The 72089-nt window shown below is 40.5% G+C and overlaps 2 protein-coding genes across 4 annotated transcripts in view; both read left to right on the forward strand.

The window, feature by feature from the left end:
• The first annotated feature begins 6064 nt into the window (after nucleotides 1-6064).
• Nucleotides 6065-53982, forward strand: Hif1a (hypoxia inducible factor 1 subunit alpha). 3 transcript variants are annotated; one of them, XM_051147570.1, is made up of 15 exons: nucleotides 6065-6415; nucleotides 32082-32275; nucleotides 33452-33597; nucleotides 33680-33764; nucleotides 36305-36417; nucleotides 37719-37921; nucleotides 43031-43137; nucleotides 44342-44489; nucleotides 46127-46347; nucleotides 46911-47197; nucleotides 48060-48182; nucleotides 48306-48754; nucleotides 50504-50618; nucleotides 51797-51923; nucleotides 52630-53982. In XM_051147570.1, exons 1-15 carry the CDS (start codon nucleotides 6381-6383, stop codon nucleotides 52779-52781), a joined length of 2505 nt encoding a protein of 834 aa, XP_051003527.1. In that variant the 5' UTR covers nucleotides 6065-6380; the 3' UTR covers nucleotides 52782-53982. The 3 variants fall into 3 exon arrangements, with proteins under 3 accessions (XP_051003527.1, XP_051003543.1, XP_051003536.1); XM_051147586.1 differs by having other exon boundaries at nucleotides 50504-50612; XM_051147579.1 differs by having other exon boundaries at nucleotides 32085-32275.
• A 17305-nt stretch (nucleotides 53983-71287) lies between these two features.
• Snapc1 (small nuclear RNA activating complex polypeptide 1) overlaps nucleotides 71288-72089 on the forward strand; it is a 16711-nt gene continuing 15909 nt past the window's right edge. The window contains exon 1 of the mRNA XM_051147010.1: nucleotides 71288-71562. Coding sequence (XP_051002967.1) covers nucleotides 71378-71562 — 185 coding nt within the window. The 5' untranslated portion in view covers nucleotides 71288-71377. The remainder of the gene's footprint in view (nucleotides 71563-72089) is intronic.

Raw genomic sequence — 72089 nt, forward strand, 5'->3', positions numbered from 1 at the left:
CCCATCTGATGTTGCCTGTGTGTGGTTTTAGACAATGGCTGCTGTGTGTGTGTGTGTGTGTGTGTGTGTGTGTGTGTGTGTGTGTACATATGGAGGATGCACATGCATGAGTGTGCATGTGCTTGTGGAAACCAGAGGTTGTTGGCATTAGGTGTCTTCCTCAGGCACTTTCCACCTTATTTTTGAGACTGGGGATCGGGGGGTAGGGGGAGTGTCTCACCAAGTTGGCTAGACTTGGTAGCCAGTGAACCCCAAGACTCCTCCTGTCTCCACCTTCCCAACTTTAGGGTTACAGAAACATGCTACTCTCTGCATGGGTTATGGGACTGAACACAAGTCCCATGCTTGGGCCACAAATACCTTACCAGCTAAGCTATCACCTACCCCACCCCACCCCTCTGTTCTTTCCCTTTTCTTGTTGCGTTGGCACTTATTAATTTAAAACAGATGAGCTATATTAGGAATGTGGCAGACAGGTCTATAATATATAGTGTAGTAGATGCAAATATGTTTTTGATCCCAAGTGTGGGATGTGAAACAGACTTGTGTGAGGGTGTGCGGTGTTTTTCCACTGGAAACAGACTTGTGAGAGAACAGTGATGTTTGGCCACTGGAAGAGGAACTGCCTCCTGCAGGGGCGTGGTCTCTGCCAACTGATAAACATCCTAGTATGGACCCTGAGAGGAATATGTTGTGGTGTGTGTGTGTGTGTGTGTGTGTGTGTGTAGTGTGTGTGTGTGTTCATGTTATCTTTGGGTTCCCCAAACACCCCTACAATAGGACAAGAGGCTTGAGATCTTTTAGGTATAATGGTCTACTATTATACAGGCACTCTGATGTGGCAGTAAGGTGAGGGGTTAGGGTGGCGTTCTGTGGTCCTGTGATTGGGTCTCAGTCGTGCTGTTGCTCTGAGCTGAGCATTTCTACTCTCCTATGTGCAAAGTTAGAACTGACTAGACTTGCTGTTTCCTCTTGCTTTGACTTATATGACTTTGGTAGACCCCAACTGGTAAGGCACGGATAAAATCATTTTCCTGGAGGGCTGCTGAGCCTAGCTGAGTTGGAAAGATCTAGAAGAATTCAATTCTTACTTTTATTTTAGTTTCTGTTCTCTGTTGTGTTTTAAGGGTTAGCGTACAAAGTAATGGGTTTTATTGTGACACTTTATACATGTTGAACACCATGCTTCGTTCGCTCCCTCACTGCCCTCTTCTGCTCCCCAGCTCGCTGTTTTCTCTCCCAACAGTTCCTCCTTGTGCTTTCATGTTGCATATATTCCAATACCGTCTCTGGTCCCCTTTCCACGCTTCTTATAGACGCCCTTTAAATCTCATTCCTCTTTCTCTTAGTCTAAGCATTTTTAAAAGATCGTCCTGCCCCGCCCATATGCACGTGCGCCCGCCGTTCCACCCCCCCCCACCCCCCCCCCCCGCCCACATGCACATGCGCGACCCTTTGACAAAAGCAAAAGATCATTGCTCTCTCGGGGATTCTGATAGCAGGATCTGGCTGTGTTCCTAGAGGGAAACTCAGACAATTTAAAATAGCAAAACTCAAGGTAAGCCCATAGGCAAGAGCATCCGGAGTTGTAAGCTGGCAAGTTGCTCTGCACTGTGCCCCAGCGATTCCGGGGCAGTACTTTCATGTGCTCCGCTGATACATCGCTGCCAGTGGTACTTACTGGCTCCGCTCCAGGTAAACTGTGATCTATTGGTGTGCTGGGTAGTTTTATGTCAACTTGACCCAAGCTAAAGTCATCTGAGAGGGCAGAACTGTCAAGTAAGAAAATGCCTCTGTAAGATTGGACAGTAGTGAGCCTGAAGGGCTTTTTCTTAATTAGTGATTGATGGAGGAAGACCCAGCCCAGTGTTGCTGGTCCCACCCCTGGGCTAATGGTCCTAGGTTCTAAAAAAAGGCAGGCTAAGCAAGCCAGTAAGCAGCTCCTGCCTCCAGGTTCCTGCCCTCTTTGAGTTCCTGTCCTGGTCCTGACTTCCTCCAGTGACGAGCACCGTCTGTCTCTCTAACTTTTGGGACAGTGGTGCCTCTGTGACTTTAGTTCTGATTAAATAATTATTGATTTCAGTTTAATTAGCCTGTGCCTAGTCATGGAGGTGGAAATGACTGTCTGTGGGCTTCCTTTCATGGGCGTTGTGCTTTGGTTTTGGTGGTACTGCATATTAAACCCAGGGCGTGCTAGGCAAGAGCTCCACTGCTGAGTTATACCTCCAGCAACAGGTCCTTAGCTCTCTGCACATGAGACAGGAAATAAGAAACCCCTTCGCATTTCTTTGTGATTTTTTTTTCCAACAGGAGATGCAGTTTATTTACACTAGCAGCCATAGGGTCAGATAGAGCAGGAAGTGCCCTGCCAACCCAATGCCCTGAGCTCCGTCTCTGGGTGGAGGGCAAGAACTGATTCCTAAGGGTTGACCTCTGACCTCCATGAGTGTATCACTATATGAACTAGAAAATGCTACTTCAATTTTCCTGTCTATTTGTATGGTGCATAAACTCAAAAATACACATCTTTACATTGTTTTGATTCTTGTAAAGAAAAAAAAATGTTTAATGCCTCCGTTTTCTAAGCACATTTCTTCCCAAATCATATACTTTTATCGTTGTTATTCTTGTTACAAATACATAGAAGAAAAATGAAAAGATGAGGAGGAAAAGGAACAACAACAGCAAAGGGTAATACCAAGCCAAGAACCCTTTGTTAGCTCTCCTCCTCCCCACACGGGTTGATGCCATTTAAACTGTGGGCACCTGGAATATTTCACTTTCAAAAGCCTCGTTGCTCCATATTTTCTGTAGCAATTTAAATTCGAGTTTTACCCTGACTCCTTGGTGAATCACTGCAAATTAGGTTAAAGGTCAGTGAAGTCACTTTGTAATGTTCTCTTAAACTCCTTAGTATGTTCTGAAAAGTGAGTTGGAGTGGACCTTGGACACTTGTTAAGATTATGAAATGACGAAATAAGACTGTTCTCCCAGATGTACTTATTTGGTAGCAACCTAAATGCATGTGTTAATAAGCAGTTTCTTTTTTAAAAAAAAAAAAGTGATTTTAATTTTATTCAATAAGAAAATTTGGGGGACCAGGTGGCACTCAGAGGAAGGACAGCAGGTTACCAAGAAGAGACTTGATACCCTATGAGCATATACAGGGGGAGGTAATCCCCCTCAGGAACAGTCATAGGGGAGGGGAATAAGGGGAAAATGGGAGGGAGGGAAGAATGGGAGGATACAAGGGATGGGGTAAACATTGAGATGTAACAAGAATAAATTAATAAAATAAAAATTTAAAAAAACATACAAACCCACACACACACACACACAAAAAAAATGCCTTTTAACATTCTGTTCTTGGCAGGATTATCTGAATTAGGAGATGGGAGATGGTATTTGGCATCTCTGTAATTGGGTTAAAAGTATTTGGTTAAATAATGCTGCTTCCTATGTTTGCATCTATTTATAGCCATGCATAAAATATCATGTTCTGTAAAGTTTTACCAGGGCAAATGGAAGCTTGAGGAAAGTGTAATACATCTTCACAGTATCTTGTTCACTGAACTATCATTGTTTATACTTTTTGAAATTGTTAAGAAAGAAAGAAAGAAAGAAAGAAAGAAAGAAAGAAAGAAAGAAAGCATTTTGTTGGGTGTGGTGGCAGCCACCTTTAATCCCAGCACTCCAAAGGCAGAGGCAAGCAGATCTCTGTGAGTTCCAGGTTAGCCTAGTCTACAAAGAGAGTTCCAGGACAGCCATGGCTACACAGAGAAACACTGTCTTGAAAAAACAAAAAACAAAACAACAACAAAACAACAACAAAAAACTTTTAATCGAGTTAGACCAGCTGTTATACAATGCTCATATTTTTATTCCAAAAACATTATGTTCTACAGCTGTGATCCTTGGCCAGAGAGGATTAGTTAAGTTATAAGGAAAGAAATGACCGGGGATTTCAGCAACCAGCCTCATTTATGAAGACAGAAGCACTCTGGGGAGTTATGATGTAAGAAAAAAAAGGGAGTCAGTAAGCATTTCCGCTAAATTATTTGAATAGTTGAAACTGGTTAAGCTACAGAAGCCCAACTAATTGCTGCTAGCAGACACATGAATTGGGGCATAATAAAAAACAAGACCACCAGCATTCGCTGACGGCTTCCTGTTGCCATGTATTGTTTCATGTGCTATAATCGTCCGCAATGCTGTAGCATAAATAACATCTCCATTTTACAAGTGAATAAACTGAGGCACAAAGAAGTTAAATGATTGTGAGCAGTGGCACTTATACCCAATTCACTCTGCATTCTTAGCTGTATTTTCAGAGTGTTCCATGAGTTAAAAAAAAAAAAAGCAAAAGATACGTGATTATTTTTGGTCTTTTCCTCTTTTCAGACATGCCCTGTAGCTCTTTCAGAGGTAGGTAGTGTTCTATATTTCAAACAAAAATAGTGTTATAATCAATCTATATAGTTTAGCTTCTTTTTTGAAGCCAGGGCCTGCTGCATCCTAGACCACTGCTCTAGGACTGAGCTACATCTCCAGCTGTAACCATGTCTCTATGGGTCTACTGAGATGCTTTATGCATTTTTATTGTCTTATTAGACTTAGACATTATATGTCTTTTTCAAGGGCATTGTTTATTATAGATTTGCATGTAATTTAAATCTACCTTAGATATCTACATTAATACACAAGCCAAAGTCAGAGTGTAACAACGTGCTAATAAGGCAAAGAAGAGATATTTAAACAGTCTAGCGGAAGGTAGAGTCTCAAGCAGACACCCAGATCCAGATTCAGCTGTACCTCCAACACCTGCGTGTAGGGTGTGTGTGTGTGTGTGTGTGTGTGTGTGTGTGTGTGTGTGTGTGTGTGTGTGTGTGTGTGTGTGTTGATCCTTTGTTAGGCTCAGAATACATTTTAAACAAACAAACAAAAAACCGCCATACCCACCTAACATTTATGCTTCCAAAGACGGACTAAAAGTGATTGTTTTATTCCCTAGCTCCCAGCATAGGCGGTGCGCAGTCCTCTATCAAGGTCTGCGCGTTAGGGGCTCGCTATCCCTTCCTTTAGTCTAAACAGTGAACCAAACTCGGTCTCAAACTATTCTTGCGCCTTTTCTGCGTCCATTTAAGATTATCTTTGTCTCTTTCTAAAACGGCATGAGAGCAAAACACGTTTATTCAAAGCCTTTTCCCCTTTCACTCAAATTCAGGCTTATGCCTTCACTTATTACAGCTTTACTTATTTGTAAACGCTTACGATAGTTTATTTTAAAATGGCCCTGCAACTTCGCTTCCCTTGAGAGGTTTTGCAAGAGGGATTTGTTTTGTATTTTTACTTGCATTTGCTCAGTAATCAAACTTTGGCCCAGAAAATATTAATGACGTGGAGACTTCCTTTATCCTGTGGCTGAGAGCAGAGACTGAGTCTCCTCCGGGCCACCTGGGAAGGAGAGACCCCAGCCTAACACCAGGGGGCTGGCTGCTACGACGCAAAGTCGTTTTTTTTTGTTTGTTTGTTTGTTTGTTTTGTTTTCTTCCCTTTTTTCTTTTCTTTTTCCCAACGGAAACTCAGAAGGACTGGGCGGCAACCCGGTCTAGCCAGGCAGCTACGGGGTGAGCGAGCCTCGGATTGCTCCACTGATAGCGGCGCGGTTGTAAGCCAGGCTCGGACCTCGGCAGCCCGCTCTCCCCCGCCGCAGCGCCTCCCGAAGCCAGACGCCGCCGAGTCCCCAGACCCGGGCTCGGCCGCACCCCTCTCCCCTTTCTCTACCCTCCCCAGCCGCACACAGACAAGCACGTGAGCGGGGCAGAGCGTCCCAGCTGTGTCTCAGCTGACCTCTTCCTGATTGGCTGAGAGCAACGTGGGCTGGGGTGGGGCCCTGGCCGCCTGCGTCGTTCGCCATTGGCTCCCGGGGAACCCGCCTCCGCTCAGGTGAGGCGGGCTCGCGGGGGCGCGCGCGCGGGGCTTGGCGGGCGCGCCCCCACCCTCCCCCTGCTCGGTCCCCCTCCCCTCGCCGCGCGCCCGAGCGCGCCTCCGCCCTTGCCCGCCCCCTGCCGCTGCCTCAGCGCCTCGGTGCACAGAGCCTCCTCGTCTGAGGGGACGCGAGGACTGTCCTCGCGGCCGTCGCGGGCAGTGTCTGGTCAGGCCCTGACAAAGCCAGCCGGAGGAGCGCCTAGGAAGCCGAGCCGGAGCCCGGGCGAGCGCAGCCTGCAGCTCCCGCCTCGCCGTCCCGGGGGGTGGCGTCCCGTCTCGCACCCCGCCTCTGGACTTGCCCCTTTCTCTGCGTGTGCGGACGGAGCCGGCGCTTAGGCCGGAGCGAGCCCCGGGGCCGCCGGCCGGGAAGCCACCGCGGGCACCGATTCGCCATGGAGGGCGCCGGCGGCGAGAACGAGAAGAAAAAGTAAGCCGGGCCGCCGCGTTCCGGGAAACTGGCCTTTTTTTTTTTTGTCTCCGTTCCCCTTCCGTCCCCCCTTCCACCCCACCCCCTAGCCTCGCGCGCCTGGGCTCCCCAGCGGTCCACGTCGCCATCTTGGCGCGGGGGGTGGGAGTCGCGGGCCCAGCGCTCGGCGGGGCTGGGGTCTCCGCCCCGGACACCCGCCCCGCGCCGTCGCAGCCCAGCCTGCCCCGCGCGCCCATCCGGCCGGCTGGGCCCCGGCCGAGTACGCCCCTCGCTCCCGCGCCTTCCCGCCCGGGTTCCCCCCCGCGTTAACCGCGAGAACCCGGCCCCGGGCAGACCCCGCGCGCGCGCTGCCAGCTTCCTGGGGTCGAGGCCCTCCGGGGTACACCCGGGGCTCCCCCGAGCCAATGAGCCGCGCCGCTGCTGCCTTTGTACGCTCCGTTGTTGCTTCGGGGGGTCCTGGAGACGCTAACTTTCCAGTTTGCACGTGCAGGTTTTGTTGTAATTGGGGAAAACTTGCCTCCGTCAGAGAGTAACGGGAATTTAGGGAAACGGCGTCGTTTTAGACGACTTCCAGTTTTTACAAACTTGGGCTTGCATCACCTGTCAGGAGAGCCCGGACGTTATGTATGAATATGTATATGTGTCTCGTTCACTCCTGAAAACAGCTTACTGATAGTTTTGCTTAAACTTAGGCTGATAATTTAATGAGATGGGCGGGGGGGGGAGGGGAGAGGATATAGTGAGAGCGAATGAAACTCTCGTTGGACCACCTGAAAAGAGTTGTATCAAAAAAACATCGAAGTGAGGAAATCTTCAGAACTTCATGTAAGTTTCTGAAACATCTTGTGGCTTGAGTGTAAGGAACACGTTATAGAATTATGAGCGCAGCTAGTGGTGGTAAGATCGACCCCTGCCGCCAGACAATTATGTCTACTTCGATATTTTAACCTTGAGGAAATCAGTTTAAGGCGTTGAAGGTTTATAGTAAGAGCTGTGGTTGCAAGGTTGGCTTAATTTACTGTTAAGTCCCTCCAGTCTTCTGGAAGAGATTAGTTCCCTTTATCCATATCAGCAGAAGATAAACGTGTTCGTTTTCTGGCAGCTCTGTGGATCCCGTCCTTGCCTTGGTCCTTACTCCTTAGAAGGTCCAGGGCTCAGTTGGTACGCACCAAAGGAAGCACTTTGAAAGTGTTTTAAAGTGAGCATACAAGTCTAGACTTAACTCCACGAGTTACCAGAATTAGTTGCAATTAATTTTGCAGAAGTGACTACAATGCTTTTGATGAAATGATGGGGCTGCTATTCTCTTAAACCTTAGGCAGATTGCCATTGTGTAGTGCCAACTTACTGTCCGTATGAAATGCTGAATTACATTGAATACAGTGCACCAAGTTATACATCAGTCACTTCTCTTGTATATGCTCTGGGTTTTTTTTTTTTTTTTTAAATAGTAGTTTTATAATGGATGAAAGAATTAGCTGTTGTGCATTGAACCCAAGTCTAAATGGTTTTTAGTATTTTCCTCAGAGCCATCTGTTATATTTAATTTTTCTCATTTGAGATGTTAGCAGCTTTAGATCAGATGGGATTATATTTCTTAATATAGAGGTTCTTAATATCGCTAAAAGATAATAAAGATGAGTGATGGGTCACTGAACCTTTAGGTGCTATTTATTAAAGATGTCCTTTTGGAATCATAATTTATTTGAAAGATAGTTGAAAGATTGCGAGGTAAAAATTTTCTCCATCTTTTTTTTTCCCCATCTTAAATGAGTCTCCAAAGTGAACATGAGGGAAAGAATTTTGTTTTTTTAAGAGGGTGTAGAAGATTGGGGCAAAAGCCGAATAGAAGATACATAATAAATGTAGCAGGGTATGTGGTTGATGCCTTAGCTTTTGGGTCCGGACATGACTTACTTAACATGCGTATGAGTCCTCATGTTTCAAAAGAATACCAAGCTCATTCTGTTTCTAGCTTCTAGCTGAACTTCTCAGAGCTTTCAAACAGAATTATTGGGTCACTGAAGTAAATCTCTTAAGAAAGACATCTCTTATTTTCCTTTTAGCTTTGCTCACTAAAAATAAAGAAACTCGTTTATTAATCTTTTTCTTATTACAGTTTAGCTTACTCCCTTGTTTAAGGAATTAGCTTTCTAACAATTTAGAGGGTAGGGATGTGGACGCAGATAGGTACCCACAAGTTGGAGTCAAGCCTTTCCAGTTGTGATCATTGGCAAGTTATTTATTTCTGGATTTTAGCTCCCCCACCCCACCCCCAATGATAATACGAACCTTCTGAAAATGAGATAATGCATCTGAAGCACATGGAGTCTTTGTACATTTTGTATACTTGAAAATAGTGTTAACTATTAAAGTTATAGTTCAGACTTCCATAACCTTCAAACCTTTCTGGATATATTTTCTTAGCTCTTTTGTGCCTTCATGCCTTTTCTTTTCTCTATAGTTCGAAAAATTTAAAAGACTGGGATTGAATTCAAAGGTTGAAAGAGTTCTTTCTGTTGAGGCAGTGTCCCTGGGCCATGTATCTAGTATCAGTTGTTTCACTGAGACTGAAACTCTAGGCCCCTCATCACAGTTCCTACTTCCAGTGCTTCCTCCTTAAATGGTCACTTTGAATCTGCTCTGGGCTCTAGTCATAAACGCACACTCCAGTCATGCCGGTCATTTCAGCAAGAGAGACCTAAGGTAATGTGCTTTTAGGACTTGTAGTAACTTACTTTTTTTTTTTTTTTTCCTTGTTCTAATGCTCAAGTTTTGAGTAGACAATTATAAATACTAATTTCTGCAGGAATTTAGGGACAATATGGTGTTTTGCTTATGCCTACCTCTATTGTTAAGACCATTGGCTTTCAAGGCAAGGCTTTAAAATTTTGTACTGGTCAGATATTGGTGGTTCAGTTGTATGAAACATGGGTTATTTTTCTGTTTAGTGTTTATTGAGCTGTCTGGCTATTTTAACATGTTTCGGTTCACTCCTGTAAGCACCTTGTGAAGTCATTGCTCAGTATTTTTGGTAAAAATATAGTGAGAGTGTTTAAATTAACCATAAAAACTTAATTATCACAGTTTTTCTTGAACAGTATCTCTTGAAGTATTAAGAATGAACTACTTTGTGTAAAGTTCCTGCTTTCTCCAATAGAAATTAACAGACTCACCTGTTTGCCAGGTATAGTCTTTTAGACAAACGTAATATAAAGAATTCAAAATTGTAAAACAAAAATTAAAGAGATACTCTTTAATAGTCATGGAAACTATGCCCCTACAGTGTTTGAATGAGTGTGCATGTTTTATTTAGTTGTTTTGGTGTTTGGGTTTTTTTGTTTTTTAATTTTCTTCTAGCCATTTCTAAGTGTAAAATTTAGCAGTGGCAAATTTTGTCACGTGACCAGCCTTTTCTTCTTACAAAACAGAATCTAGCCGTCTTACAGCTCCCAGCTTCCCACTAGTCTTAGCCTCTGGTACAGGCATTCTCTCTGAATCACAAACTTAACTACTCTAGGTAGATAGTTCATGTAGCTACAGTCATATGGGTTTCGCCTTTTATACGTTTCACTTCAGATGATGTGTTTTCATTCCCGTTATAAGCTGGGCTAGACTTTCCCTCTGTCTGAGACTTTGTGTTGTTTTGCTGCCATGCTGTTTGTTCATTGACACCTGGATTGCTTCTGTTGTGCTGGTGTTGAGTGTGTGCGTGTAATATCTCACCAAGTCCTGCTCTTGTGTGGTCCTGTTCAATTATAAGGCAACAAATAAGTTCTTGAGGAGCCTTCATACTTTCCCATAGCAGTTTCCATCTTGTTAATATTCTTACCAATAGTGCACAGAGATTATTACTCTGTAGCTGGCCTAGCACTTTGTAGGCCATTTGTTCTTTGTAGTGGCCATCCGAGTGTATTGAAGAGATTGAATCTCTAGTGGCTTGTGACTGATCAGTAGACATGAAGCTACCTTCAAACAAACAAAACAAAACATCAGAGAACAGTTTGCAAGAAAAAAAACTTTTAAAAATTAATGTTAAATACCTTTATTATGGGAATGAAATTTTTCTAATAGTTTAGAAAGAGTTGCTCTCGTACAATTTTCTCAAAAAGAAATATTTAGTGTCAACTACTGTATACCTGTTTTATTGATGATAAAGCCCCATTTAAGAGAGTAATTGAAATGGTATCATTTATAAAACAAAACACTTCCATTTAGTTGTTCTGCTTATCTCCACTTTTTTTGTTTGTTTTGTTTTTTTGAGACAGGGTTTCTCTGTGTAGCCTTGGCTGTCCTGGACTTGCTTTGTAGACCAGGCTGGCCTTGGACTCACAGCAATCAACCGGCCTCTGCCTCCCGAGTGCTGGGATTAAAGGCGTGCACCACTATCACCTGGCTTATCTCCACTATTATCTATTAGTATTTTCTTACTAAATTTACTTGGTTAGAATACCAAATATAAAGATTACTTTAAGATATCATTTTGAAATTTTATTTTCTTGTTAATGGGAAAAAGCTAGTGGTAAAACATAGCTTATGTTTGTAGTCTTTAGTTGTTTAGAACAACCATAATTAGATAAAGTAAAAGTGTTCTTTAATGTTGCTATTTTCTTTTTTAAAATATTTTTAAATACTTTATTTATTTTTATTTTATGTGCATTGGTGTTTTGTCTGCATGTGTGTTTGTGGGTGCCAGATCTTGGAATTACAGACAGTTGGGAGCTGCCATGTGGGTGCTGGAAATTTAACCCCAGGTCCTCTAGAAGAGCAGTCAGTGCTCTTAACCGCTGACCATCTCTCCAGCTGCGTTGTTGCTGTTTTCACTAATGAATGACAAGTGTTCTATATTCCCTAATAGTTGTGAAGATAAGTCTATTCAACATTGGTAAAATAAATAAGCAGTTTAAGGGTAGTTCCTATGGGTCTTTATTATAAATTTAGACACTAAGCAAGTTTCTGTTTTTTAAAAAAGCTTTTTTTCTATTATAAAATTGGGCACATGTTTCTATAGGCAAAATCGCAAAAAGATTGCATATGAAAAGCATCTAATACGCAATACTGCCACAAATGAGCCCCTAAGTATTTGAATGAACAAATGAAACAACTAATAGATAATTGGATGAACAAAGAGAATTCAAAGGATTTAAAGGGTGCTTTTGTTTGTGTGTGTGTTTGTTTGTCTTTTCCTGTATCTCCTGGCTGTTTTTCATAGAAACCTTTCTTATGTTTTGAACTCTCGTGCTACTTTTTTCCATCTTGAATTTTAATTTTATCACCTTTTTGATACTTTTTCTGTTTATTGGAACCAAACTAGAGGACATATTTTGTTAATAAATATAGCTGTGTATGGGATATGACTTTCTCACATACTCTGGTGCCTCGCATTTGACCATGTCCCCTGGAGGGGAGACCTGGTGGCACTCAGAGGAAGGACAGCAGGTTACCAAGAAGAGACTTGATAACCTATGAGAATATACAGGGGGAGGTAATCCCCTCAGGAACAGTCATAGGGGAGGGGAATAAGGGGAAAATGGGAGGGAGGGAAGAATGGGAGGATACAAGGGATGGGAAAACCATTGAGATGTAACAAGAATAAATTAATAATAAAAAAAAACTGTCCTGGCCAAAAAAAAATATATATATATATATATATATATATATATATATATATATATATATATATGTATGTATGTATGTTTGTTTGTGTGTGTGTATATCTGTGTAGTATGTCCAAGGCCTGGGAAGTAAGTTAGTATCATTTAAGGTATGTTAAAAATGCCTCTAAGTTCTCTTTGTTCAGAACACTGAGTAAACATGAGGCACTTGTGTATCCCTGTGGAAAATCTGCTAGATAAGCATGTAGAAGGTATTCACTTCTGTTTCATCTTTAGCAAACATTCATTAAGTATATCTGTGCTACACCTGTCTATCTCAAGTGCGTAAGTGCATATTCTCTGAAGCCTGACTGCCAAAAATTCCATTGTGTACTATTGTTTTTAAATTATCTGTAGTATTTGAATTATCAGTATGTTCGGCTAGCAATCAATTAAGACACAGACACTTGTTATATTTTAAAATAGCTTTAGTTAACCTAGGGTAGGGCAGATATCAGTCCTCTAAATTACCTCCCATAGTGGGGTAGGCATGGGATCCCTGCCTCAATCCCATGCCATCTGCTTCCAGTAACTTCTATCAAGCTGTCTCCCATCCATAATCTCAAATACTTGTTAATGTTCTTTATCTGGGCCGAATTCTCCATCCATGCCGGCCATGTATTTTTCTTTCATCTAACCCATGGTGGCCTTCCTCTCGTCTCCTTTTGGGACCCTTTTTTTCCTTCCTGGTGGTTCCTCCTCCCCACCCCCCCACCCCCCCACCCCCAGGATTCCTCTCTCTCCTAGCCCCACCTCCCTGCCCAGGTGGGATGGCTTTTTATTAATCAAAAGGTGGGTCACAGAGACTGCAAGCAGTAATTAGCATGAAAATACATCAGACCATCCCCCAACAGTGTACCACTGGATAATATACTCAACTTCCCATGCCTCTGTTTCCTGTGTTACACATTGTCTATACCATTATGCCAATGATACATAGTAAATCAAATAGTAAAGGTAGCTGTTAACTGTGCAAGTATTTTGCTAATGAAATACAGTGACTAAAATAGAAATGCTTCTTTTCAAAGTTCATCTACTGGAAGGGTCATCCTTGGGACAACCGTAGTGTTGCAAGCCTAGAATTAATAGGCTGCTCTTGGGTTGTTTATTGCTTTAAAGAAGGTAATCAGTTCAATTTTGTTATAGTAAACAAAGAACATTCCAGACTCTCTTGAAGGTTTGAATAAGACTTCAGATCTGTCCTTTAGGGTTTTTTTTTATGACCAGATTACAATCCAAGCCTTCTTAGAGAACATTTATATTGTTTTCTTTTTTAAAAAATTACACAATTGCAGAGTGGTGGTGGCACACGCCTTTAATCCTAGCACTTGGGAGGCAGAGGCAGGTGGATCAGTGTGAGTTCCTGGCCAGCCTGGTCTACAGAGTGAGTTCCAGGACAGCCAGAGTTGTTACACAGAGAAACCTTGTCTCCAAAAACAAAAAAACAAACAAAACAAAACAACCCAAATTACACAATTACTATATATTTATGTTTTCATTGTAAAAAAAATAGTGAATTATACTTAAGAGTAGAAGAAAAACTGAAAATGTCTTCACTACTACCACTACTGCCAGCTTGATAAAGCAATTACTCCTAAAGTTTAATGCGTCTCTGAGAGATCATTTTAATTGATATAATTTCCTGCTTATATAACTTATATGTATTCTTCCCAGCTTTGTTTTATATATGTTCTTTCATTTAATCTTTTTTCTTTCATACTATCTTGACTCTTTGATTGTTAGCCGTAAGAACTACTTCATTCCCTCTAATTACCATACTTAATTAGCATATATGTGCCATTATTATTATGAGCAAGGCACTGACTAGCCCTGAAGTTAAATATGTAATCTTAAAATGATTGTTCAAAATCATAGCAAAACATAAGTGAAATACCTAAAAGTATGTAGAAAATGTGCTTGTAATTTTTTCACTTAAAGATTACTGTTAACAGTTAATATTTGGTGTGTGTGTGTGTGTGTGTGAGAGAGAGAGAGAGAGAGAGAGAGAGAGAGAGAGAGAGAGAGTTAGTTAGTTAGAGGCTAGCCTCTAGTGTCAAAGCTCAGAAACTAAGCACCCTGCTTTTTGAGGCAGGGTCTCATACTTGGGCCCTGGGTCTCACAGATGTTCAGTGCCTTTCCAACACTGGGATTCAAGTGTGCAATACCAAACCATTTGAAACCCCTTGCCTGTCTTTGCTGGGCATTGAATTTGGGTCTTTATGCTTATGTGTCCATCACTTTACTGACTGAACCATTTCCTGAGCCTTCCCCGCCACCACCATCACTACCTAAAATTATACTATTTGGTATGCTTTCATATCCTTTTTCACTTCCTGTGAGTATTTCCTGTTTGTTTTAAACACATGGTTTTAAGTGAGAGGGCATTAGAGAGGTGGTGTTTCTTATGATTTAAAACACTTCAGTAAGAGTGCCTGGGTTTATGCAGGGTGTTGTGTACAACTTTAGTCCCAGCATGCCGGAGGCAAAGAGGGGCAGATACCTGGAAATTTGAGGCCACCTTGGTCTACATAGTAAGCTCCAAGATAGCCAGAGCTATGTAGAGAGACCCGGTCTCAAGCAAAACAAAATAAAAACAAAGATTGCCTAAGTTTAAAACTCAGCTTTATTAGTAATTGGCTAGTGTGGCCTAATATTTGTATGATAATGTTTGCTGTTTTTATTTTGGTATTACTAGCTGTTGCCCTGTGTTAGACATTGTTTCTAGGTTTTGTTACTATTAACTGATTGACAATTGTAATTCATAACCAAGAATGACTGAGTTGACTTGAGATAACCCCTAGTCATTTCTTCCTTTAATTTAGAAGGCCTTTGAGATGATTATGAATTTATCTACAGGATAGAGAGACTTTGGCTTACTGATAAGAGAAAGTTAAAAATTATTAAAAAGAAAAAAAAAACTACCTAGAAGCTGGAAGTAGTGGTACAAACCTATAATCCGGCACTCTGGAAGCTGAGGCCAGAGGATTGCCAAATATGAGGCCAGTCTGGGCTATGTAGGAGTTCTGTCTCAGAAAATCAAAACATGAAATAGAGCAGAAATTGTTTAGTAGAGGCTAATCTATCATCAGCATTATCCTGAAAATTATACAGTCTTTAACAGTTCTTACCCACAAGAAACATTAATATTCGGTATTTGATCTCCTGAGTCTCCCCTGTTCTTGAATAAATACGATGTAATTTTGGGAATATCTTTGTGAAAAGCTCATAGTGCTTTTAAGAAGTACAAATAAATATCATTTAATTTCTAATATGAAACTATACTTCTAATTTTGAGCTTTAAAGTCCTACAACATATTTAATGTTGAATTTTTAAATTGAAGCATAATTGATGACCTTTAGCTAGAGATCAGTTCATTTCTATCAATGAGTATAAATTACAGATGGCAAGCATAACCTACGGTGGAAAAGTTTTATAATCAATGGTGACTGTTTAAAATCTATTATGTGTGTATAGTAATAAATCTTCTTTTGAATGCATTTAGAGTGCCGTATTTCTACTTGGGACATTCATTATATGTTTCAAACCTGTAATGTAGGTATTTAAAGACAAAGAACAAGGCACATGACCTCGGCAACTGCCTAAGTGTAATGTTTCTTCTGTTTTGATTGATCATCTATCACCACACAAAGTCCACGAGCTGTTTCCAGCCAAAGTTCTTGCATACTGCAGGACCTTCATGTCATAGCAGCTCAGGTTCTTCTCTGCGTTAATCCCGTCTAGTCTGCAGACCTGTTCTATAGCCATCTCACGCCTTGGTCCAGGCCTTTTGGGCCCCTTTAATCCTTCTTTGTTTCACTTCACCTGTTTTCTCCTCCAGCTGTCTTCCCCCCCACCTCCTTTTTCATTGCCTAAAAAGAAGAAGGTTAAAAGGTAATACTCTGACTTTTCTTCATAGATAATTCTCTTCCTATCTTAAAATTTATTTAAACCTTGGTAAGGGTAGCAATAACAAATAGTAGCAAGGCTAGCACAGCTACCTCCTCCCATATTGGTAGCAGACATTGACATCACTTTCTCCCAGTGGTCTCCTGTCTGGCTTCAAGACTTTGTTGAGTAAACTCTTCTAGGCATTTAAGCCAGTCATGGAGGTGGCCATACTTATTTCTTACTCTAGCAATATTATGATATTAAATTAATAATAACTGAAAAGAAAGCCTTTGGGTGGGCAGATAGTTTAATTAGTACTAAGTGTTTAAGAAAACTTGAATTTAATTCCTAGGACCCCTGTTTTAGCACATATTTGGCATGGCAGCATTGGGGAAACAGATAGGAAAATCCTTGATGTTTTGTTGGATCAGCTGGCCTAGCCTACTTGTGAGTTCTAGGCCAGTGACAGACATGTCTCAGGACAAAAAATGGATAGTATTTGGGGAACCACACAAGTTTATTCTCTGGCCTCTATACATTTGTACACTCCCACACACGTACCTATTCACACATAGACACAGAAAGTAAACTCTGGATATTAGATGTAGCTATATTATACATTTTTAAAATGTTAAAAAGTTGGGGTTTGATCATCCCCTTTCACAGTTTAGTAGGAATTCTCTAGATATATTCAAACCCATTTAAAAATATCTGATGAAAATAAGTTTTTGGTAGGTGGAAGAGATTAGAGAAGGTTGTAAGTACACAGAAATTATGAGTACCTATTATTTCACTAGCTAGAGACCATTGTTCAGACATGTGTTTATTGTTTTCAACCTACTTTTAAAAAAGAAATCTGTATTTTTTTCCGCAGTGTTAAAAGTGGAGAAGATAAGCCTGGTGTGGTAGAGCACGCCTGTAATCCGAGCACTTGGGAGGCAGAGGCAGGTGGATCTCTGTGAGTTCAAGGCCAGCCTGGTCTACAAAGAGCCCAGGACAGCCAAGGCTACACAGAGAAACCCTGTCTTAAAAAAACAAAAACAAAAAAAGTGGAAAAGACCTTAGACTTGTGTATGATTGGTGGAGGTTAAACAAGATAATAGTGTTGAGTGTGTAGTGAAATGTATGGCTCTCACTTTTCTTTAAATATTGGATATAGTCTGCTTGTCAGTATCGCTTTTATAGCAAAACTAATTTTCAGACACCATCAGACGGGTAGATGCTTCCTAACATTGTAGTTTAGGATGTGATTTATAGGCGATTATTGAAGGGTTAACTAAAAATGTTTGCCTTGGTGTATGTAGTAAACATTTAAATTTTGCCAATAAAGAATGCTCAATGAATGGCATTACATTGCAGAACTGTTCCCATATTCCCCTACTTGGCACATTTAGAGTAAATCTAAAGCTCCCTGTTACTCTTTCCCCAGTATTTCAGAGTGCTGTTTTCTTTCTGTACTTTTTATTTTATGTGTGTTTTGTCTGTGTATATACGAAGCGCACCATGTACATACAGTGCCCACAGAGGTCAGAAGAAGCCTTTGTATCCCCTAGAACTGGAGGTACAGCCAGTTGTGATCTGCCCTGTAGGTGTTAGGAATCCAGCCCAGGCCCTCTCTAACAGCAATGACTTGTGAAGCCATCTCTGTAGCTTCAGGAAAGTGCCATTTTCTTGAACTTTATCATCTTTAATATTTAATTTGAAACCCTAGCAGCATTATTTTTATTGAGTGTGATGAAATACAACTAGTTTAAGGGGAAAAAAATGCAGTTGTAGTTCACACATCTTAGCTTTGACTTAAGAAATAGTTAAATTGAGACTCTCAAATACTGTCTTCAGAATGTTATCCCTGGCTTTATCTGATTGCTATTTGGCATGTATACTTCTGTGCTTGCATGCTAGTGTCACTCTGTCCTTCACAGGTTTCCTATGTAGAATTAAAAGAGTGTAGCATTCTCACATCTGCATGCATATAGTTAGTAATTTAAAAAAAAAAAAGAAAGAAAAACTCCTTTTCCTAATATTTTGGGTATCAGTTTCCTGGAATAATGCCAGTTTGCCCTGCTTGAGTTACTCATTATTAACCATGTGAATGGGATTTTCTGATCATAAGAGTCAAGTGTCTCACTCTAGATATTTTGATGTCTCTAAGGTTATCACCACTCACCCATAGGGCAAGACTGTGACCAATACTGGCACTGCCGTAATAGGCTGTGGGTTTATAGTCTACAGAAGTTTCTGTCAAGCATAGTATTCTGCAGCTGTTTTCAAATTTATCAAGCTATTTCATCATCTTAAATAAAATGGCAGTGGTACACAATGCTTTGTCTGTCTAGGCCTCACTTTCTTAGTGTATGAATTAAGATCTAGGAATCATTGCTTTAGAGGATTGTTAAGATAAAAAGAAACACTAGCCCATGTGCAACACTCAGAACAGTTCTTGGTACTCAATGCTCACATTATAATATTTGTTAAATTGTTGTCAGAAGACTTTCCACTCTTCAGAACCCTAAAGATTCTGTTTAAAATCATTAAATATTTTGTTTGCTAATCAAAAAAAAAAAAAAAAAAAAGAATTTCTTTGAGCCAAATTAAAATGAACTATAAACAGTGACAAAATAGTTAATGTTCCTCTTTTTTCCACAAATATCTAGCCTTTATATATTAAATGAAGGTTTGGTTTTGTTACATAACATATACTAAATATTTTCTGTAGTGACACTAATGAAAAGGGGAAAGTCTGAATGGTGTTTCGGCTGTTAGAGGGCAGGAACTTGAGAAAGATGTTTTCAAATTCTTTTGTTATCAAGAATCCTATGAAATAGCTTTTAACATATTAGTAAAGCAAAGTTAGAAATTGCCTGTCTTTATAGATAACACAATTAAAATAGTATTAAATGGATTCTCAAGTCAGAGTCTTCACTGTGAAGGGAGTGAGGGATAGTGCCTTGTTGAATGTGAATAAGTTGATGTCTTTTTTTTTTTTTTTTTTTTTAATGAATTGGAGAGATAGCTTAACAGTACAGAGTGCTGTTTCTCTTTCAAAAGACCTGAGTTCAATTCCCAGCATCCACATTACAGATAATATCTATCACTTCAGCTCTGAGGACGCTGACATCCTCTTTCTGCCTCCATAGGCACCCACACACATATGTGCCGCCGCCGCCCCCGCCCCACACTTTTAAACATGTTTTCAGTAGCTGTTGATCACAAAGCTAGTATTGAACTACTATGGCTTGCTATTAGTTATACATTGATGTTTTGTAAATGTTTTTATTTCCTCAAATGAAGGGATGAAATGAGAGCTGTTCCCAATCTCTCTTAACTCCTGCTGAACTCTAGCTAGGTGGTTCAACTCAGCTGTTCTAGCCTAAACTCCTCTCTTGGCTTCTGATTGAATTGCTCTGCCTGGCCTCAAACTAATTCTGTCAATATGTTTTGATCTTCTGGTTCCTCCTCACTATCTAGTTCATTGTATCTTCACCTTAAAGATTGTTCTCTCTGCAGCCTGTCTCTGTAAAACTGTCCTGGTTACAAAACAAAACAAAACAAGCAAACAAACAAAAAACCTCTCATCTCTTGTGCTGCTCTTAAATAGCCTCACTTTCCTGTTTTGTTCTCGTGAGAGTTGGACATATCCTGTTTCTGACTCATTCTGTCAAATCCTTCTCTGATTAGTCACTTTGTCTGCCCCTCAATTAGACATCACTTTCAAGCATGGCTGCTTCCTTCTGTAAACTAATCTAACTTTATTTGAGAGTAAAGGCGTGGACTAAGGGCATGTCTGTATTCCTGTATTCCAGCCAGATCGTACTGTAATCCACAATGTGTCTTCATTCTAGCCAGATCACATATAAGGTGTTTGGATGTGATCCCTTGTCAGAGCAGCCGTTCATTACTGAATTATACTTTCTATTACACACACACACACACACACACAAACACACACACACACACACACACACACACACTTACTTATTTGGCTTTTCAAGACAGGGTTTCTCTGTGTAGCCTCGGCTGTCCTGGACTCACTTTGTAGACCAGGCTGGCCTCAAACTTAACAGAGACCTGCCTGCTTCTGCCTCCTGAGGGCTGGGATTAAAGGCGTGCACCACCACTGCTCGGCATTAATATTTGACAGATATGCATGTGTTAAATTCATTGGTTTACTAATTAAGCTAATAAATTGTGATGGCTCAGGCCACAATTGAATAGTTTCGATATAGTTATTTTTACATGTTCTATTTTATTAGATTTGTTTTTAGTACAGTATGATTCTTAAGTTTAAGGCCTGAGTTTAAGTTTTGGGCGTTTTTTTAAACTTCTATTTGTAGAGGTGCATGTGTTTTGCCTACTTGTATTGAGCAAGCACAGAATTGGTCATTCTTCAACAGTGTAGCACATGGGTATTGTAAATCATCTAGATAAAAGGCAGTATTGTTTGCTGTTTGTAACCTTGGGCACACCTCTATAGATTCAGCCAACCAGGAATTGAAACATTTAGGGAGGGAGAGGGAAATAGCCACTCTACTGAAGCTCCCACTGTTCAGTGGAGAGAGGTTGATACGGTTTGGGGAAAGCCATTAACACAGCTGCTACTGATGGCCCATTGCATCTTAACTTTGACAGTTGTAGCATTAATAAAGGTATTTAAAATCTTCATGTTTGTAAAGCCCTTACTTTCCATCTTTAGCAACACACACACACACAAGTTACAGAGAATGGGGGCAGAATTACTCATTTGACTGTCTTTGAACCCTACTCATATTTTTGAGGCACTGTGATTGTATATTTTATTAAATACACAGGCATTCTTACTGTTTTTGTCATTTCGTACTTTTGTAGCTGATTTCCAGCAATCTTAGCTCACACTAAATAGTATCTTATAGTATATTTAGTTGCTGTAGTCAAAAATATTTCTGTCATTTTTCAAAAATTTCTGGCCTGTATTTGTAAAATTTGTTATAAAACCTGCTGGTGGCTCTCTGCTAGTTTCTATGGCTTAATTATGACCTCTTCAGTTTTATGATTGTTGAAATTTGATTTGTTAGATTATTTTTTTGTTTTAATTTGTTATTAAATAATGAAAAAATGTCTCTTGACCCATACTTATTGAATCAATCCACAAATCTTTCATCCCTAGTATACCATAAGACATTTTGTTAAGTAAACAGAAAATGTATATACAGTTTTCATAATAATGTGAGAGACACCAGATTTTTTGAAGTATATATTTTTGTTTTATGTATATGGGCATTTTGCCTGTGTATGTGTCTGTATACCCCATGCATGCAGTTCCCACGGAGGCCTGAAGGCATTAGATCCTCTGGAACTGGGGCTACAGCTGGCTAGCTACTTGTGGAGTGTTGGGGATTGAACCCCAAGGAGCAGCCAGTGTGCTATTAACCACTGAACCCTCTTACTAACCCAATATATCAAATTTTAATGTGTACCACAATCCCCTGAAGGAATTCTTTAAAAAGATTTCTGACCTTCAGTCTCCAATATAGGAAATCTGGTCAGTGATTGACCTTTGGCATATATAACTACTTACTTTTTCTTATTCAAATAGTTCTGATAAAATTAATTAAAATAATACAGGATTTCTAGGATCTTAAAATTAGATTACTAAGTTTCTGGTCTTCCTGTGAAGATGTAAAAGGTTAGGTTACTACTTTGTATTTTTTCAGAAAGGGTCTTACTATGTCACCTGGCTGGCTTTTAACTTTTGGACTCAAGTGATTCTTCTGCCTCAGTTTTCAAGTTAATGCAACTAGAGAATTATTCTGTTTGTGTCTCAGTCTTTTCCTTCTTCAGATATATTTTTATTATGTTTAATTATATGTGTGCATATGTACATGTCTGCATGTAAGTGCAGCTGCCCATAGAAGCCTCAGCTTCTGATGGCTTCAAGCTAGACATGACGGTAGGACCAGGTCTCATGTCCCCAGGAAGTACAGCTCACAACTGCTGAGCTATCTCTAGCCTCCCTTGCTTCTTTTTACTTTGTGGTGGTGCTAGAGGTGGAGAATAAACTCACTCAGGACCCCCCCTCCTTTTGTTTGTCTGTTTTGGAGACAAAGTCTCACTGTGTACCCATGGCTGGCCTGGCACCTGCTATGCCTCAGACTCACAGAGATTGGCCTGCCTTCACTTTGAGGATGTGTGATTAAAGGCATGTACCAGTATGCCCAACTAAAGGTTCATTTTAAAGCTTATCTGCTAGAATTTAGGACATACTTTAGGTTATAATAATGCCATGACTATAATTTCTACTTACATTGAGATAACCATTTTGCTCTGTTTTCCAGTTTGCAGTTTCTCTCTTACTAAATATTATCAGTTTCAGATAATCTGGTTTTAGTAACAGATGAAAAAAAGCCTGTTAATAATAAAAATACTAAGCCATGCAGTGGCACATGCCCTTAATCCCAGCACTTGGGAGACAGAGGCAGGCGGATCTCATGAGTTTGAGGCCAGCCTGACCTACAGAGTGAGTTCCAGGACAGCTAGAGCTTTACAGAGAATCTTAATGTCAATAAAACAAAAAAGAAAATGAATGTTATATGGATAGTCCAGTACTTGGAGAGCTGAGGCAGAAGACTGTGAAAATGATTAAGCTGGGAAACTCTTTAAACATTGGCCCTTTTTCAGCTGTTTCAGGACCTCCATTCTCTTCCTTTGTAACCCTCTTTTTTTTTTTTTAACAAGATTGCTATTTGTTTGTGTTAATGTCTAAATTTGTCTGTGTTCACATTTATTCCATGATTTGTTTACTGAACATTTATGTGGCAGAACTCTGCTAGATAAATGAATGATATATTTATATATAAAATTAGCTGTCATGGTTAGTCACTGTTGTATTTATTCTGGTAATCGTGTGTGTGTGTGTGTGTGTGTGTGTGTGTGTGTGTGTGTGTGTGTGTGTGTGTGTGTGTGTGTGTGGTCTATTTCAGCCAAGCAATAAAATTAAGCCACATGTGATACATGCCTATAATCTTGGCTGATCAGGAAGCGGAGGTAGGAAGACTTAAGCAAGTTTGAGGCCAGCCAGGAGTACATAACAAGACTTTGCCTCAAAGAAAAAAATGACAATGTAAAAAATAAAAATATGGGTCTGGAGAGATGGCTCAGAGGTTAAGAGCACTGACTGTTCTTCCAGCGGTCCCGAGTTCAATTCTCAGCAACCACATGGTGGCTCACAACCATCTATAATGTGATCTGATGCCCTCTTCTGACCTGCAGGTGTACACACAGGCAGAACACTATACATAATAATAATTAAATAAATCTAAAAAAAATAACAACAATATAGATTTTTTTTCTACACCTTCTCTAGCTCCCAAATATGACATGGAGATTTACTAATATGCTTCCAAGCATTATAGTTGGGAAGATACTCATCTATTCTCACCCTTCTATGCTGGTCTGGACTATTTCTAAGCCACGTGCCCTGTTAACTACCATCTATCTAGTCTTGGCCCTGGTTGCTCCTGTTCTATCTTTGTCCTCATGGCCACTTCCTCCTCATGCTACCTCCTCCTCATAGTGACCAACTCCTCCTCTCTCTGTTCCACCTGGGACCCCTAACTGCCCAGGTATTGGCTGTTCAGCTCCTTACTAATCAATCAGAGATGATGGAGAATGATTTTTACACAGCATTGAGACAGGAGACTCTTCATAGTAATGACAGTGCCTACGTCTTGACTGCAGCCAGATCTCTGGGCACAGAAATCAGCATCTGCATACAAGGTGCACAAGACCATCCCCAACATAACAACTTACTGATTTGTTTGTTTGTTTGTATTTGGCTTTTGGTTTTTGGAGACCCAGGATTTCTCTTTGTAGCTCTGGCTATCCTGGAACTTGCTATGTACACCAGGCTAGCCTTGAGTTCAGAGATCCACTTGCCTCTGCCTTCCAAGTGCTGGGCTTAAAGATGTGTGCCCACCACCACTGGCTCTGATTCATGTATTAGTCCAGCATTTACCAAATATATTTTATGAGTCTAGAACTGTTCTAAGTACTTGGAATGTGTAACTTAAATGTGAGGCTGAAACAAAGACTTGAAAAAAGTGGAGAGGCAAACCTTGTTAGGTATTGGAGGGCTGTGGTCCAGAACAGCTAGTGAGAAGGTCCTAAGGAGGATATGTCTGAATCATTTAAAGAACAGCAAGGAACCATTGTAGTTAGCAGAGTGACCAGCATGGTCAGATGGATCTCTGAGTTGGGATATGTAGAGAAACCCTGTCGGAATAAAGAAAACCAACCAACCAAACAGCAAAGGGAGGGGAGCCGAAATAAGGTGTGTTGAAGGTGATGGAACAGATCACAGGGACACCTGGCTGTTACATAGACCTTGGACCTTTGACTTTTGTTAAGGGACAAACAATTTTAAGCAAAGGTATCTACTACTTTCCTGTTAAAAGAATTATTCTGGTAACTGTTGTAGGAGGGAAAAGGCAAAGCAAACAAAAAAGCAAATGAAAGATGTTAAGACTTATACCCCTCATCTAATATGCTTAGTTAAATTTTCAGGTAGTTATGCAGATAATCCCAGTAAATCCCAGTAAAAAGGCTCCGTTCGTAGTTCTGACTTTGTTGCACTGTTTAGTTATAATATAAGGTATAAGACTTGCAGCCATGGTGGCATATGTCTGTCATCCCTGCACTAAGAAAATGGAAGCTGAAGGGCCAGTCTGGGCTACATAAGACCATATCACAAACAAAACTGTAAGGTTAGACGGGAGCACCACCAGAGCACAAATTTAGAGATACTTAAAGGGAATGTTGAAAAAGCAGTTAGTTCTCTTCCTGAAATCAAGTCAAATTCATGCACATTTGTGCTGAGAACACTCGTGAGACCATTTTCTTTCTGGAGGAAGCTTGAGAGTTCTGAAGAATGCAATTGTATATAGCCAAATAACTAAAGGGGTACAGGAAAGGAGCCGTTTAGAAAAATATTAAACTAGAAAGAAAACAAACAAAATGATACTTGAACTGAGTCTTGAAAGTTCATCACATAAATTTCCCACAGCATTATTGGGAGGGGGATCCAGGCAGAGGGTAGAGTGAGCAAGCCCAGAGGGGTGAGATGCAGAGCCTTTCAGTAATGGTGTGGAGTGGCTGAGGATTGTGCAGCAGACAGGTAAAGTAAAGAGACAAATGGAGTTAGGATAGGGTGCACTTTTAAAGTAATTAAGACATTAAATGGGACAATACCTTCTTTCTTTGTTCTAAAGAATTCCTACCATGATGAGTTGAGAGCAAAACTATGACAATTAACAGTGACAAAAATTAGCCAGGGACTTCCAAATAAATTAAAAATATAATAGTATCCCTGCCTCAGATCTACTGAATCAGAATTTCTAAAGATGGGGCAAAGGTAGTTGAAGTTTATATGATCTCCCAAGTGATTAATGTTATAGCTAGACTGCATTTGGCAATATTGCATTTAATCAGTTTCAATAAACCTTTATCACTGTATATTCCTAGTGCCTAAGCACAGTCCTAATACATGTACATAGTCAATATATATGATAATCCTTATTATAAGTAATAAAATGACATAAACATTTTATTATACAATTTTCTGTAGTATATTGAATACATACTATTTTTAAAATTTCTGGTGTTTTCTTTCTACTTTAACAAAAAGATGTATTTGTGTCTATGAGTGTTTTGTACGCATGTATATCATCGTTCCACATGTATGCAATTGCACCACGTGTATTCAGTACCCTCCAAGGCCAGAAGAGGGCATCAGATCCCTTGGAACTGGAGTTACAGACAATGTTTGGAAAGTGGACCTTGGTCCTCTATGAGAACCGCAGGTGCGCTTAACTGCTGAGACATCCCTTATCCTTTCTCAGTATTTCTTGGATGAAGGAGCACTCTGAGGCTCCAGGAGGCCACTTGCATTATTTTGGGGAAGGGAGCTTTCTAAGTGAGCTAGTAACACAGAAAGCATGCAAGGCAGTGCCTGTGTGTAAGTGCTTAGTAAATATTTTTAAAGCTCTTCATCTTTTCACTCATGATACTTCATACTGTTAGGTATCTTGGTAACTGGTTTATACTTGTTCAGATCTCCTGAAGGGGACACACAGATTGTTTTTTCCTTAGGGATCTTCACCATATAAGAAATGTCTTTAGACAGCTAATGAGTATCAGTGTTTCTTGCCACATATTTAAGTTATTTTATCTGTACAAAGTATGAATAAAATCATTTAAAATTTTAGTTGGAAAAAAATAACTTTGAAACAAATACAAGAAAATAAACTCTGGAAAAATTAACTTCTAATACAACAAATGCTTAAAATGTTTGTAGAATTTGGGGGGAAATATATATTATATATATTACATATATATTTTATATATATATATATATATATATATATATATATATGGAGAGAGAGAGGGAAGTAAAGTCATCAAAGTAAGTTAAATTAACCAAGTAGACTGTAAGCTGTAGAAAATTGTATATAAGAAGGTGGATCTCTTGAATTCAAGGCCACCTTGGTCTACAGAGTGAGTGCCAGGACAGCAAGGCTACACAGAGAAACCCTGTCTCAGGGAGAGGGGAAAAAAAAAAAAAGGGAAGAGAAGAGAAAGAGGAGCAGGAGGAGAAAAGTAGTAGGTGGTGGTGGTGGTGGTGGTAGTTGTTGTTGTTTATCTTAATGTCATGATGCACCAAATTGAGCGCTTCCTGGATCATGCAGAAACTCTAGTGTCCCTCTCATGAGAACACATGGAAAAGTCACTAAATAGCCCTGTGCAAACAGCAGCTTCCTGGATTCTCTTATGGGGTTGTGAGATGTTAGCATATCAAGTAGTGATTGTGTTTTAAAAGATTTGTTTCTAATTTGAGGTTGGCAGTTAGGAGCACCTGCTCCTTTTGTAGAGGATCCAGGTTTGATTCCCAGTACACATGGAACTTAACAACTATCCAGATCAAGAGAACTAGACACCCTGTTCTGGCCACTGGGTGGGAGTGGGGGGGACACAGCATATAGGTGATGCACAGACATGCGCTCATACATGTAATTTTTAAAATTTCCTTTTAATTTTTAAGTATGGGGAAGATTACTTGTACTGGCTACAGGCATTGTAAGTTGCCTGACATGGGTGCTGACAACCAAATTCAGGTCCTCTGTGAGCAGTACGCTCTCTTAACCACTGAGCCATCTCTATAGTCCCAGTGTCGTTTGTTTGTTTGTTGTTGTTGTTGTTTTTTATGGTTTTTTTGAGACAGGGTTTCTCTGTGTTAGCCTTGACTGTCTCGGACTCACTTTGTAGACCAGGCTGGCCTCGAACTCACAGCGATCCGCCTGCCTCTGCCTCCCGAGTGCTGAGATTAAAGGCGTGCGCCACCACGCCCGGCTGTTTGTTGTTTTTTAAATCCCTTAAATGTGCAGTGAAATACAAACCAAAAACTTGGTAAAATCTCCCTTTGTTTTCCCATGAAAATTATGGACTTAAACCTTAGGATGGTAATTTTCCAATGTTAAAACAGGCCCCTTCTTGCTTAAAAACAAATCTCAGGATACAGTCTTTTGGGAAAAAAAATTGTTTTTCAAGACAGGGTTTCTCTGTGTAGCCTTGGCTGTCTGGGACTCACTTTGTAGATCAGGCTGTCCTCGAACTCACAGTGATCTGTCTGCCTATGCCTCCTGAGTGCTGGGATTAAAGTTCGCCTGGCGAAAATGTATTTTTTATTATATTGTGCTCATTATCTTGAGGTCTGAAGTGCTTTGGGTTTAAAAAGAAAGCCTTTATTCTTTAGCTTGGCTTTATATAGTAAAGAAGACCTCTGAACAAATAAAAGATAATAGTGAAATAAAATGTTCACTTAAATGCTCTGTGCAGATATCAACATGTGGAAATATGTAGCGTTGACTGAATTACCAGGCTGGTTCTCTCATCATACAGGTTGGCCAGTGCCAATTTTAAAAGTTGTCTTGCTTTGAAGAGTTAGTGGTCAGTAGTTAGCAGTTGATTGCCATGAGAGAAGGTGATTTTCAACTAGGCTTTTGGATTTACCAAAGTCTGGTAATGAATGCTTAGTGTTCAGCCTTATATTCAAAGCTAACCCCTGTAACTTCTTTATGTATTTGGACTTTTGAAACCAACAGAGTTTAAGCTTTGAAATGATAGCCTAGATTTATGAGCATTTGTTTTGTGTGTGTGTGTGTGTGTGTGTGTGTGTGTGTGTGTGTGTGTGTGTGTAAGAGAGAGAGAGAGAGAGAGAGAGAGAGAGAGAGAGAGAGAGAGAGAGAGAATTCACATATGAATTCAGTTCAAGAGTCCTCAGACTGTAATGTAATGATAAGGGTAAAGAAAAATATTTGGAATACTCCATATAAGCATGCCAAAAAGGAAAAAATGTGAAAATTCCTTGAAATTTTCTTCAGATTTAGACTTTAAGAAGTATAGGCAGGGAGCAGAAGAGGTGGCTCAGCAGTAAAAACACTTCTGTTATCATGAGGACTGGAGTTAAAGTCCCAAACCCCATATAACAAGGCAGGCATTTCACAATATCATAATTGTAGCTCCATACTGCTCTCAGGCCTCCGTGAATGCACACCCAAACACAGGTATATACACTCAAGGCAGACATTTACTCAAACAACTACAAAGTGTATGAGAATTGAAACAAGAAGATATAATTCTCATTTATTGGTTTGGTGAAAACTATTAAAATTTTTTTAAATTCATAATACTGCAGACTACATAGGAAAGAAAGTATGTGTGTACAAATACACATACATACATACATACATACATACATACATACATACATACATACATGGATTGGCAAAGACTGCTACTCATTTAAAAAGTAAATTAGCCATTGTCTTGAGCATTCATTTTAGAATGTCTGTCTTATAGAATTACGAAAACAATTTAAAACAAGCAAAACAATTTATTTTTCAAAATTACAGAGTTGTTTGTGTCAAATAATAGAGTTCAGGGGTAATTTAAAACTTTTACACATCAACCCTCTTAGAAATATGTTTGATCATCTGCAGATATTTTTAATGTTGTGATTTAACTTTAGAGGGTTTTTGTTGTTATTCATTTGTCTTTTGTTTGTTTTGAGATTATTTTCTTGCTTTGTAGCTCAGGCTAACAGCAGACTTGGTATCATCTACCGCAGTCTCCATAATTTTAGTTTCTTTTTTAAGATTTTATTTTATTTATGTATATATGTGTATGTACATGTGTGCCTGTGACAGCTAGAAGAGAGTGTTGGATTCCTGTGCACCTAGGCTTACAGGCAGTTTTGTACTGTCTGCCATAGGTACTGGGAACAGAACTTTGGTCACCTCAAAGAACAGCAAGCACCCTAACCCGGTGAGCCCCAGATTTCAGGTCTTAAAGTCACATCTTTTCTTTTCTTTTTTTTTTTTTTTTTTTTTTTTTTTTTTGAGTTTTTTTGAGTTTTTTTTAAATTTTTTTTTTTTTTTTTTTTAATTTATTCTTGTTACATCTCAATGTTTATCCCATCCCTTGTATCCTCCCATTCCTCCCCCCCCCCCATTTTCCCATTATTCCCCTCCCCTATGACTGTTCCTGAGGGGGATTACCTCCCCCTATATATTCTCTTAGGGTATCAAGTCTCTTCTTGGCTACCTGCTGTCCTTCCTCTGAGTGCCACCAGGTCTCCCCCTCCAGGGGACATGGTCAAATGTGAGGCACCAGAGTACGTGAGAAAGTCATATCACACTCTCCACTCAGTCAGGAAACTAACAGGCTTTTTGGTGCAATTAATAAATAGCACAAACAGATAGCTATTTTACTAGTTTATATCTAAAATAGTTGTGGAAATTGGTAAGCAAACTATTCAAAAGGAACTTTATATATAATCTTGGCTGAAATACCACCTCCTATAGACATAGAAAAGGCAGTGTCACTTAATTCGTACTTAAAAAACAAATAGATGAAATTGGTAATTTGCAGAGATACAGTACTTTGTATGCTGCACATCTGCACAGTTCATGATGCAGGCTAAGGTAAGAGGTAATACAGGATCCATCTGTGGCAAAAAAAAAAAAAAAAAAATCATTCTTTGTGAGTGCTGCAACTCTGTGGTAGATGACTGATGGGAGTAGATAAGAAGGTAGGTAGTTCGGGTTCTAAGACAGACCCTAGATGCAACTTTTGTTTTTTTTCCCCTCAAGTCTTTGATTTGAGTGGCTGTTTCTCAGTAGTTTGGATTTAAGTGGTTTAGAATAAGGAGAATGTTTAAGTGTTTCAAGTTGCTTATAAGGTTCTCTACACCTAGACTGATTAATTCTAGGCTGATGATCCATATAGAGTACTGCGTCCTATAGCCACCACCACACAGATTTAAAAGAGGAAATATGTACCAGGTGTGGTGGCACTTGTCTTTAATCCCAGAGCTTGGGAGCTGAGGCAGATGGATCTTGTTTGACAGTTTGAGGCCAGCCTGGACTACATAGCAAGTTCAAAGCCATCGCGCGCGCGCGCGCGTGCGCGCGTGTGTGTGTGTGTGTGTGTGTGTGTGTGTCGCTACATAGCAAGTTCGAAGCCAGCCAGGGATAAAAGGGTGGGTGGGTGGGTGTGTAGCATTTGTTGGTGTCCATTATAACCCAGTAGATCTCTGCTATCTCTAAACTATTTCATTGTATGTTTTATTTTAAAATTCAGTTGAAAACAGTGAGTTCTCAGAGACTTTGAAAACAAGGCAGTTTTAATGTGCTTAAAATTTCTCACACTGTTGACATTGTGGCACTCTCATATGGCCTCAATATACTTTTTTATTATAGAGTACTAAGAATATACTGATAGATTTATATAAGTAGCTCCAAGTGGTTTCCTTTATACAATATTTCTATTCTTTCAGAATTTTGCACCTGCATGCATTGTATTTTATTCATTACCTAACCCTCTATTTGTGACATATTTCTTAATAGCCCTACTTAAAATCTTAAGATTCTTGAGTCAAATTGCTCTAGAATCAGGTGTGTCCAGCTAGTGGCCTGCGGACCACATATGCCCCACAACACATAAAACATGAGGTTTTATTGAACGTTTTTTGTAATTTAGTTGCACAGTTGATGACAATGTCTCAGTGTCAAAAAGTTGAACATACCCACTAAATGTTTGAATTGAAATTTTGTATCACAGTTTAGATTCTAACAAATCTACACATTCTTTATTAAACCTTGAAAATTGTGTATATAACAAGAGAGTTGCTGAGGACTCTTGATACTTGAGGAGGTCATTTCTATGCTTGTAGCTTTCAGCCTTACATTGAAAGGAAGGAGACTTAAAGAAGTGATGATTGTGTGCTTTGTTCACGGAGTACAAGGAGAACTGAGTTGCTAAACGTTTAATAAATTCTAGGAGCTGTTTTCAACATTTACCAAATACCTGACCTATTAAGATTGGAGCTGAGGAGTAAAATAGAGGCAGCATTCTCCATTAATAAAGACTGTGGAAGAGTAAAGACTTAAACTCAGGTGTTCCTATCCTATTTGCTGTTATAAAAGAAGCCCCAGCTTCTTTTCATAAAATGGGGGTACTGTTTAATCTATTTATGGGTTGTTATGAGAGAACTAAGCTCCTAATAACGGAGTAATTATTTGATAGTGGCAGGCTTCCAGAAGCAACTAAGAACAGAGCCAGGTTTAGCCTTAAATTCAATTCAAAGAAAGAAGAGCGTGTTGCTAGGCAGGTAAGCAAAAGAAGACAGCTTTGTTTGATATGACTTAAACAAATCTGACTGTTTCTGGAAGAGTCCTCAACATGTATCTTTATTTCCTCCAATTCCTGCATTCATTTGGCATTTATTATGCCAGTAGTAGATAAGACATGTCTAAGGAAGTAACTGAAAGTGGTTGCTTGTTATAACTGCTAATGTAAAATCCCATGGTAAGAGAGTAGGTAGGGGAAGTATTGATGTTTTTAGCGATCCAGAATTTGCATAGGCACCTTATATAAAAATCTGCTCATGCCCCATACAAGTCTTATATAAGTACATAGCTTCTTTTAATCCTTATACAGTAAACAGGAACATGCAAAATTAGTTTTATTGAAGTTAAGACAAACTAACATATACATTCTTGTCTTTTTTTTCCCTTCTCTCTTTTTCGTTAAGTAGGATGAGTTCTGAACGTCGAAAAGAAAAGTCTAGAGACGCAGCGAGATCTCGGCGAAGCAAAGAGTCAGAAGTTTTTTATGAGCTTGCTCATCAGCTGCCACTTCCCCACAATGTGAGCTCACATCTTGATAAAGCTTCTGTTATGAGGCTCACCATCAGTTATTTACGTGTGAGAAAACTTCTAGATGCTGGTGAGTTCTGCAAGAACATAATAGACCTGAAAATTAAAAATTAAATTTAGCAGGTGGCCACAATGCTTTCTTTTAGGAGTTTCAGTGTGTGCATGCATAAGCCCAATGTGTGTGTGTGTGTGTGTATGCGTGCACACATACACTCACATGTGCATGTTAATATGCTCATAAGAAGGTGCCTATGGAGGCCAGAAGAGTTTGTTGCATCCCTTGGAGCAGGAATTACAGGTATATAGGAGTAGACACCTGAGGTAGGTACTGGTATCCAAAATGCAGCACTGTTGATTGAGCAGCAAGCATTTTAAACTGTGGAGCTATCCCCACAATGCTGCTTTTTTCTTTTTTCATTAAATTAAATTTGTATGACATGTATGGGTGTCTTACTACCAACTCTTTCATGCCTAGTACCTGCAGATGCCAGAAGAGGATGTTGCATTCCTTGGAACTGAAGTTATAGACAGTTCTGAGTGCTGAGAATTTGAACTAGGGTCCTCTGAAAGATCAGCCAGTCAGTGCTCTTAACCACTGAGCCATCTTTGCAACACGGTCCCCACACAGTGCTTTTTAAAAGTACCTAATTTTGTTGTGATACTTTAAATCTTTTCAGTATTCTTTATTCCTTTATCAATCTTTGGTTTTCTTAAGTTACTTGTAGGAATAATCCTTTTTGTATTATAAGTTGTTTTAGTTCACCCTTTATTTTTAAATACATAAATAAAAATTCATTAACTCTGTAGCCCCTAGTATATAAGCATGATCGGTGAATAGATATTATAATCCAATAATTCAGACACTGTTACCCTTGAATTCAGACATTTAAGATACTGGCCTTTTCTCTGCATTTCCTCCTGTCTACACCCACCCCTCTGTCTTGAGACAGAGTCTAACCATGTAACTGTGGCTGGTCTGTATTTTGCTATGTAAACCAGGCTGCCTTGAACTCCCAGAGACCCACCTGCCTCTTCCTCCTTAGTGCTGAGTGTAAAGGCATGGCCTGTCTTTTTAAAATACGACCATCTTTTTTTTCTTCAGTGATTTGCCTGTTTGCAAATAATATTTCTTTCAAACAGTTATATAAAACAACTGGAAAATAATATGGAAATAAATATATGTAATGTAGATATTTAAAGGTATCTGAGATGCTTGTTTTGTTTCTTCCCTCTTGTGCCCTTGTAGGTGATTTGGACGTTGAAGATGAGATGAAAGCACAAATGAACTGCTTTTATTTGAAAGCCCTGGATGGCTTTGTTATGGTGCTAACAGATGATGGTGACATGATTTACATTTCTGATAACGTGAACAAATACATGGGGCTAACACAGGTACAGTCTCCAAATATGAAGAACATTTCTGTGTACTTTATGACTATATGTTATAGATCTAATTTTTTTAATGTGTTTACAGTTTGAACTAACTGGACACAGTGTGTTTGATTTTACTCATCCATGTGACCATGAGGAAATGAGAGAAATGCTTACACACAGAAATGGTAAGAAGAAAAGTCTATTGTTTGATTTAATATGACAGGTGATTTTTCAGTCAGATACTGTTAATTTTATTTTATTTTTTTTGGTATTGTACAATTTAAGAGAGAATGTTATTTTGCATTTAATGTTAATACTATTTTTGTTTAAACTGTTATTCTACAGTTTAGAAAATTCCAAGAAAGTTTTAAAATTCGTTGAATTAACAGAAGTAAACAAAATGGAAAAATAAATTTAAAAACCAAGACAGCTATAAATAAAAATAAAGTATTAAGGCAAGAATTCATAATACAATTAACATGTAATAGGATTTTAGATGATTGTTAAAGACACATGACAGCTTGGGTTCAGGCTTTCTTGATGCCCCAAATTGGGGGGAGGGGGGGTACTAGCCAGGATTGTTATTTATTTATTTATTTATTTATTTAGTGTTTCAAGACAGGGTTTCTCTGTGTAGCCTTGGCTTTCCTGGACACTCTGTAGACCAGGCTGGCCTCAAACTTACAGCGATCTGCCTGCCTCTGCCTCCCAAGTGCTGGCATTAAAGGCATGTGCTACTACCACCCAGCAGTAACCAGGATTTTAAGAGCACAAAAAAATGCTTTAACTTCTAAGGGTGTTTTCAGTAACTTGAGACTATAGTTGGAAGTATTACGTTACATTGGACCACATGTCATGTCCTATTGGGAGGCAGATACAGACAGATCTCTTGATTTTCTGCCTGCAACTAGTTTCAGGCCAGCCACAGCTACACAGTAAGACCCCATCTCAAAAACAAAAGTGTTGTGTTGTGGGTACTCAAACATTAACAAAAATGGTAAAAGAGACCTGTAACTCTTGAGAGTTTTGTGACGTACTTGTTGAATTACAGGGCCTTAGCAGTTCAAGTTTTTTATACTCATGCTTTCTTAAACAGTATACTGGCTCCTTCTCTGGATTCTCTCTGGCAGGATCTACTCTCTGCTCTTTGAAAGCATTCTTATTAAGCCTTGACTGTTTTGCATTGTATTGCTATTGATTGATTCATGTATCTATTACATGTTTAAAGGTATGGTGTCTAATTATTCATCTTTGCATCACTCACAGTATATACATTAGATCCTCAATAATAAATATTTGTGTCTAGTTTTTATCTAATACTTTATGTACCCATCTGATACAGTTCAATGATTTTTAGTGTATTCATAGACATGGGACAACCAGCATGTATGTATGTATGCTTGTTTGTTTGTTTGTTTTAAGACAGGGTGTCATTATGTAGCCCTGGCTGGCCTAGGACTCTAAGTAGAACAAATTGTCCTTGAACTCATAGAGATCCACCTGCCTCTGCCTTCCAAAAGCTGGGATTAAAGACATGTACCGTTACACTCTGCAATTTTAGAAAAATTCATTGCCTCAAAAAAGATTAGTACGCTCCTTATGCTCAATCCTGAGCACCTTCTAGTCCACCTTCTCTTGGCATCGCATATAAATGAGACATTTGAACGAGGCTAAGTAAGCAATGAAAGTGAGAAATCAAGGTGCTGTTTCAGATTCATCTGAATATAATCTCATTTTGTGGTCACTAGGTTTGGCGTAAGACTAAATAAACTTGAATTGATTTGCCTCTCCTTTATTTCTGTGGCTCTTTCTTTTTGTGCTTCTGGGGATCAAAGAACCTTCATGTATGTGTTAAGGAAGTGCTCTTCCATTGAGCTACATTCCCAGCCCTCATTTCGGTAACCTTAAATTTTAAGCAAGGTTGGAGAGATGACTCAGCAGTTAAGAGCACAGACTGCTCTTCCAGAGGTCCTGAGTTCCATTCCCAGCAACCACATGGTGGCTCACAACCATCTATAATGAGATCTGGTGCCCTCTTCTGGCATGCAGGTGTATCGCAGATAAAGCACTCATCTATATAAAAAAAATAAATAAATCTTTTTTTTTTTTTTTTTTTTTTTAAAGATTTAAAAAATTTTTTAAACTAGGTCTCATGTGTAGCTTAGGTTGGCCTAGAACTCTATCCCCTTTCTTCAGCCTCTCTAGTGCTGAGGGTATTGATATGTACCACCAGGGCTGATTTCTGTAACTTGTGATAGAATATTGTATCTGGCATTTACACACAGAAATGCTAATTACTACCAAAGGAAAGTTGGTATTTGAAAAGTTATATAAACACATTCCTGCTTATTCAGAATTGGATTATCACAGTTGGTAAAGGACATGAAGTATGTACTCAAGTTCGTTTTGCAGGGGGGACATGCTTATATAATGACAGTTTATATGCTAACTTAGATGGCAAACCCATACCATTTTCGTATTTTCTCTACTTTGTCCAAACTCACCAGCGCAGCGCAGATGAAAAGGTAATCAGTGTGGACCATCCTTCCGCAGGTCAGGGAATCTCTGTAGTCTTAGAAACACTGTCAGACCTACTGGATGTGTTTGAGTGGGTGAAAAGGGATCTAATGATTGTGTTAATACTGAGATCTTCACTTTCTACTCTGATTGTAACAGATTTCTGTGTTTAACTATGACTTAAGACTTCATTTCTTGCTCTCATTAGGCCCAGTGAAAAAGGGGAAAGAACAAAACACACAGCGGAGCTTTTTTCTCAGAATGAAATGTACCCTAACTAGCCGGGGGAGAACAATGAACATAAAGTCTGCAACATGGAAAGTAAGTAAGCTACATGTGCACATAACTTGTAGATACATAAATCCATACGTTGGCATGTTGCTAGTATCAAGTGCTTTCACCAGGAGTGGTGAAGTGGTGGGAAGGAGAAGGACTACTATAAGGTTGAAGGCAGCTGTGTCACATGGAATTCCAGGCCAGCCCAGGGGACAGAGCAAGCCCTACCTCAGAAAAGAAAACAAATAAACAAAAAACCCTCCAAAGAGAGTTTGAGTTATGAGGGGGAAATGGAGAAATGACTTAAGAGCACTTGTTTGCCAAGGACCTGGGTTTGGTTACCAGCACCCACATGTCAGCTCACAGTCACCTGTTACTTCAATTCCAGGAGATACAGTATCTTCTTCTGACTTCTTTGGGCACCAGTGTACACATGCATGAAAAACACGTGAACACATAAAATAAAAAGACTTATCAGGGGGAAAGTGTAATTGTCCCCCTTTGTATATTTGCAGTTGCGTCCAATATATGGAGTCTCCATTCAAAACTTAGATTATGGGAAATGTGCTATTTCTATACAAATCTAGCTTAATCAGTTAGCTTTCCCAACTAGTATTTAAAGCCTAATATAAGTACAATTTTCTGTCCACCGTTTCATTTCCTTGTTCAGTGTTGAAGCACAGTCACCCTAGCATAATCAACTATAATGATCATATGAGTGAAGGAAACAGTCCAGACTTAAAGAAAGGGATGTCTTTAAAAAAAAAAAAAAAGAAAGAAAGAAAGAAAGAAAGAAACACTAAAAAAAGACTTTTTTGTTTCATTGTGTGTGTATGTGTGTGTTTTACTTGGATTATGTAAGTGCACCATATGCTAGCAGTGCTTGCAGAGGCCAGAAGAAGGCATTAGATTCATATGCTGGATTATATGTGATCCCTAGTTTCTATTTTCTGTGCATGGATGTTTTATCTCCATGTTTACTAGTGCATCCATGCCTGATGCCTGAAGAGATGAGAAAAAGATCCTTTGGAGATAGAGTTACAAGTGGTTGTGAGCTGCCATCTGGATGCTAGGAATCAAATCAGGGTCCTCTGGAAAAGCAGTCAATACTCCACCATTAACTTATCTATGTAGCACCCACCTTCACAATGCTTTTTTTAAAAATAGCTAATTATCTTGTAATGTCTTAACTGCTATTAGATCATGGATGGTGTCGCGGGGAAAACATTTTTAAATTTTCAAATATACACTTTTATCGAAGTTTATCAGGTCAAACTCAACTACTGACCTGCATTTTTTTTTTTCCTAAAAATAAGGTAACTACTTGCTTTCTTATTTATGTACAGGTGCTTCACTGCACCGGCCACATTCATGTATATGATACCAACAGTAACCAGCCTCAGTGTGGGTACAAGAAGCCACCCATGACGTGCTTGGTGCTGATTTGTGAACCCATTCCCCATCCATCAAATATTGAAATTCCTTTAGACAGCAAGACATTTCTCAGCCGACACAGCCTGGATATGAAATTTTCTTACTGTGATGAAAGGTAAATTAAGCTCTATTTTATACTTTTAAAATATAAATTTTTTTCTCTAGCCGTTTTCTATTTGCTGTAGTAAAAACTTATGGTACATTGCTTATGTCCATGAAGCTGAATATAAAGATGCATCCTATAAACCAAAGACATTAAGATTAGCTTTTGTACTATAAATACTCTATCAGGTGTTACACAAAACCTATTAAGATGAGATTCTTGACCTTGTCCAGTTGCACACTCCTGTAATCTCAGCTATTGGGGGACGGAGGCAGGAAGAAGATAAATTCTAAGTCAGCTGTCTTACAGAAATATTTAATGGGCTAGGGATGTAGGTCAGAGGTATATCACTTGTCCAACATGCAAAAGACATTGAATTCATGCCTTAGTACTGCAAGCCACGCACGCGCGCGCACACACACACACACACATGCAGTTTTTTTGTTTTAGGGAATCTTGCTTAAATTGAGAAAATATATTTTAGAGCCAGGAGGTGGTGGCACAGGCCTTTAATTCTAGCACTTGGGAAACAGAGACAGGTGGGTCACTGTGATTTCAAGGCCAGCCTGGTCTACTGAGTGAGTTCCAGGACAGCCAAGGCTACACAGAGAAACCCTATTGCAGAAAAAAAAAAAAGAAAGAAAGAAAGAAAAGAAAAAAAAGAAAACTTAAAGACATAGTTTCTGTAGAGTAGGCAACAGAATTTGTTCTCTAACTCTCCCCCCCCCACCCCCATGGTTCCTGTTACCATTTCCCAAATCTGTTACTACTAGTGTATAATTGCCAACCTAGCCTTTTTATCTACATTGTTTTCCGAGTGGTGAAATACATACTTCTGTTACTGAAGTGCACCACAACTGCATAACACAGTGCTGCTCCTCTTGTGGTGCACACTGTTGATCCCTGACTCTAAATTTTACCACAAACTACACTGTCTGTAAATATGGTAACTGCACTGTTCTGTGTCGGCTGTCTCTCCCCATCATTCTATCTACCTTTGTGCTCCTGTCACTGAATTCTTTACCTCATTACCTTTGGCCTGAATTGTTGCTATAAACTCCTGAGCTGCATTTCTACCAACAGATTTGTGCCCTTTAATTCTTATATCTGGTGTGCCCACAGGGGGCTTCTCAAGGTGATCGTCAGATCATGCCAATCTCTTATTAGAAATGCATCAGTTGCTTCTTATAGTATTGTAGATGGGAAGATTTTTATTTATCAAAATGTATTTACAGTCTAGTCCTTTCTCAGTTCTCCAAATTAATCAGGAGGCGGGAAAGTCATTCATCTGGATATAACTCCAACTGCTTATAACCAAAAAAAATTCCATACACTTTTTAAAAGTGTCTAGTGCCTTTGCACACACTCACCTTCTAAGAGCATCTTCTTACGCGATATTCCTTGCACATGCTTCTATCATAGTGTTTATTCTTATTGGTCGCTTTTTGCTGCAAGCTGTGTAGCTTGTGATTAGAGGAATAGATTCTGTAGCCAGCTGAAATTCTGATACTGTTGCCCAGATAATAATGAACACATCAGTTCTTCTACAATATGACATGTTTGGTTGGTTGGCTGGCTGGTTGGTTTTGAGGCAGAGTCTACATAGCCCTGCCTGTCCTGAAACTCACTATGTAGACCAGGCTGGCCTCCAGCTCACAGAGATCCACCTGCCTCTGTCTCGTAAGTGCTGGGATTATGCCACTACATCCAGGAAACATAAATTACTTACCTCCTACTTGAGGTAGTTAATGTAATTACATTATGGAATACATTTTATGGAAACACCAATTTTAAGTTTTTAGCATTTAGATAATTATAATTCCTCATGGTTTTAGACAAAGAAATATTGACAGAGCACTGACTGAAGTCACACAGTTTTGGATTCCATTCTGAGTTTTGTTACTTAGCTGATGTAAAACTCACAGTCCTTCTCTAGGGGGATCAGATCTCAAAACTCTGTCTTAAAGCCTGCAGGATTTTATTGTATGTCCAATACACTTATCACTGGTGTCAACTTTAATACAAGGAAGAGAAAAAAACCTAAGAACTACTTTATGGTGTTTATTGCCAGCATTTAAAAAGTAGTGGAAGTGAAATGCCCATCCTCTTATTTTTATACTTCTGTAGCAGTGAATAGGGCAGGCTGGAAAGAAAGGAAAGCAAAGGAATCAAAATGAGAAAAGTAGAGGCACCCCCCTCTGGTTCTGTCAGAGAATTCACACAGTGATCATGATGTCAGTTAAAAGACAGCCAGCTTAAAGATAACACACACAAGGAGACTCTTGCTTTCTGGTTAATTTTTTTTTTTTTCTTTAGAACTTCTTGTGTCTATAACCAACCTATCAGAGTCATTTTCAACATGGGGGAAAACTGCTGAATTTTAAAGAAATTTTATATCACATTTCAAACATCCTAGTCCACCAAGGGCCAGCAGATACTTGGTCCCAAACCTGACAGCATGAGTTCAGTCCCTGGGACCTACATGATGGAAAGAGAGAACCAGTTCATACAGACTGTCTCCTAACCTCATGCTATGGCACACATGTGCCCGCATACATGCACTCACACAAAGCAAATACAATGTAATAAAGTTTAAATTTCTAATATCCAGGCTATCCATAAATAGCTGTTTTACTTAGTACTGTCCACATATAATCATTTGGCACATATTTGCACATTTGCAGTGTTGATAAGAAATGATGATTCCTCCCCATAGGATGTGTGTTGTGGATGAATGTCATACCATATAGTTGTTTTAGAAAACAAGTTTTCTAATTAAAAAAAAAAAAGTTGTAAGGATTAGAGAAGTAACTGGTACAGTGCTTGCATAGTGTGTGCAAGGCCTATGGATCAAGTCACAGCACAAAAACAATCCAGTTTTCTGGATCTCTCGCCCTCTTGTTACTGAGTTACCGTGCAGTTCTCTAAAATTGAGTTCATTTTTACTTGCTTCCTCCAACGTACATGAAATCAGCCTGCCAGGAAAACTGTCTGGTGTTTTGATATCTCAGTATATCCCTATTTTGGTTTTGGTTTTTTGAGACAAAGTTTCTCTGTGTAGCCCTGGCTGTCCTGGACTCACTTTGTAGACCAGGCTGGCCTCGAACTCACAGCCATTCACCTGCCTCTGTCTCCCTGAGTGATAAGATTAAAGGTGTGTGCCACCACGCCTGGCTTTCTTAGGATCCTTTAGTGATCAACATTCCTCAGATTAAGAGACACTGGTTGATGTGGGGTTGAGTAATAATAATGAGATTCAGTGTACATAATCTTCATTTATCTGATCCTCTCGCTCACATCTCCTGAATCTTTTCTCTCCACTTGCCTGCACTAGTCACATCAGACTCTACCACCTGTCCTATGCATTTATTTTTGTGCTGTAACTTTTTCCTGGATGGTGTTTACAAACTTCTTTTGGCCACTCTTCTATACTGAATGCGTACATATCCTGTAAGAATCTGTCCCTCACCTTACCATTCCTCTCTTGACCAAGAGTGTAGTTCCTCTCATTCCTAGAACAGTTAGCTATCACTGTTTACCACCCTCTCTCAGAGTGTAGCAAGTATAACAGAAGATTGCCCACAGGTTGGGTTTTCTCACTGCATTTTCATGTCTAGAAGTGTGCTAGAAACATAGTTTAGTCAAAAAGAATTAAATTCTATGGGATTTGTATTTAAGTGTATAAAACTATATAAGAGCAATCTAAACAATTGTTCGGTCTGGATGCACTCATGTGTGCCATAGCCCAAAGCCCAAAGGTAGAGTGTGTGGGAACTGGTTCTCTCCTTCCTCCACATGGATCCCAGAGGCTGAACTCACGTTGTCAGGTTTGGCAGCAGGTGATTTTGGTGGCCTTGGATATTAGAAATATGATGTAAGAGTTTTCTTAATTGGGCAATTTTTTTCCATGTCTTGATTCTGAGGGGGGATAGATGCAAGAAGTTCCTAGGGCACAAGGCCCTGGGTTCCATCACCACCAGCACAAAAAGGAATAGGCAGTGGCCTTTGTCTGGCATTTGTGAACCCCTAGATTCAGTGCCTACTACCATTCTGGCATGGAAGAAAAAACAGTTATTTTTAAAGCATAGTTTATTTTTTATTTGTAATGCTGCCATCTAGTGTTGATGTATTTTGGTGTATCCCTTTGTGAAGAAGTGAGAGTTGGACTTATTTTTTAATAAATCTGTTTTGTTGTTTTTAGACTAAATGGTAGCCCTTACATGGGACAGCACACAGTGTGTTACTTAGCATACTGTTAGGGACAAAGATGCCTTGCTTGTGCTCACTCTCTAAAGTGGTGTTTCCTTTTGCTGGCATGCTGAACCTAATGAGTGTCTTTCACTTGCACCTTAGTTTTGTTTTGTTTTCAGTCCTTTGATATCTAAGCCAAGCAGTCTTCATACTTGCTTCATGTTTGTTCCCAGAGAAACTTTAGAGGAAAATGTTTGTAGTTGGCATTGTGTGACAAGGACAGCCTTGTCTTTACCATAAGTGTGTCTTCATGGCTTCCTCCAGGCTCATATAGCATCAGGTTCAGTTTCTACCCTAAAGGAACTGCCAGGGAAAAGACAGGCTACCTGAATTAGTTTCTAACCCATGTGCAAATCGATGCTCCTCTTTCAGCTGAAGTTGATTTTCATAATTTCATGTAGTTAATATGGAAGCCAAGTAAAAGTATTATCCTCTAAAACATCACAATGGTTATTTCTGTACTTTCCATTTAGTATAGATGTACTTGGCTTACTGATAGTAAAGCTGTTAAAGTGAGGCCTTGCCAGTGGGCCTCAAACTGATAAGGTAAAAAATTTGACTTCATGAAAAATACAGTTACAGAATTAAACTATATTTTAAGATAATCGTTACTGTCTTTAGAACTTTTATTATTTAATTTAGTGTTACTGATGTTTATTAACATCCTGCTTTGATACCAACAGTATTATGATGAAATGTGTTTTGTTTTGTTTTGTTTTAAATATGCCATTAGTTTGGGTGAAAGGGATAAGAGTCTAAAGACATAGAAAGACTTGGTATTATAGTAAGTGTAGAATTGTTAAGGGTGAGTTGTAAACTTTCTAAGCAAAAAATAATGTTGCTGGGTTTTTTTGTTTTTGTTTTTAACAGAATTACTGAGTTGATGGGTTATGAGCCAGAAGAACTTTTGGGCCGCTCGATTTATGAATACTACCATGCTTTGGATTCTGATCATCTGACCAAAACTCATCATGATAGTAAGTTCAGTAGAACAAGATAGTGTCACTGCTTAAGTCCTGCAGTCTTTACTGTTGGCACCTCTAACTTTGTAGTTACAGTTACCACTTAGTCTCCTTAGACCAAGTACATCCCTCCAGCCTCTATAAGACGTCTTGATCATGAAATTATTGTTTTATTTTGTTACAAAATAAAATCATTTGACAATACATAAAACTTTCCTAGAATTTTAAATACAAAGATAAATAAAGTCAAATATTATAGATTAGTATATGTCCTGACACCAGTAGTTAGTCAATAGAAGGTAGTCAGAAAGCATTTGTTCCATGAATCAGTGAGTGAGATTAGTGCATGCACACGTGATATCTGACGCCCTTGACATACACTAGATTTCTGAATTTTACTCAGATGAAGTGTAAGACACCAAAGTAAGTTAAAACTCACAATTTCTCTCTTGCCTGTTTAATCTGGACCTAAACAGACTTCCCAATATGATTTAGGGTACTGAGGATCACTGGACTAGTGTGACTGCCCTTAACTACAGGATATGCCCAACTTGTAGTCAGATCATGGGTACTCGCGATAGCATCATCATGACTGGTTTACTATGTTCTCCTAAGTTGGCAGTTGATTTAGAGCACATTGCATGAATTGCAGGAAGGCTACATCATGATGTCTCCCTACATATTCAGATGTTGTAAGTGTAATTTCTTTAGAGTGGTTTGGTCTCTGCTGCTTCAGGAAACAACTGTACCATTTTCTTGAATGTGCCCTGTGATTACTTTCTAGTCTGACAGTGTAGCCATAGGTCATTAAAGGAGCTGCAGCCACCCTGTTCCTCATTCCTAGCTTTCATTCTTTTATAGGAAGATAGTAATTTTCCTTTGGGGTTTATTTTCAGGTTGTGTTTGGTCTTTCTCTATTAGCTTAAACAGTCAACTATTATATCTCTCCCTTACAAAAACAAAAACAGGCAACAACAACAACAACAAAGTGATCCTGCCGGGTACATGCCTTTACCGCCCCTCCTACCCTAAGCACTCCAAAGGCAGAGCCAGGCACATCTCTGTGAGTTTGAGGCCAGCCTGGTCTACATAGGGAGTTCAGGACAGCCAAGGCTACACAGAGAAACCCTATCTTTAAACAAAACCAGTAATCTACATTCAACACTTACTTGATTGAAAAATCAGTTATATTTTCTTTGTGATGCTTTTTTATCCCTAGTGTTTACTAAAGGACAAGTCACCACAGGACAGTACAGAATGCTTGCCAAAAGAGGTGGATATGTCTGGGTTGAAACTCAAGCAACTGTCATTTATAATACGAAGAACTCTCAGCCACAGTGCATTGTGTGTGTCAATTATGTTGTGAGGTAAGCTGGGGAAGAGACACTTGGGAGAATAATTAGTAACACTCCTTGTATTTGTGGTGCCTTTATTAAGAGATAAAACTGCCCAGTAGTAGTGGTGCATGCCTTGAATCCCAGCAATCTGGGGTTCCCAGAGGCAGAGGGATTGCTGTGAAGCCAGCCTGGTCTACAGAGCAAGTTCCAGGACAGCCAGGGATACACAGAGTAACCATGTCTTAGAAAAACAAAACACTAAAAATAAAACTGAGTGTTGGTTTACTTTCCTTTTTCTACTGGATTATGCCCCGACCCACCAGTCTCAGTGATCACACAGATAGTATCATCTGTTCATCAGTCTATGATCAATTTTCTTAGTAGTTCAGTTTTAAGCATATACTATGTTGAGGCTAAGAAGGTTTGTGTGACGGGGGGGTTTTTTTTTTTTTTTTTTTTTTTCTCTCTTCTTCTTCTTTTTTTTACATTTATGGACTCTTTGAGTTATTTCAGTTTCAGTTCCTCTTCATGTTACCAAACACTCTAATTTGCTTGCCAGGAAGAGCTCTCAAGCTCACTTTCTTATGTTTCATACCCTTTACCCTGTCTTGCTGAGTAGGCTTGGCTGTCCTGGAACTCACTGAAGACCAGGCCAGCCTTGAAATTTGCGGCAGCCCTGTGTAGGATTGTGGGGCTGCAGCAGCAGTCTCCAACACTTTCACAGACACCACCAAAATCCAGGTTACCCGACTTCTGAAGATTTGGCCATTGTTTTTGATCTTACAACTTCTAGTTTGTTTTTATTGCTTCTTTGGGGGCATTTTTTGGTGCTATGATCATGCCTTACTACTTCTAGTCACAGAAAGTCATCTTAATTCCAGAGTTCTCTTGGGACTTTGCCTTTCTGTAAAACTGCTTACTTGTTCTTCCTCTCACCTAGTCTGCCTCATGACTGTACTGCTACTTGACCACAAGCTTCAGCTTGTTAGCTTTCTGTGAAACACCCTTTCTCCATTTTAGCAGTGACCATAGTGCATTGTAACTCTCCGTTTATCTACTTCACGTTGGATTGTAAACTGCATGAAGGCAAGTGTTTTATACATTAGTCTCTATATTCTTAGTTCATCTCATACATTGAACATGTAACATGTTAGTTAAAAGTACCTTGATGCCAGACGTGAAGCTGAGTGGTTTTTCATCATCTATGTGAATGACATCACTATATGATCTCCACCAAGAAAATATGATACTCTGGTCATTATCATTTTATTCTGAGATCATCTGTAGACGATGCCTTGTGTATTAGTGCTGAAGAGTAATTTTTCTGCCCATTTCATTGTGTGTGTCAGCACAAACATCCTACTCTGTATGTCCTTCATGTACTTTACTGCAAATGTTCTTGTCACCACCACTGTTCTCAAAGGGTGTTTCAATGTAAATAAGTTGAATATTATGATTAATAAATTTTACTTAAATTCTTCGCCTCAATCCTCAGCACTGGGGAGAAAAAGAAATGTGGCAAGTATGCGTGAGAGATTATTCATCTCAAGGAATGTTAAAATGCTTTTCTTTATAAAGCATTATTTAAGAGTCAAGATCATTTCATAGTGCCTTCACCACTGTGTCAAGTGCTCATTTATGAATCCTAATCTCTCCTTTGTTGACAGTGGTATTATTCAGCACGACTTGATTTTCTCCCTTCAACAAACAGAATGTGTCCTCAAACCAGTTGAATCTTCAGATATGAAAATGACTCAGCTATTCACCAAAGTTGAATCCGAGGATACAAGCTGCCTTTTTGATAAGCTTAAGAAAGAACCTGATGCTCTGACTCTGCTGGCCCCGGCTGCTGGGGACACGATCATATCTCTGGATTTTGGCAGCAATGGTGAGTACTTAAGTTACTCTGTCCACCTCTTGAGCTGTTCCTGCTGCTTCTGTCTCAGTTCAGCTGTGCTCCATTTCTTGGCTTACCCATTTAAATGATACCTTATGTGGTTTGCTTTGTACAGGCTTCTTGAAAGTATTCTGTTAAATATGTTTGTTTCAGAAATTTCATAGCCTTCCTGCTTTTATTTATGTGTTCTGTTGGGAATAATAGCTCAGGGTTTCCTGAAGGTATTTCTTGATGCCCTCTAATTTCCTCCCTGCACCTTAATGCTAAAGGGTTAATGGAGTAGCTATACCACAAAACAGACATGAAAATGAAAGCTGTTAATTCAAATTAAGCCACATTTTAGTGTATAAAAAAGGTTGGAGTTACACATCTTAGGAGTTGTCAGTGGTGGAGAAAAACGATAACTCAGTTTTAATGGTCATACTGTAATAGCTATAAACTTTCCAATTACAGAAAACTGATTGGATGAATCACAGATCTTTTAAAAAGCAGAAAATACCTATGAATGTTAAAATCCTGATGGTCTCTAGATTGACGAAAGTTTTCCTCTGCAGACACAGAAACTGAAGACCAACAACTTGAAGATGTCCCATTATATAATGATGTAATGTTCCCCTCGTCTAATGAAAAAATAACAAATATAAATCTGGCAATGTCTCCATTACCTGCCTCTGAAACTCCAAAGCCACTTCGAAGTAGTGCTGATCCTGCATTGAATCAAGAAGTTGCATTAAAATTAGAGCCAAGTCCAGAGTCACTGGAACTTTCTTTTACCATGCCCCAGATTCAGGACCAGCCAGCAAGCCCTTCTGATGGAAGCACTAGACAGAGCTCACCTGAGGTGGGTACCATGATGGAAGGAAAGGTCAGGGGCAAATGCCTGAGACTGACAGAACTCAAAACCCAGCAGAAAAAGGTTTTTAATATCCGGCTAGGCTGGATGGAAGTGTCACAGCTATCTGCAAACCAGAACAATTACGTTTCAGAGCTTCCTACTATCAACACTCTGCTTGTGAGCAGGACAGCTTAGAGCTGAACTTTATAACTTGGTTAGTAAAACAAACGAGTTTTGATTCTGCATTAAACAGCTGTGGATTAAAGCTGCCAGGTGTAAGTTAAGCAGTATGATAGCTCAAGCCTTTTGCAGAATGTATTCTTTGCTCTGATGGTTTGCCAGCACAGAAGTGTTTGATTCAATTGCTCTAACAAAAGTAAATTAATGAAAAACAAGGAAAAGTCAAGTTTTGTGCTTAGTATACCCAGCTACTGTGTTCTCTATTGAAATCCTTGCCTATAACTCATAGAATATCCATTTAGAATATCGAATACAATAGGCAATTAAGATTCCAGGGAGAATGTCATCTAAGTACATGGATACCATTATGGGACCTGAATTGCTTAGTGAATTTTATTCTTTAGAATAAGCAATTGGGGGAGGGTGTTTGTTTTTTGTCTTTTTTGAGACAGGGTCTCATTATGTAGCCCCTTTTGGCTTGGAACTCACTTTGTAGACCAGGCTGGCCTCAAATTTACAGAGATTCTTCTGCCTCTGCCTCTGCCTCCTGAGTGCTGGAATTAGAAGTGTGTACCTCCACACCTGACTAAAATCTTTCAACCATAATGTTTAGTTAAAACTTTATAATATCTATGTGTATGAAACTTGTTAATAAGCAGAAAAGTAAACATACTTAACCCCTCCACAGCCTAACAGCCCCAGTGAGTACTGCTTTGATGTGGATAGCGATATGGTCAATGTATTCAAGTTGGAACTGGTAGAAAAACTGTTTGCCGAAGACACAGAAGCAAAGAATCCATTTTCAACTCAAGTATGTTACCTTGCTTATTTTGTATTGTATTAATTTTTAGCCTGAAGTGACTGGATTTAAGTTGTTTTTCTTTTACAAGATGTGGTCATTATGAAAACTCCTTTATTATTTGTTGTTTGAAAGGACACTGATTTAGACTTGGAGATGCTGGCCCCCTATATCCCAATGGATGATGACTTCCAGTTACGTTCCTTTGATCAGCTGTCACCACTAGAGAGCAGCTCTTCAAGCCCCTCGAGTGTGAGCACAACTACAGTGTTCCAGCAGACCCAGTTACAGAAACCTACCATCACTGCCACTGCCACCACAACCGCCGCTGCCGCTGACTCCATCGCCACTACCACTGATGAATTAAAAACAGTGACGAAGGACAATATAGAAGACATTAAAATACTGATTGCATCTCCATCTTCTACCCATGTACCTCAAGAAACTACCACTGCTACAGCATCAGCATACAGTGGTACTCACAGTCGGACAGCCTCACCAGACAGAGCAGGAAAGAGAGTCATAGAACAGACAGAGAAAGCTCACCCACGGAGCCCTAATGTATCTGTCACTTTGAATCAAAGGTATTTATGTGGGACATAGTTCTGTCATGTTCTAGTACATATGTGACATTAAAACAGACACTCAAGCAGATCGCTGTGAGTTCGAGGCCAGCCTGTTCTACAGATTGAGTCCAGGACCGTCAAGGCTACACAGAGAGACCCTGTCTTGAAAAACTTTAAAAAAAAAAAAAGCCAGACACTCAAAAGCCAGTTTCTAAGTTACCTTCTGACTTCTCTCAAACAGTTCTATCAGCTGTGCAAATGTAGCAGGTCAGAGGGCTGTCTTCCAGCTGCTAAGTTCTCTATGCCAGGCATTTCTCCATGCTGCTGGTCAGAGTGGGAAATAGCTGTCTTCCTTGCTTAGATCCTTCCATTCGGGGGCTTTTGTAAGCTAACCGAAAGAAAAGCCCTTCAATTATAAATGGTTCCTTTCCGTCCCAGATTGAGCCTGGTGGTCTTTAGTCTTCTCTGGTAAACTTATATTTGCAGGCCTTGTTTTAAAAATCTTGTTGTATATATACAATTGTGAGTCTTAAGCTTGTTATTATTCTTCATTACATATTTTTGTATTATCATTTTTATAAAGAAAAAAGCTTTATTACATCTACCAAGAGTCCTAGCACAATTTACAATATTGTTTCTGTGGAATGAGACAGTGCTTGAACAAATATGTAGAATTTCTGTGTACATTAGTAATGGTATCTGACATGCTTTAATGTGAAGCTGCACCTACAAGGAAATAGTTCTCACTAGTTAGTAAGTGGAGAAAAACGATTCCTTCTGTGCTGTGCGTAGAGCAAGCTGCCATTAGGCAGAGGAAAGGGCTCTGCTCTGAGTGGAGCTGTTTCGCTATATCCCCCTTCGTCCAAAGCGCTAGCACGGGCCTGCTTTTTCTCGAGCTGAGAAAAACCCTCGGGGCTTCAGATGGATTTGGTATTTTCAGTTAAGTGTTGCCTTTAGTCCTGAGTGAGCCAAGTCAGAAAAATTACAAGCTTCAGACCATGTGGTGGTGTGCACATGTACCAGATAAAGAGCTGGGATAGAAGAACAGCCATAGGTGATCTTTACATGACAAACTGAATTATATTTCATGAACACAACATATTTGCATAAAAATTTTAAACCTGCTTGTGTGCGCTACATGGCTTCTAAATATTTTAAAAGTAAAAAACCACATTTATAGAAGAGTTAGTCTTTTTTTTTTTAACGTTCTATTAGAAAACCAAAATAAATACAACAAGCTTAATTGACTTCATAATAGCTCCTTGTTGCCTAATATTAATTTCAGATACAGCAGCTCGGACATATTGGTCAATACTGAGGCCTAACTAGCAGAGTACAAAGGTCACTGAGGAGAAGACAGGTATGTGAAGGCCCTGAGTGTACTTCCATATGAACAATTAATCAGCAGTGAGACTTAGAGCAAACTGCCTAACTGGCCTCACTTTCTCATTTAAAAAATGGTTACAAAGTACCTGTCATCCATCCTTGAGTGTTAGAGTGAGATTAAAATGAACATAAATTTTGTTTGGTTGTTGTTCTTGTTTTTAAGGCAGGTTCTCACTATGTGCTCCAGTTTAACCTTAAACTTAAAAGTATAGCCAAGCTGGATTCAAACAGGATTTAGAGGTGCCGTGTCCAGCTGAAACATTTATAAGTTGAAAATACTATTCAGCAATGAATGTCTTCTTGTATTTCAGGGGTTGCCAAAATATGAGTCCACTGAACAGTGGTAGTTTTATACAGGATGTTTTGTTTTTTCTTTTCCAGAAATACTGTTCCTGAGGAAGAATTAAACCCAAAGATAATAGCTTTGCAGAATGCCCAGAGAAAGCGAAAAATGGAACATGATGGCTCCCTTCTTCAAGCAGCAGGAATTGTGAGTGTGAGTGATGTGTTGTCGTCCAGTAAAATATTAAAGTTGTATTTTCAAAATCTATCATTGGGCTTTTTTGTTTGCTTGTTTGTTTGTTTGTTTTGTTTTTTGTTTTTTTCCGAGACAGGGTTTCTCTGTGTAGCCTTGGCTGTCCTGGAGTCACTTTGTAGACCAAGCTGGCCTCAAACTCACAGTGATCTGCCTGCTTCTGCCTCCCGAGTGCTGGGATTAAAGGCGTGCGCCACCACAGCCCGGCCTCATTGGGCTTTTTAAAAACAAAACAAAACAAAAAAACTTTTAAAGAATAAATTCTGATGTGAAGATCCAAACATGACAGGTGAATTTAGAGGAAGAGGTATAGTTTGCCCTTCACTCACCCTCACTGTTACCACCACTCACATTTTCGTCTAAGTTATTTTCTCTTATCACAGAAGCACTGGGGCTGCAGAGATGGCTCAGCAGTCAGGAGTACTGACAGCTCTTCCAGAGAACTTAGGTTCAAATCCCAGCACCCAAAATATGGATCACAGCCCTCTATAACTCTAGTTCCTCTGCTGGCATTACACACGAGTGGTGTCCAGACATACATGCAGGCAAAATACCCATACACATAAAATAAAAATAAATCTATAATATTCTTTAAAGAAGCACTGTGTTTTAGGGACAATTGAGGTTAGGCTACTGTCAGAACAGAATGACCGGAAACTATTTTAAAACACATTAACAGTAATGGGTAGGAAATAACTTTGTTGCACTGTTACAAGAATAAATGAAGCTGTGCACAGTGGCACACTCCTGTAATCCCACTACTCAGGGAGGCAGAGACAGACAGATCTCTGTGAGTTAGAGGCCAGCCTGGTCTATAAATGAGTCCAGGACAGCCAAGGCTACACAGAGAAAACCCTGTCTCAAAAAACCAAAAAAAAATAAACGTAAGATTATTTACAAGAAAAAAGTTTGAGCACTGACTACTCTTCCAGAGGTCCTGAGTTCCATTCCCAGCAACCACATGGTGGCTCACAATCATCTATAATGAGGTCTGATCCCCTGTTCTAGCAGAGCACTGTGTACATAATAAATAAATCTTAAGAAAAAGAAAGAAACTAGCCTATTGCTTGCTATTAAATATATACTGATTGCAAAGTTTTTTGTTGTTAATATTTAAATATTAACTTCATTCTTTTTAGGGAACATTATTGCAGCAACCAGGAGACCGCACACCTACGACGTCACTTTCTTGGAAACGTGTGAAAGGATGCAAATCCAGTGAGCAGAATGGGATAGAGCAAAAGACAATTATTTTAATACCCTCTGGTTAGTTTATTCTCTGTGTTCTTTTTTTTATTACTATTTTTAGATTTATTTATTAAGTACACAGTGTGGTCTGCTTGTAGGCCAGAAGAGGGCATCAGGTTACATTATAGATGGTTGTGACCCCCACTATGTGGTTGCTGGGAATTGAACTCAGGACCTTTGGAAGAGCAGGTGGTACTTTTAACCACTGAGCCATCTCTCCAGCCCTATTCTTTGTGTTCTTAACCAGCACAAGGGAAGGTTTAAATATGAAAAATAATTTAGGAGTTTTTCCCCAAGTGACAGTAATTTTGGTTCCTTAGAAAGATTAAAAAGTGATAGGCAGTCCATGCTGGGGCACGCCCTTAATCCCAGCCCTTGGGAGCCAGAGGCAAGCAGATCTCTGTGAGTTTGAGGCCAGTTCGGTTGACAAAGTAAGATTCAAACCAGTAAGCACTATAAATACCGAGAGGAAGGTGAATCAATGAAGTACAGTAGCATTTTGTCTGCTGGCTACAATGCAGGGTTGGGCTTTTCATAGCAGACTTTGTATAAACATTCTGACAGCAGAAGTAAACTTGATTACATGTACTTGTTTACGTGCCTGAGGGTTTGCCCCATAGGCTAAAAACCCTTTCCGAATTTTGTTTTGTTTTATTTTACCCAATACCTACTGCATAGCAGGTGGTTCAATTTAATGATACTTAGGTATCTCTTTGTTTTTCAGATTTAGCATGTAGACTGCTGGGGCAATCAATGGATGAGAGTGGATTACCACAGCTGACCAGTTATGATTGTGAAGTTAATGCTCCCATACAAGGCAGCAGAAACTTACTGCAGGGTGAAGAATTACTCAGAGCTTTGGATCAAGTTAACTGAGCTTTTCATAAACTCATTCCTTTTTATTTTTATTTGTTGTTGTATTTTTTCAGTTGTTTGGGTTTTTTGTTTCTGTTGGTTATTTTTGGACACTGGTGGCTCAGCAGTCTATTTATATTTTCTATATCTAATTTTAGAAGCCTGGCTACAATACTGCACAAACTCAGATAGTTTAGTTTTGATGCCCTTTCTACTTAATTTTCATTAATCCTTTTTTAATGTGTTCCTTTAATGCCAGATCACAGCACATTCACAGTTCCTCAGTTTTTTCACCATTGCTTTGCAGTAGCATCATTTAAAATGCACCTTTTTATTTATTTATTTTTGGTGAGGGAGTTTGTCCCTTATTGAATTATTTTTAATGAAATGCCAATATAATTTTTAAGAAGGCAGTAAATCTTCATCATGATCATAGGCAGTTGAAAACTTTTTACTCATTTTTTCATGTTTTACATGAAAATAATGCATTGCCAGCAGTACATGATAGCCACAATTGCACAATATATTTTCTTAAAAATACCAGCAGTTACTCATGCAATATATTCTGCATTTATAAAACTAGTTTTTAAGATGGTTTTTTTTTTTTTTTTTTTTGCCTATGAAATTGTTAAGCCTGGATCATGACACTGTTGATCTTATTATGATTCTTAAGCTGTGTGGTTTCTTTATATGGGTAAAGCCATTTACATGATATAGAGAGATATGCATATATCTGGAAGGTATGTGGCATTTATTTGGATAAAATTCTCAATTCAGAGAAATTATCTGATGTTTCTCTTTAGTTACTTTACCAGCGCAAAAGAAAACAGTCCCTATGTAGTTGTGGAAGTTTATGCTAATATTGTGTAATTGATATTAAACATAAATGTCCTGCCTACCCTGTTGTTATAAAGACATTTTGAGCAAACTGTACACAAAAAAAAATCATGCATTGTTAATCAAATTGCCTAGTATGTTAATTTGTTCAAATACAATGTTTGTTTTTATGCACTTTGTCGCTATTAACATCCTTTTTCGTATAGAAGTTCAATAATTGAGTAATTTTAGAAGCATTATTTTAGGAATATAGAGTTGTCATAGTAAACATCTTGTTTTTTCTATGTACATTGTATAAATTTTTCATTCCCTTGCTCTTTGTGGTTGGGTCTAACACTAACTGTACTGTTTTGTTACGTCAAATAAACATCTTCTGTGGACCAGGCCCCCTTGGATCAGCTTTTATGTTTAAAAACATTTGTTTCAACATTTCCAGCTCATAAAATTATTTCCCAAAAATATAAATTCTTTATCGAAATTACGTTGTACATTTCTACATTCATCTATTGCCATCGTCTAACGTATGGTGTGTCCCCAGATGCCATGTTAGACAATGACAAATCATAATGTTGCATTGTAAAGAAATATTTTTTTTTTTAGAAATTTGCCTTTATAAGTTTTTTAGTCTATTAAAATATAAAGCATAAAACTCCATTATTTGCATTATGAGTGGAATAAGTGAAGCATATCCTGACACATCATACATAATCATAATGTCTAAGGGCTCCAGGTTACTTTGTGCATCTCCAGCCTGTACCATTCACAGATGAGGAAGGCTGGAGCTGGAATGAGAGTGCCCTGGGCTCTGAGGGACCAGGTAGCAGATCAGAGAATCTTAGGTCTTAGATATATCTTGCTTGGTTTTTGTTTGTTTGTTTTGTTTTGTTGTTCATTTGTTTTTTCTTTTGATTTTTCCAGATAGTGTTTCTCTGTCCTTGACTGTCCTGGACTCACTTTTGTACACCAGGCTGACCTCGACCACTGCCTGCCTCTGCCTCCCAAATGCTGGGATTAAAGACATGCGCCACCACCACCGGGCTCCTTGGTTTTGTTTTAATGACATTGGTACATGATGCATCAATAAGCAGATGCACTCTACAGATAATCGTGCATTACATACAGTTCGAGAGCAAACAGTATCCTAGGTAGTTGTGAATTTTAGAACCTTCCAAATAAACACCACATCCCTTCCAGCTATGCGCATATCTTTCTATAGCATATATCACTTTTAGTATTTTTTAAACATTTTAAAATAGCTTTATTCTTTTTCTTATTCTTCTCTTTTCCATTTATAATATAGCTGTTCTGCTTTCACATTCTAATTTTTAGAAACTCAGAAAGTCTAGACAGATATAAACCTAAGAAATGGAGTCCCGGACTGCTGGTACACTCCTGCAATCCCAGCACTTTGGAAGCAGAGGCGTGAGAATCGGGAACTGCGGCCCAGCTGTGGCTACATAAACGAGTTCTAGGCCAGTGTAGGCTACATGAAGATGTCTTATCTTAGAGAAAGACACAGGGAAGGAGGTCACTGTGAACCCTACACCTAGAAGTAAGAGTCTTTTAGAACCCATCTGTGCCACACTAAGGATCAAACCCAGGCCACTGCATATTTCCACTAGCCAGTCTCAACCAGTGGGAGCCTTGTCCTCTAGCCTGGATTCAATACCAAACAGTGAACTAAGTCTGGGGGACCTGCTGTTATCTTAGGATGAACCAGTGATGGGTTACTAGTACCTGGCAGTTTTGGAACAGTGTGGTAATACTGATCTAAAGTTGGGGCAGTATACCATGAGTCAACGTGTGCACATCATTTAATTATAAACAGCATTAGAGGTGGCACTTTAGAATAAAGTGGTTGCCTAACTTCCCAGTCCACGAAACTTTAAAAATGCAAAAATATGCTTAACAAATTGCCTTCAGGTGAAAACTTGACGCTATGGACAGTCTTTCAAGTATTTGTAAATTTGTCAGTTATTGTATGTTAGAAGTCTGGGGAAGTGACTTCTGAGCCATGTTTCAGAAGGGAGCTATAGGAAAGTACCTACATGTGGTTGCTCAGAAAACAAGTCACCTTGTACCTAGACTCCGGCTACAGTCAGCCACTCCTTCCCAGTATCCCACCATTTTGGATTTCTTTGCAGTGCCTTCCTAACCCTGCTCTCTGGCACTGCTATGCATGCATGACTCGTACTCTCCCCTGGCAAAAGTGTGGCACAGGGAATGAACACATGTTTGTTTGTTTAGTGTCACTGTTAAGCCTAGAACTGAAAATGGTTACCCATTACCAAGGCAGGCACTGAAGTGCTTTGCAAAGTCTGAGACTAAGCTGACATTAATGTCTGTTGAATACTACATGCTAAACATAATGGTACCATTTTGCATGTTAACACAACCTCTGTGGAATTCATGCTTGTATCTCATCTTTTACATAGATTCTGGCCATCAGTGACTCCGGAGCTTACAGCCCTAACCACCACTCTGCAGAAAATACTGGTTTTTCCATTGCCAAACATTTAAATATCACAGAGGAAAACACATGAGAGTAGAAAATGGGCGGCTGAGTGTCACTTGAGAAGAGTGAGGTGACAGTTGGAAGAGGAGTGGCAGGCTACAAACAAATGAATAAAAGCGTTTTATAAAAGCTACTTAATGTGTTTTGGGTTTGAACTGAAACTTCAGTTCTCTTAATACAGGCATTGAAGTGATTAGAGGTGTTACATATGACAAAGCACTTGACATATGCAAAGCTTATATAAGATGCATGTGGCTTTCTCAGAGCTGTTGGAATCAGCGGCACAATAGACATGGCTAAGCCTTACAATTACCATTCCGAATCTTAACTTCCTCTTCTAAGCCTCAGTAAGAGGTTTGGAAAGTTCAAAGTTCTAAGGCAGGAATGTTAAGCAAGAGTTGGGGAAAATACGGGCGCGCGGGGGAGGGGGGTGCTTTTTCTTACTTTACAGTTTAATTCAAAGAAACCTCAAACGTTGCTGGCTGGAATCAACAGCAACAAAAAAGAAAAAACAAAAACAAAAACCTGTTCCAAGTCTGCCCAGACCGCTTTGCTCTTATTTCTTTCCTCTGTAGCGGTGAACCTGTTGTCCAGGGTCATTTGCAAGTTAGAGCAATGTGCTGCACATGATCCTACATAGTCCCCTGCCAGATAAAAGCGACACCTCACCACACCCGTTCCTCTGAACGCCTCCTGGAGCTCTGTATTGACACTCTTTAGGAGTTTGGGGAATCATTTTTATTCTTACCTGTCATGAGTGGTTTTATCCAAGGCGCGGCTTAGACACCCGATCTCCGCTTACTATGTAATTTCCTTTATTCGGGTCTTGGCTGCATTCCAAAACGCAGAGAAAGGCAGGTGCCTGAGTGGCGCGGCCTGACCCTCGCGGGCCGGCGGAGAGCCGGGCACTCCTGCTCCGTGTTCGGTGCTACCTGCTGCGGATAGAACGCAACCCGGGCCGCGCTGGCCCCGCCCCGGTACGTGCTTGGGCGCAGCGCGCGGTTGCAGTCGGCCTGTGTGCGGGGCGCGGGACCGCCCGCGGCTCCCGCCTACGTGTGCTAGCGCATGTGCGAGGCTGGCTGGGGTGGCCGCGCCTAGGTCCCCGTGCAGCCTGAGGCGACCTAGTTCCTGGTAAGCTTTCGGATGGAGCCTGTCTTGTCTAGAGCTAATGCCTTCGGCAGCCAGCTATTCTTTGTGGGACAGAAATTCCTGAGGTCTCTGAATCCCTTGAATCTTCGCTATTTTAAGTGGATCTTTATATATTGTCAAACATTCGAGGGGTGGGCGCGAGGGTGAATGTCCCAGTCTCAACCCTCCAGAGGCTGAGGCAGGAGGATTCCTCGAGTTCAAGGCTACAAAGGGAAATGGTGTCTCAATAAATAATAAGTAAATGAATAAATTGAGTTGCTTAAACAGCCTTCCCCTTTAAGCTTATTCTGAATAAATCCTCTTGAGGTGTGCCTAATTACCTGTCTGAGAACTTTAGCTGCCCCAGGTAGGTGTGTACACACACACACACACACACAGACACACACACACAGACACACACACACACACACACACACACACCCTGCCCTTCTTCTGTTGTATGCTAACCATTGAAACTGTTTGGGAGATACACACACACACACACACACACCCTGCCCTTCTTCTGTTGTATGCTAACCATTGAAACTGTTTGGGAGAAGATAATCTTGTTGGACAGATGGAGATGGGTTGCAGAATATAACTATAAAGAATAAGATGCCAGGCAACACAGACGGAGTTTACTATAGACGCAGGGGACAGCAGGAAGGGGAAGGGGCACCCCAAGGAGAAAGAGACAGAGACAGGAAGAGAGAAAGGAGAAAGAGGGACAAGAGAAGTGAAAAAAGAGCAAGAGAGGGAGCCAGGTGAGTTTGCATTTTTTTATAACCTGGTGGGCAGGTATGACATCATAGGTTGCTAGGCAGACTGGGGGCAATATGCTAACACTTTGGGACCTTAAATTTAATCTCTGGTTGTTGGAGGATGGTCTGGTGTATTTTGATGCTAATTACCGCTGGCTGTTTGTGTGACCCAACCTTTTGCTTAATAAAAAGCCATCCCACCTGGACAGGGCAGGAGATAGGTGGGGCTAGGAGAGTGGAATCCTGGGAAGAGGAAAGAGGGCCACTAAGAGGAGAAGGGGAGAGAGACCTGAGGGGAAGAGAGGAAGGCTGCCATGGGTTAGCTGGAGGAGAAGCACATGGCCGGTGGCGTGGATGGAGAATCCAGCCCAGATGAAGAACATTAGCAAGTATTTGGGATTATGGATGGGAGGTAGCTTGATAGAAGTTATTAGAAACAGATGGCGTGGGATTGAGACAGGGATCCATGCCTGCCCCACTATGGGAGGTAATTTAGAGGATTGAGATCTGCCCTGCCCCAGGTTAACTAAGGCTATCTTAAAATGTAACAAGTGCCTGTGTCTTAAATTATCGCTAGCTGGGCCTACAGGTAATACAGATAATTTTAAAAAACAATATCTGGTGATCATTTATTTATTTTAGTTCATCTTGGCTTTTCAAGACAAGTTTCCCTATGTAGCACTGGCTGTCCAGGACTCGCTCTGTAGACCAGGCTGGCCTTAAACTCACAGAGATCTGAGTGCCTCTGCCTCCCGAGTACTGGGATTAAAGGCATGAACCACTGTACCTGGCTAATCTCTGGTAATTTTAGCTTGTTACAGCTGCAGTTTGCAGTGAAGTGCAAGGCCGAAATTTGCTGAAAACATGGAAGCTCGCTCTGCATGGCCATTGGTCCCGATTTCCTTTCCTGTAGGGCTGTTTATATGTCTTCATAGGAAGTAAGGGTCCTTTTTTTTTTTTTTTTTTTTTTAAATATTCATTGGAACTGGAATTATAGACAGTTTAGAGCTGCCATGTGAGTGCTGGGAATTGAGTCCAGGTCCTTTGGAAGAACAGACTGTGATCTTAACCATTGAGCCATCTCTCCATAAAGGTCCATTTTTAAAGGTAAGTGGTCGAGGTGTAACAAATACTTTTTGCTAATGAAAACTAATCAGTAGCATGTGTTTGACTATAAAAGTGCCATTTAAAGAGAGCCTTTTGGTCTTGAGCATGTTTAAATCATTATAAAGCAGCTGTTGTCTACTGAAATATTTATCACGGAGTATGATTTTTTAAAAGCTAAAAAATAATATATGCATGTACATGTATTTTGTTTATATATATATGTATATGTATATATATATATGGATTTTTTTTATATATCTTGACAAAAAGGCCACAATTCTGTGAAGTCAATTTTATCTTTAGAGGTCTTCGAATTGATCAAACATTACTATGAACTGCTTTATATAGAGAGGCTCTCCAAATGTTTGTTTTTTTTTTTTTTTAACAGATTTCCAATAGCTCTGTATACAGTATGACAGAAACTTTCACAGCAAGGGAAACTAAACTGTGTGGTGACCATTGTGAACTGACCCAACTCCTGGTCTGTTCCAGGACTTTTAAAGTGAACCCTAACCACAGCAAGCCACAAAGAGGAGCCTCGTAGCATGGACTGGTAGACACTTCGCTGTCAATACCTGTCACCTGGGTGGACGACATCCTGTAGACTCATCTCTAACTGCCCCCTCGACAGCTCTCTGTAATCTTCTCTGATAATTTTTGTGTGTTGCCAAGTCCCCCCTCCCCCACCCTCCAGCTCTGTCTGGGTTCTTGGTTGTTTCACAATCTTTCCACTTGGAAGGCACAAGGGGCAACATGGGATTGGAGGGCGGGGAGGGGTTCTCATGTAATGAGAGAATCAGAAAGAATTCCAGGAATGGGAACACAGTGGTGAGAACAGGGCTATTTTCTAGCTTCTCTAGGGGAACACATTTCATTTACTGACTGATCAAGGCTATGCAAGAACACGATCCCACACTGTGGTACCTACCATCAAGAATCCAGAGGACAGACCCTGTCTCGAAAAACCAAAAAAAAAAAAAGAATCCAGAGGACCTGGGTTCAGTTCCCAGCACCCATATGGCAGCTCACAACTGTCTGTAGCTCCAAGAGCTGGAACCCTCACACAGACACACATGCAGGCTAAACACCAATGCACATAAAATAAAAATAAATAAATTATTTAAAAAAAAACAAAAGAATGCCTAATCCCTTAGATGAATACGAGTTCACCGATTCTCAACCTGGTGGTCACCTAAGACCATCGGAAAGCACAGATATTCACATTATGCTTCATGAAAGTAGCAATGTTATAGTTAGGAAGTAGCAGCAAAAACAATTTTATGGCTGGGGGTGGGGGGGAGTCACCACAACATGAGGAACTAGACTAAAGGGTCCCAGCATTAGGAAGGTTGAGAACAACCACTGCATGACTACTTTCAGCTGTAGTTGGGCAAGTACTGGGGGTTTTGTTGGTATTGCTTTTATTTTTTTAAGACTCTCGTGTCTTTAAGTGTTTTGCCTGCATAGATGTAAGTGTCCTGTGGGTATGCCTGGAACCCAGGGAATTCAGAAGAGTACACTGGGTCACCTGGAACCAGAGTAAAGGACAGATGTAAGCCCTCAGGTGGGTGCTGGGAACTGAGCAGGGCTTCTCTGCAAGAGCAGTGGGTGCTCTTTAACCCTACGCCATCTCAGCACCTCCTGGCAAACACAGGTAAAGACTAACCACAGGTTACACTAGTCATTAGGGAAGTCCCAAATCACTGTCACCTGCCTTTTCCACGACTGTTGTCTTGCTAATTGAATCAGCATCAGCAGCCCAGACTGTTCACATTTTCTAAAATTGGACCGATGAACAGAAAATGTCTTTGCACAAGGCCGGCATGCAAATTCACGAAGCACTTCACATCAAACAAACAAACAAAACAACCCTGGGCCAACAAGTTGGCTCAGTTGAAAACACTTGTCTTGAAGACCTGATGACCTGACTTTGATCCCCAGATCACACATTGGAAGGAGAGAACCAGTTCTCAAAAGCTGTTCTCTAAGCTGGATGTGGTAGCGCATGCCTTTATTTCCAGTACTCCAGTAGAGGCAAGAGGATTTCTGTGATTCATAGGCCAACCTGCTTTATATAGTGAGTTCCAGGACAGCCAGAACAAACAGTGAGACTATCTTAGTTAGGGTTTCTATTACTGCAACAAAATGCCATGACCAAAAAGCAAGTTGGGAAGAAAAGGATTTATTTGGCTTACACTTCCATTCCACTGAAGGAATACAGGCAGGAGCCTGGAGGCAGGAGCTGATGCAGAGGCCGTGGAGGTGTGCTGCTTACTGGCTTGCTCCCCATGACTTGCTCAGCCTGCTTTCTTACAGAACCTAAGACACCCCCCCACAGCCTAGGGATGGGACCACCACAATAGGCTAGGCCCTCCTCTATCAATAACTAATTAAGAAAATGCCCTACAGATGGAACTTATAGAAGCATTTTATCATTTGAGATTTTCACCTTTCAGATAACTCTAGTTTGTGTCAAGCTGACATAAGACTAGCAAGCACAGAGGCCCTGTCTCAAAACAAAACCAAACACACAAAAATTGTCCTCTGACTTCTGCATGTGCACCATGGCACACATATACCTGCCCTGCAGTCATACACACACACACACACACACACACACACACACACACACACACACACACACACTATATATATATATATATATATATATATATATATATATATATATATATATATACAAACATAGATACCTACTATCAATAATGATGATGATAACAACAAACTGAAAAGCAAACCTAAGTTCTCCTGTGTCTTTCAAATCGCTCTTCTTTCATCCCTCCCTCAACGAACCCCACTTATTCTCAGAAACCAGAGCCCTGGATGTCATGTACCATGATTGCCTTTTCCACCACATCCAGTCTGATCATGTTCTTTTTCTTTACGTTTTTGTCATGGAAACCGGATGTTGTAGGCTGTCCTGGAAGGTCATGGACTGACACCCAAGAGCCATTCTGCTATGAGTAGAGGCTAGTCTCTGGTTGTGGTCCTGTAGGAGCACAGACCAGGAAAAGAGGAAAGTGCACAGTAAACCACTGTTATCCCAGTGCGATTCTGTGCATGGCCAAGATAACAACGCCTGGGGACCAGCATCACACGCACCGTCCTTGCGCACACTGTGTCAGAGACACAGACACATTTGTGTCTTTCTACAATGTCACAACATAATGAGTTACAATATGTTCACAAACTATATTAGTGGGTTTTTTTTTGGTTTGGTTTGGTTTTTTTTTTGTTTTTTTTTTTTGTTCTTCAAGACAGAGTTTCTCTATGTCACCCTGGCTGTCCTGGAAACTCGCTCTGTACATCAGGATGGCCTCAAACTCATAGAGATCCAACTGCCTCTGCCTCCCGAGTGCTGAGATTAAAGGCGTGCACCACCACGCCTGGCTTGGTATATTAGTTTTGTTGCCTATAGTTCGGAAAGCCACACCAGTTTTTCTTAATAGACAACAACTAGCAAGCACAGGTTTTTTTTTTTTTTTACTCTAATCTTTGCTAATATTAACTCTTGTCAAACATTACAATGTATGTGTGAGCAGCAGCAGCAATAGTAGAACAGCTACGAAAGGGTTAAAGGCATCACACCAGAGTTCAAAGAGGCCTGCTACAGAGCAGCAGGGGGCGCTGACAGACAGTCTGTATGTGGGCGCAGGAGGGATTGTAGAGCGGTAAGTCATAGCTGAATCTCAGGGTTGAGTTGAGTCCTTGAATCGAGGAAGCTATAGACTGCAGAACGAGTGGATGTCCAAGGAGGCCATACCAGTGGTGGTGACTGAGCCCAGCTGAGCTGGAGGGCCTGGGACAGTCAGGAGTCCTTTGTCAGTCCCCTGATGCTCACACTAGTGGCCAGGTGGCTGGTTGGCACAGTTGAACGGTGTTAGGTGTCTTCCTCTCTTGGGGTCCAGATGAGGGTGTTTCATTCTTGGTCTGGTGATGCAGTAAGTCACGGGGTTTGGTTTTCCTGATACCCTCATGTGCTCCCAGTTTACTTTGACGCTGGACAGATGGTGTTGTTTATGTAATATTCAAAACGGAGTCACCCAGGGCAAGACATAGCCTAAAGGAAATGCTATTTATTACTGTTTATTTGACATGGGGTATCTTAGGCAGGACACAGGGTTTCTAACAGGCACAATGTAAGGGAAGTGAATGTCTCCAAAAATAGTCTTGCCAAGTGGCTAAATAAACAAGTAAAACCAATAAGCTATGGGGTATGTGTGAAGGATTGCACACATTAAATTAAATTAAAAATGGCTACAATAAATTCTTTAAAAGAGTCAACTTGAAACAAAATAATTATGAGATATAAGGAAAAGACAGAAAAATGTAACACATAAACAGAAAAATTATGAAGAAAAGTTACATATCAGAGGGCCCATATGACCAACTTGACAAAAAATTTAAATCAGTCATTTAAAATACATTCAGAGCCGAACATGGTGGTGCATGCTTGTGATCTCAGCACTCTGGGAGGTAGAGACAGGGAGATCACTGTGAGTTCGAGGCCAGCCTGGTCTACAAAGTGAGTCCAGAACAGCCAAGGCTACACAGAGAAACCCTGTCTCTAAATAAATAAATAAAATAAAATAAAAATAAAACAAAGCAGAAACCACACTCAAGAATGCAAGGAATGTATGATGATAACAGGACATCAAAAATAGGATACAAATAAATGGTCTGCTGTTTGTGTGGCAAAACAGCTTGATAATAAGCAAGTTAGTTCTTGTGTGGTGTACCCCTTAAATCCCACCACTAGAGAGGCAGAGGCCTCTCTCTGTGAGTTTGTGGCCAACCTGATCTACATAATCAGTTCCAGGTCAGTCAGGGATGAATAGTAAGAAATCTCAAAAAAGAAAGAAAGATGGCGCACGCCTTAAATCCCAGTACTTGGAAGGCAGAGCCAGGTGGATCTCTGTGAGTTCAAGGCCAGCCTGGTCTACAAGGTAAGACAGCCAGGGATATACACAGAGAAACCCTGTCTCAAAAAACAAAAAAAAAGAAAGAAAGAAAGAAAGAAAAGAAAAAAGAAAGAAAAAAGCAGGAAAAAGAAGAAAGAGAAGAAAAGGTTTATTTTAGCTTACAGGTGATATAATGCCTCATTATAAAGCCAGCTTGACAGTCAGGAACCAGGATTATCACAGGCCTCCCCCACCCCTCCACCCTCCCACTCCTCCACCCCTCCACCTCCACCCCCGCAGCTGAGATATAAAACTTCAAAGCCAGCATACTTCTCCCAGCTCAAAGCTCCACCTCTTAAAGGTTCCAAACCTTCCAAACATCATTATCACCTGGGGATTAAGTGTTCCAAACAGCTAGCCCATGGTGGGCATTTCATTTTCAAACCATAACAGACCGGAATTATTTTAAAGAGCTAGGTGGAAATCTTAGAGCTGAAAACTAAAATCACTGAAATGAAAAGGCCAGACGACGCTTTGCTGAGCACCCACTTGCACACTTTTAGAGACACACACTCACGTTCTACATTTCTATTTAATATTAATAATGTTTTGAGTCCTCTGTCCCCTCCCCCCCCCCCCCCCACCCCACTTCACGCGTGCAGTCCTGGTCTTCAGTGCAGTGTTAAAAGATGGCGTTATGAAGAAATGGTTGGTCTATGGTGGCTGCCTTCATCATTGTGTCAATCATTAATGGAGTTATTATTCACTGGTCTTTAGGGAACTTTCAGAGGTAGGACCTTGTTGCTTTTGGGGACCTGATCCTGTCCCATGCCCTTTCCTTGTGTTCTGACTGCTGAGGTCATGACCTCCCACCATGAGAGTCACCTCACTACAGCCCAGACACAGTGGAGCCAAGTGACCGCAGACTGAAACCCCCGAAGTCATGAGACAAGATACATTTCTCTTTCTTTTAAGTATTTTAAAAATAGGTCAGAGGACGAAATCCTCCCTAGAAGCTTTTCTGTTTGTTTGCCCCTCCCCCCTTTACTCCCTGAGCTGAGGACCAAACCTAGGGCTTGCTGGGCAAGTACCCTATCATGGAAACTAAATCCCCATCCCCTTTGGGGCATTAAAAAAAAAAAAAAAATTACACTGTTGAGTAATGTTAAAAATGTTAGTGTTAGCTGGGTATTTTATAGCTGGGTATTTATAGGTACAATCCTAGCCTAGTTGGGAGGCGAAATAAAGATTATTAAGAGGGTTACCATACGAGTTGACATGCCTGGGCTGCAGAGTGTGATCTTGTCTTAAAAAAAAAAAAAAAAAAAGTGGAGTGTGGTGGCACACGCCTTTAATACCAGCACTAAGGAAGCAGAAGCAGAAGCAGGTGGATCTCTGTGAGTTCGAGGCTGGCCAGGATTATAAGAGAAACCATGTCTCGGCGGGGCGGGAGACACACACCAAACAAATGAAACAAAAACAAAACAACAACAGCAACATCAAAACAAATAAACAACCATTAATGATTATTCTAGGCACTGCTTAATGTTTACTCTTCTTTCAAATAAGTAAAATGTTTGTTGTGCAGTATATGTAACTCTTTGAGAAGTGTCAAAACTATTACTTGTGCCTGTCTTGAGTGGAAACCCAACCCAACCCTTTGTTGCTTGGCTGCTTAGAACCCTTCACAGATGTCGTAGGTGCCTCTAGCACCTCTGCAACTCTGCCTGCTGATACCACCCCTTCCACCTCAGTCTTGAGAGCTCTAGACAGTCTGCACCTGCTGTGGAAGAGCTCACCAGGACAAAGCCAGCCTTGGGGAACTCCATAAGCCTGGTCAGCTTGTGTTGTTCTTTCTTAGTCTGAAAGGGAAAAAGATTGCCCTGCACCTCAAGAGAAGGCTGTGATGGACGCAGTGTGAGGCTTGGGCGTGGTTTCATGTAAAGCTTATATATATATATATATATATATGTAAAATTTATTTGGTTTTTTGGGGGGGGAGACAGGGTTTCTCTGTGTATCCTTGCCTGTCCTGGACTCACTTTGTAGACCAGGCTGTCCTTGAACTCACAGAGATCCACCTGTCTCTACCTCCTAAAGGTGTGTGCCACCACGCCCAGCCTATTATATTTTTTATTTCCTCTTATTTATGTATCTGCCTCTGTCTCTTTTTCTCTCTTTCTTCGTGTGGGCGCATGCGTAGTTGCCCTGGTGTAATTGCAGAGTTTCAGAGGACAACTTACAAGAACTGATTCCCTCCTTCCATCATGTGAGGCCCAGGAACTGCACTCAGGTCATCTGTTTTAGCAGCAGGTGCCTTTACTCACTGAGCTATCTCATTGGCTCCTATGGAAAACTCAAGATTGGTGTTTAAAACAAGGTTTTGATTGGTGGAACTGAAAGTTTTGCTGCAATTGATGTAAGTTAGAATCCTGCACTTTTACATTCTGCCCGCACCCATCTGGCTCTGTAACTAGGCTGCTTCCTATGCTTAGAAATGTTTTTAAAGATCACATTTATTTATTTTGTATATATTCAAATATGCACAGTAAAGGTGGGAAGGTCAGAGAACGACTTTCAAGGGTCAGTTCTCTCCTTCCTCCAACTGGGTGCTGGGGATTAAACTCAGGTGCCCAGGATCATGTAAGTACCTTTACCTGCTGAGAATCACCCTGGCCTTCCTTCTCCCTCCCTCTCTCCCACTGTTTCCCATCTTACTCTCTCTCCCTTTGTCTCACTCTCTACTTGTTGTTGGGTTTTTGTTTGGTTGGTTTGGTTTTTCTAGACAGGGTTTCTCTATGTGGCCCTGGTTGTCCTGGACTCACGTTGTAGATGAGGCTGGCCTCGAACTCACAGAGATCTGCCTGCCTCTGCCTTCTGAGTGCTGGGATTATAGGCTTGAGCCACCGCCCTGGCTTCACTCTCTACTTTTAGAAGGAACATTTGTTTTCTTGTTTCAGTTGTTGTCTAGGAGGCTAACTGCCTCCTTCGGCTAACCTAGGCCTAGTCCTGGAAGCTTCTAGCCTCCATACAATCTAACTTAGGCCTAGAATGTTTCCGCCTCTGAGACTTACTGCTTAATAGGCTCCCTCTTTCTTGTTCTTTCTGAGCTCTGGAATGGCTGGTTCAATTCAGCTGTTCTGGCTCAAACTCTTCTCCCAGTTGACTTATTTAATCTGACTTTTCTCTCGGCTAAGATAGGAAAGATGTTTTCTTTAAGATTGCCATATACAAATAGCCAAAACACTATGGATATAACATTTATAAAATTCATGATTGTTTCATGGTTTGTCTTGCTGTACGTAGTTTATTGTATATATGTATAATAATATAAATGTATATGTAAAAAATAAATAAAATAATAATTTTTTAAAAGCCAAAAAAAAAAAAAAAAAAGAAAAAAGAAATCAACCAACCAACCAACCAAACAAACAAACAAACAAAAAACAAAAAAACCAAACCAAACCAAACCAAAAAGCCAGTTGGCAACTACACTGGGTGTTCACAGTCCTGAGCTTTTCTCAGGGTGTGCTTTCAAGCACAAAAACCTCACTCTGGGCTAATACACCTCAGTTAACAAGAACGGTTAGCCAGAAACAACTGCAGAAGCCAAAAAGCAAGGTTAGTACATTTAGAAACTTTCCCAGGACTATGGGCTCTGATGGATTAGACCTTCCTGTTTTGGTAGGTAGTGCTGCCTACCAGCTGGGTTCCAAAGCCTGAAAGTTACCTCCATCAAGTCCTCAGCTGTGCTAAGGTTTGGGGGCCTGTTGCAGTATGACTGTTTTCTGAACCAAGCACCCTCTGTCTTGGGGAGTTCATCTGTGCCCACCTGCAAGTGATCATACCACCTGTGGTATGCACCTTTGCTCTATTTGACCATGACCTCTAGAAGGGCTAGAGTGCATAGGCTGGGAAAGACGAGGGGATGGTGGCAGAAGAACCCGTGTGCGCCTATAAGTAGCCCCTCACCCATGCTCTGTAAGGAAGCCCAATAAACTCATTGGTTTCCCAGTGTAAACTTTGGTGGAAGCATGCCTCAGTTTGTCACTGGGACTTTAGGTTGAGGTAAATTTTGTTCACATTTCCTACAGGGAAGGAATTTCAGCAACAAAGAAATAGAAGGAGAGCCAGGCATGGTGGTGCATGCCTTTAATATCAGCACTGGGGACGAAGACAGAGGCATGTAATCCCTGTGTTTTGAGGCCAGCCTGATCTAAATAGCGAGTTTCAGGACAGCCAGGGTAAGACACACACACACACACACACACACACACACACACACACACACACACACACACAGACTTCCATCATGGCATAATGCAGGCAGGGTGAGCCCTTACTAGGACCTGCTTGTGTTGGTAAGCTTACTACTGAAACAAAATGACTGAGACAATGAACTTAAAAAGTATCAAGGATAACAGCACTTGTGACATGAAACTACAAGGGGGAGTGTAAGGGAGTGGATGGTTTTAAATGGAAATGGGGCCAGGAAGAGGAGGAGAAGAGGATGGGACAGGGGAGGAGCAACCAAAGCCAGGTATATATGAAAATTTAATTTTTTTTTTTTTTCGTTTTTTGAGGCAGGGTTCCTCCATGTATCCCTGGTTGTCATGGACTTGCTTTGTAGACCAGGCTGGCCTCAAACTCACAGAGATCCACCTGCCTCTTGCCTCTCCAGTGCTGGGATTAAAGGCATGTGCCACCACGCCCCGCTAAGAGTTTTGTTTTGTTTTTTTTTTAACAGTAAGGAGGTGGTAGTGGCAAGTTAGTTAGCCCAATTTAATCTTTCCACAGTATCTACAGATATCAAAATGTTATAACCCAGAATATGTAGAATTATTGTCAATTAAAGCTAAAGTTTGCCCTGTATGGTAGTGAACATATGCTATCTGGGGAGGCTGAGGCAGGAAAGTTCTAGGCTAGCCTGAACTGTCTAGGAAGTCCAGGTAAGAATCTCTCTTGAAATGGATAAGTGACTGGATATGTGAATGAATTCATAAGTAACAATAATCTATAAAAAAAAAAAAAAAAAAAAGAAAAACTAGGCCCGTGAGATGGAGCAGTGAACCTCTTGCCGTGGAAAACCTGAGGCTTGAGTTAAGAATCCCAGCATCTATATGCAGAAGGAGAAAACTGGCTGCATGAAATTGTCCTCCAGTCTCCACATACATGTCATTCCCCTCCCCACCCTAATAATAATGTCAAGAGAGGAAAAGGGGGGGGGTGGAGGCTGGAGAGATGGCTCAGTAGTTAAGAGCACTGCTGCTCTTCCAGAGCACCTGGGTTCAATTCCCAGCAACCACATTGCAGCTCACAACTATAACTCTACTATCTGACACCCTCACACAGACATACATGTGGGCAAACCACCAACGCACATAAAATATTTTTAAAAAAGAAAAAAACCCCCACAAAAATCTAAGAGTCCCATCAGCTGAGTCCCCTCAAGGCAATAGGACCAACTGACAATCAACCCTAACCTCCCCACCTGTGAGCCCAAATAAACATCTTCCTTTTTAATAAAAGTTGACTATCTCAATATTTTTGTTGACTAATCCAATAAATAAAAATTGGCTAGTATAATCTGAGTTGAAATTCTATTTAAGATACATAAGTTTGCTTTAAAGTTAATTGGAAGTTCAAATTTGATTGGTTTTCTGTTTTGTTTTTTGTTTTTTTTTTGGTTTTTCGAGACAGGGTTTCTCTGTGTAGCCTTGGCCATCCTGGACTCACTTTGTAGACCAGGCTGGCCTCGAACTCACAGCGATCTGTCTGCCTCCTGTCTGCCTCTGCCTCCCGAGTGCTGGGATTAAAGGCGTGCACCACCATGCCCGGCTTGGTTTTCTGTATCTTTATACCTACAAAGTAGGCAGAGACATGCATGAAAGTGATTGTTGTTAGTAACCAGGCAACAACGCAGTCACTACTTCTTTAGCCCTCTCTACTTCTCTCTCTCTCTCTCTCTCTAACGTGTGTCTCCAGAGACGGTTTCTGAATCTCCTCATTAAACCTCTTTAGTGGATCTGATGCGAGGTGTGATTCCGTCCCTCTGTACAGCTTGGCTGTTCACCTCTAACCTCCGCCGCACACTTTTTAACAATTGTAGTACTATTGTTTATGGTAGCAAAATCTGGAGTTGAAATAAATTCCAAGAGGGAACAGTGCATAAATTGTGAATTAAGTCAACAAAATATTAGCAGCAATTCAACAGAATATTAGGCAGCAATGAGAACTACAGCTATCAGTAATAGCATGAATACATCTTGAAATGTAAAGTTCAAAGGTAATTTGAATAGGAATTATAGACCGCAATTTCATTTTCACAAAATTCAAAATCAAGTACAACTAAGATTATGTATACACACTGGACTTCAACACACACACACACACACACACACACACACACACACACACACACATACCATACAAACAATAAAATAAATATTCCTATGCAAGCACACCCCTCAATAACTTTTCCAAAGATTACTATGCTATCCTAACAGAAATACAGTCCAAATACAGAACGCTAAACCACAACAAGCTCCCGGGAGAAGTGGCCCAGAAAGCCAACTCAGCCAAGCAACAATGTGTCAAGCAGGTGCCCTCGACCAGGGACTGTGCTCCATTGCTGGGGGCAACGAGGGTAAGAAACAGCAACTGTTTCCGAGAATGGCTGCAAATTACTACAAGAGTTACAAATTAAGCACCCTATTGAACAAGTATCGACTGTAGGGGATCTTGGCAGTCAGGAAGAACCAGGTGAGCTACTCCTTTCCTAAGAAGTTCTCTTTAGACCATTTTCCTAAGGGGAGGAAGGTTGGGGTGGTTGACTTGCCACTGTAGGGCACTTTAAAGAAAACTGGCAGGCAGGGTAACTCTAATTTACATAAGCCAGGAGGCAATGAAGACCTCTAGTCGTTTTTTGGAGCTCGTCGTTCGTTGAAATCAAGATTATTCATGCTCTACCGACTGAGCTAGCAGGCACTTTTAGTATTACATTATTATAGAATATTATATCCTATCATATTATAGTATATTATTATTTATTTTGAGAATCTCAATATGTAGTCCTGGAACTCGCCTGTAAATCACAGAAATTCTCCTGCCTCTGCCTTCCAAGTGCTGAAATTAAAGGCGTGTCACCAATCTTTGCACGTATTTTAGAGACGTGAACTACGGGCGCCACGCATTCACGCACGCGCTAGATGAGCCATAGACGCCGAGAAAGGCCCGGATGAAGGCGGGGCTTAAGTCCCGGATCTTACATCCCGGAGTGCGCGTGCGTGACGCAACGGGGCTAGTGCGGCAGGTTCCGATTCCTAGCGACCGAGCCAGCCTGGAGGGACCATGGGGACTCCTGCGGGCGCCGGGACCCGTCCCACGGGCGCGGGAACACTTGCAGGCGTGGGGACCCCGCCGGGCCTGCAGACCGACTGCGAGACGCTGCTCAGCCGCTTCCAAGAGATGGACAGCGTGCGGTTTGAGGACTTCGTGGAGCTCTGGCGCAGCATGAAGTTCGCGACCATCTTCTGGTGGGTGTGCCTCGCTGCGGGGCGGGAACGCAGCCCCTGGGACTCCCTTGCGCTCTGCTGGCCCGACCCTCTGCATCTCCATCCGCACCCAGACCCCTACTTTTCCACATCTGTCAGTCTTGTCCCCCCACGGTTAGAAACAAAGTAACCACACGGTAACAACCACCGTAGGAAATGCAGATTTGAGCCTCTGTGTAGCGCCTTTAGGTGGACAAAGCCCGAATTCAGCCCAGTGGCCCCCTTGCCTCTTCTGTCACTATCCTCATTTCCAGCGCCCACCTCTTCCACTCACTTTCCTGCTCCGCCGTTGCTTTTGGTACTTCACCGGCGTTTCCTAGCCTGGAAGTTTCCCGCCTCCATTTGCTTTTCCACTTCTTCACTTAAACCCAAATGACAGGTCTTTAGCCCTTCTGGGCGAAGTGAAAGGTTCGTGTTCTGTCTACCTTGCAGCACCGTGCGTTTACCTCACCTGCTACATTATACTGCGTAGCTGAGGAAGCTGTATTGGTTGGGTCCCAGGTACCAGA

The sequence above is a fragment of the Acomys russatus genome, chromosome 1, assembly GCF_903995435.1.
Source record: "Acomys russatus chromosome 1, mAcoRus1.1, whole genome shotgun sequence".
NCBI classification, from domain to species: Eukaryota; Metazoa; Chordata; class Mammalia; order Rodentia; family Muridae; genus Acomys; species Acomys russatus.

Coding starts and splice junctions, on each gene's coding strand:
- Hif1a (XM_051147570.1), top strand. CDS start 6,381: ATGGAGGGCGCCGGCGGCGAGAACGAGAAGAAAAA. Junction 43,138..44,341: donor GACCAAAACTCATCATGATA/GTAAGTTCAGTA, acceptor TTTTATCCCTAG/TGTTTACTAAAGGACAAGTC. Junction 48,183..48,305: donor AGAATCCATTTTCAACTCAA/GTATGTTACCTT, acceptor GTTGTTTGAAAG/GACACTGATTTAGACTTGGA.